This window comes from Lucilia sericata, unplaced genomic scaffold (assembly GCF_015586225.1).
Source record: "Lucilia sericata isolate MDLA Ls3-8-SP2 unplaced genomic scaffold, ASM1558622v1 Contig000268F_arrow, whole genome shotgun sequence".
Lineage (NCBI taxonomy): Eukaryota > Metazoa > Arthropoda > Insecta > Diptera > Calliphoridae > Lucilia > Lucilia sericata.
In genome coordinates this window covers 41,078-105,709 of record NW_023994293.1, presented here as the reverse complement: position 1 = coordinate 105,709, position 64,632 = coordinate 41,078, and the positions used below count along the sequence as shown (strand labels likewise).

The window sequence follows — 64,632 nt, the reverse complement described above, 5'->3', positions numbered from 1 at the left end:
TAACTAACTAACTAACTAACTAACTAACTAACTAACTAACTAACTAACTAACTAACTAACTACTAACTAACTAACTAACTAACTAACTAACTAACTAACTAACTAACTAACTAACTAACTAACTAACTAACTAACTAACTACTAACTAACTAACTAACTAACTAACTAACTAACTAACTAACTAACTAACTAACTAACTAACTAATTAATTAACTAACTAACTAACTAACTAACTAACTAACTAACTAACTAACTAACTAACTAACTAACTAACTAACTAACTAACTAACTAACTAACTAACTAACTAACTAACAAACTAACAAACTAACTAACTAAGTAACTAACTAATTAACTAACTAACTAACTAAAGCTCAGTTCTAGTTTACCTTGAGATCCAGTTCGGATCTAGCTCAGTTCTAGTTCTAGTTCAGTTCCAGTTCTAGTTCAGTTTAAGTTCAGTTCTAGTTCAGTTCTAGTTCAGTTCTAGTTCAATTCTAGTTCAGTTTTAGTTCAGTTCTAGTTAAGTTCTAGTTCAGTTCTAGTGCAGTTCTAGTTAAGTTCTAGTTCAGTTCTAGTTCAGTTCTAGTTCAGTTCTAGTTCAGTTCTAGTTAAGTTCTAGTTCAGTTCTAGTTCAGTTCTAGTTCAGTTCTAGTTCAATTCTAGTTCAGTTCTAGTTCAGTTCTAGTTCAGTTCAGTTCTAGTTCAGTTCAGTTCTAGTTCAGTTCTAGTTCAGTTCTAGTTCAGTTCTAGTTTAGTACAGTTCTAGTTTAGTACAGTTCTAGTTCAGCACAGTTCTAGTTCAGTACAGTTCTAGTTCAGTACAGTTCTAGTTCAGTACAGTTCTAGTTCAGTACAGTTCTAGTTTAGTTCTAGTTCAGTTCTACTTCAGTTCTAGTTCAGTTCTAGTTCAGTTCTAGTTCAGTTCTAGTTCAGTTCTAGTTCAGTTCTAGTTCAGTTCTAGTTCAGTTCTAGTTCAGTTCTAGTTCAGTTCTAGTTCAGTTCTAGTTCAGTTCTAGTTCAGTTCTAGTTCAGTTCTAGTTCAGTTCTAGTTCAGTTCTAGTTCAGTTCTAGTTCAGTTCTAGTTCAGTTCTAGTTCAGTTCTAGGTCAGTTCTAGTTCAGTTCTAGTTCAGTTCTAGTTCAGTTCTAGTTCAGTTCTAGTTCAGTTCTAGTTCAGTTCTAGTCCAGTTCTAGTTCAGTTCTAGTTCAGTTCTAGTTCAGTTCTAGTTCAGTTCTAGTTCAGTTCTAGTTCAGTTCTAGTTCAGTTCTAGTTCAGTTCTAGTTCAGTTCTAGTTCAGTTCTAGTTCAGTTCTAGTTCAGTTTTAGTTCAGTTCTAGTTCAGTTCTACTTGAGTTCTAGTTCAGTTCTAGTTCGGTTCTAGGTTAGTTCTACTTCAATTCTAGTTCAGTTCTAGTTCAGTTCTAGTTCAGCTCTAGTTCAGTTCTAGTTCAGTTCTAGTTCAGTTCTAGTTCAGTTCTAGTTCAGTTCTAGTTCAGTTCTAGTTCAGTTCTAGTTCAGTTCTAGTTCAGTTCTAGTTCAGTTCTAGTTCAGTTCTACTTGAGTTCTAGTTCAGTTCTAGTTCGGTTCTAGGTTAGTTCTACTTCAATTCTAGTTCAGTTCTAGTTCAGTTCTAGTTCAGTTCTAGTTCAGTTCTAGTTCAGTTCTAGTTCAGTTTTAGTTCAGTTCTAGTTCAGTTCTACTTGAGTTCTAGTTCAGTTCTAGTTCGGTTCTAGGTTAGTTCTACTTCAATTCTAGTTCAGTTCTAGTTCAGCTCTAGTTCAGTTCTAGTTCAGTTCTAGTTCAGTCCTAGTTCAGTTCTAGTTCAGTTCTAGTTCAGTTCTAGTTCAGTTCTAGTTCAGTTCTAGTTCAGTTCTAGTTCAGTTCTAGTTCAGTTCTAGTTCAGTTCTAGTTCAGTTCTAGTTCAGTTCTAGTTCAGTTCTAGTTCAGTTCTAGTTCAGTTCTAGTTCAGTTCTAGTTCAGTTCTAGTTCAGTTCTAGTTCAGTTCTAGTTCAGTTCTAGTTCAGTTCTAGTTCAGTTCTAGTTCAGTTCTAGTTCAGTTCTAGTTCTACTTCAGTTATACTTCAGTTCTAGTTTAGTTCTAGTTCAGTTCTAGTTCGGTTCAAGGTTAGTTCTACTTCAGTTCTAGTTAAATTCTAGTTAAGCTCCAATTAAGTTCAGCTTCTAGAAAATACAGTTTATCCAAATTCAGAGTTAAACAATTTAATTTTTTAATACAAATTCCAGACGTTGGCAATAACTACCACCAAGTTAATATATTAAAATTTATGTATGCAAAAATATTTATAAAATTAATTATGAATTTATTAATATTTTTATACAAAAAACCAAAATTAACACCTTTAAACACACAACAAATTTTAAATAAATAAATCAAAACGCAAAATTAATAATTCTGAAAAAACGGGTAAGTGTTAAAAGCAAAAAATTAAATAAATAAATAAATAAAAAATAATAATAGACATGAAGTTTTCCAAAACCTTAACGCCAAGCTTTTATTTATCGGTCAAAGTGAAGTAAATAATGGTTGAAAATTTTGGAAGAAACAATTTTCGGCAAAAAATAATAAAATATTAAAGCTTTTATTAACAGCAGCAACTCAGCGTTAAAAGATCTGAAAAATTAAAAATCAATAATATTATTGAATAAATAAGAAAGAAAACACGCAAGAAAAAGTTGTGCTCAGTAAAAGTCGCCTAGAAGATCAGCTGGTCTATAGTCTGGACTATAGTCTAGTCTATAGTCTGGACTATAGTCTAGTCTATAGTCTGGACTATAGTCTAGTCTATAGTCTGGACCATAGTCTAGTCTATAGTCTGGACCATAGTCTAGTCTATAGTCTGGACTATAGTCTAGTCTATAGTCTGGACTATAGTCAAGTCTATAGTCTGGACTATAGTATAGTCTATAGTCTGGACTATAGTATAGTCTATAGTCTGGACTATAGTCAAGTCTATAGTCTGGACTATAGTATAGTCTATAGTCTGGACTATAGTATAGTCTATAGTCTGGACTATAGTATAGTCTATAGTCTGGACTATAGTATAGTCTATAGTCTGGACTATAGTATAGTCTACAGTCTGGACTATAGTATAGTCTATAGTCTGGACTATAGTATAGTCTATAGTCTGGACTATAGTATAGTCTACAGTCTGCACTATAGTATAGTCTATAGTCTGGACTATAGTATAGTCTATAGTCTGGACTATAGTATAGTCTATAGTCTGGACTATAGTATAGTCTATAGTCTGGACTATAGTATAGTCTATAGTCTGGACTATAGTCTAGTCTATAGTCTGAACTATAGTCTAGTCTATAGTCTGGACCATAGTCTAGTCTATAGTCTGGACCATAGTCTAGTCTATAGTCTGGACTATAGTCTAGTCTATAGTCTGGACTATAGTCAAGTCTATAGTCTGGACTATAGTATAGTCTATAGTCTGGACTATAGTATAGTCTATAGTCTGGACTATAGTCAAGTCTATAGTCTGGACTATAGTATAGTCTATAGTCTGGACTATAGTATAGTCTATAGTCTGGACTATAGTATAGTCTATAGTCTGGACTATAGTATAGTCTATAGTCTGGACTATAGTATAGTCTATAGTCTGGACTATAGTATAGTCTATAGTCTGGACTATAGTATAGTCTATAGTCTGGACTATAGTATAGTCTATAGTCTGGACTATAGTATAGTCTACAGTCTGGACTATAGTATAGTCTATAGTCTGGACTATAGTATAGTCTATAGTCTGGACTATAGTATAGTCTATAGTCTGGACTATAGTATAGTCTATAGTCTGGACTATAGTATAGTCTATAGTCTGGACTATAGTATAGTCTATAGTCTGGACTATAGTATAGTCTATAGTCTGGACTATAGTATAGTCTATAGTCTGGACTATAGTATAGTCTATAGTCTGGACTATAGTATAGTCTATAGTCTGGACTATAGTCTAGTCCTTAGTCTGGAATATAGTCTGAACTATAGTCTATAGTCTGGACTATAGTCTGAACTATAGTCTAGACTATATAGCCTGAACTATAGTCTAGTCTATAGTCTGGACTATAGTCTAGTCTATAGTTTGAACTTTATTCTAATCTATACTCTGGACTGTAGTCTTGACTATATTCTAGCCTATAGTCTGAAGTTCAGACTATAGTTCAGACTATAGTCCAGACTATAGACAAGACTATAGATTACAGTCTAATATATAGTCTAGACTATAGGCGGGACTATAGTCTAGTCTGGACTATAGACTAGTTTATAGTCTGGAGAACAGTCTAGTCTATAGTCTGGACTGCAGTCTAGTCTGGTATTTAGTCTGGACTTTATACTAGTATATAGTCTGGACATTATTCTACTCTATCATCTGGACTATTATCTAGTCTATAATCTGAACTACAGCGTAGTCTATAGTCTGGACTTGACTATAGTCTATTCTATAGTCCAGACTAGTCACGACTATAGTCTGGGAACCTACATTTTCAAAATGTTACAAACTACATCTACATCCAACAATATCTGAAATGACAGACACGTATAGTGTAGCGCCCAATATAAATAACTAAAATAAAATTAAGTTAAAGCTAACACAACGCCTCACACATAAAAGTTTAAACAATTTAAATTCAGTATAAAATTTGATGCTACCGGTAAATGTTGTACGAAAAGAAAATATATAACAAAAAAAATTTAAATAATTTCGATAAAAAAAAAACATAATAAAAAAGTGCAAAAATTAAATAAAAAATTTGAAAAATATAAAAAAATAAATAAAACAAAACATTACCAAGAAAACTATTTTTAATAAAAAGACGGAAAAGTTCTAAAATTGTTTATGTAAAAATTTGTATTTCAAATCTTAAGAACAACAACGAAAAAGTAGAAAAAAATATTTCAATTCCTTAGATCGTAAATAAATCCAATGTTTGTTTCCCATATACCATCCCCCACAATAGTACATCAATTAGTATGTGGCGGCGGTTCTTTTCGGCCGACATTCAAAATGTTTAATAACAATTTAAATTTTAGTGTTTTTTGTGGTATTTTGCTGTTGTTTTTTGTAAGAAGGTGCGTGTCTAAAATTTTATTAAGAATACTAAGTTGTTTTTAGTGTTTTCTTTATGAATAAATGATCTACAAATGCTTGTGACAACTAAATGACAAATGATCAATTAAAATTAGAAGCTTGTGTATTGCAAAATAGTCCAATTCAGACACATTATGTACGGAAATGTTTCTTTTATAGGCGGTGAACTTGAAAAATATTGGGTCAAGTTAAAAAAAAGAAAAACAAAAATTAGAAAAATAACAAACAAAATTTTATAAAAAGTCTAATTTTGCAAATATATTAATTTGTAGTCTATAGTCTGGACTATTGTGTAGTCTATAGTCTGGACTATAGTGTAGTCTATAGTCTGGACTATAGTGTAGTCTATAGTCTGGACTATAGTGAAGTCTATGGTGTAGTCTATAGTCTGGACTATAGTGTAGTCTATAGTCTGGACTATAGTGTAGTCTATAGGCTGGACTATAGTGTAGTCTATAGGCTGGACTATAGTGTAGTCTATAGTCTTGATTATAATGTAGTCTATAGTCTGGACTATAGTGTAATCTATAGTCTGGACTATAGTGTAGACTATAGTCTGGAATATACACTAGACTATAGTATATAGTTTGGACTATAGTTTAGTCTATAGCCTGAACTATAGTATAGTCTATAGCCTGAACTATAGCGTAGTCTATAGTCTGGACAATAGTGTAGTCTATGGTCTGGACTATAGTGTAGTCTATAGTCTGGACTATAATCTAGTCTATAGTCTGGACTATAGTCTAGTCTATAGTCTGGACTATAGTCTAGTCTATAGTGTGGACTATAGTCTAGTCTATAGTCTGGACTATAGTCTAGTCTATAGTCTGGACTATAGTCTAGTCTATAGTCTGGACTATAGTGTAGTCTATAGTCTGGACTATAATGTAGTCTGTAGTCTAGACTATTGCCTTTCCTATTTTCTGGACTATAGCGTAGTCTATAATCTGTTAGTGTAGTCTATAGACTGGACTATAGTCTAGACTAGAATTAATTCTATAGACTAGACTGTAATCCAGAATATATACTAGTATATAATTTAGACTATAGACTAGAATATAGTACAGAATATTGACTAAACTATAGTCAAGATTATTGGTTAGACTATAGTCCATACTATACACTAGACTATTGTCCAAAATATAGGCTGGATAATAGTCTGTCTATAGACTAGACTAAACTATAGTATGGACTATAGTGTAGACTATAGACTGGACTATAGTGTAGTCTATGGTCTCAACTATAGTCTATAGTCTGGACTATAGTATAGTCTATATACTGGACTATAGTGTTGCCTACAGTCTGGACTATAGTGTAATCTATAGTCTGGACTATAGTGTAGTCTATAGTCTGGACTACAGTGTAGTCTATAGTCTGGACTATAGTGTAGTCTATGACCTGGACTATAGTGTAGTCTATATAGTCTGGACTCTTATTGTAAACATCCATCGGTTTGCCTTAAAATTCGTTTAAGTCATGACAGTTATAAATTACCACCATTTTTTATTTTTTGTTCCGAAAACTTTAAACACTGTTAATTACCATTTTTTGCAATTTGTTTTCGTAACTAATTGTTTTAATATTTCAAATAACTTTTTAATTTTACTCTCATAAAAGCAACAAATTTGTTTATATTTATTCGCAAAAAAAAAAACTCTATAAAAAAGACTAGTCAGAAGATCAAATAAAAAACAAAAAATGTTGAATAAATATAATAAAAAAACCGATTTGTTTAGATAGTTCTTTTTAAAGCTTTTCTAACTTAAATATGTTTATGCTTTTGTGCGTCAAGTAATAAAAACTCTAAGACTCTAGTAGTAGGCAAAACAAACAAATGTGTCAAATTTTAAAGATGTCTGCCAATTAAAGCGACTTTTAAGAACCCTAATTTTAAACAAATAAAGTTTAAATACTTTAATATTTAATTGGGAAACAACGTAAGATTAACAGTTGTTAACCGATTTAAAAAGAATTCTATGGTCCTCAAGGGGGACCAGATGCCATAGGGGCACTTCTATCAGCATCAATTAACTTCAAAATCAAGTATGTCAATAGATTTTGTTACATTACCAACTTTTCTTTTCGTTTTTTCGAAAGTATTTAGGAATATGTTATGTTGTTTTTATAAAATAATATTGATTAAGGTGGTCTATAGTCCCCCTTCTATTTGTTTGTTTATATAAAACCCATGCTCTATATTCACCACAAAATTTCATCAGAATGAATTTTTCCAATTAAATTTGATTAATTTTTTATTTTATTTTAAACAAATCACTTGTTTGCAGTTATTTTTAGCCACTTATACTGTTTATTTTTAAATTTCTATATTAATTCGAATCAAATATTTACAAGCATAAAATTCTCATACTTATTAGTTACTCATAAATTCTTCTTAATAATGGACTCGATTTCTTAAATATTTTATGGCAAATTACGAAATTGCTTACAAAATAAACTATAGGATCTAATTGTTAAATAATGTGAACACTATAATAATAATAATAATTTACTGCATATTGATTCGGCCAAATAATTTATTTTTAAATAATTTTTTCACATTTAAAAAAAAAAAAAAACATTGCTAATTACTTTTCATACAAATATTTAATGCCTAATATTTGAACAAAATCTAAAAATAATTGTTAAAAAAATATTAAAAATGTTTTTATTTGTTTACTAAAGAAAGTTGAAGACATACAGGTGTTTTTTTTTTTTTCTAAAGAAGAAGATTATTTTAGACATTTATCTTCAGTAAATTAAATAAGAAAGAAATAGCAAAGAAATATTTTTGTTAAACAAACAATTAAAGACAACTTTAAGATTTAGTAAATAAAGTATTTTTTTCAAAGAATAAAGAATTTTGACAGCAAAATACATTTGGATGTATCGTCACTGCAAACTAAACTGATTACCCCAAAACTGTTTTGTAAGGGAGAGAATCATGTCCAGTCTTCTCTTTAGTTCAGTCTATAGTCCAGACAATAGTCTTGTCTATAGTCCAGACTATAGTATTGTCTATAGTCCAGACTATAGTCTTGTCTATAGTCCATACTATAGTCTTGTCTATAGTCCAGACTATAGTCTTGTCTATAGTCCATACTATAGTCTTGTCTATAGTCCAGACTATAGTCTTGTCTATAGTCCAGACTATAGTCTTGTTTATAGTCCAGACTATAGTCTTATCTATAGTCTAGACTATAGTCTTATCTATAGTCTAGACTATAGTCTTATCTATAGTCTAGACTATAGTCTTGTCTATAGTCCAGACTATAGTATTGTCTATTGTCTAGACTATAGTTTTGTCTATAGTCCAGACTATAGTCTTGTCTATAGTCCAGACTATAGTCTTGTCTATAGTCCAGACTATAGTCTTGTCTATAGTCCAGACTATAGTCTTGTCTATAGTCTAGACTATAGTTTTGTCTATAGCCCAGACTATAGTTTTGTCTATAGTCCAGACTATAGTTTTGTCTATAGTCCAGACTATATTCTTGTCTATAGTCCAGACTATAGTCTTGTCTATAGTCCAGACTATAGTCTTGTCTATAGTCCAGACTATAGTCTTGTCTATAGTCCAGACTATAGTCTTGTCTATAATCCAGACTATAGTCTTGTCTATAGTCCAGACTATAGTCTTGTCTATAGTCCAGACTATAGTCTTATCTATATATATTCTAGACTATAGTCTTATCTATAGTCTTATCTATAGTCTAGACTATAGTCTTGTCTATATTCCAGACTATAGTCTTGTCTATAGTCCAGTCTTATCTCTATATATTCTAGACTATAGTCTTATCTATAGTCTTATCTATAGTCTAGACTATAGTCTTGTCTATAGTCCAGACTATAGTCTTGTCTATAGTCCAGACTATAGTCTTGTCTATAGTCTAGACTATAGTTTTGTCTATAGTCCAGACTATAGTTTTGTCTATAGTCCAGACTATAGTTTTGTCTATAGTCCAGACTATAGTCTTGTCTATAGTCCAGACTATAGTCTTGTCTATAGTCCAGACTATAGTCTTGTCTATAGTCCAGACTATAGTCTTGTCTATAGTCCAGACTATAGTCTTGTCTATAGTCTAGACTATAGTTTTGTCTATAGTCCAGACTATAGTTTTGTCTATAGTCCAGACTATAGTCTTGTCTATAGTCCAGACTATAGTCTTGTCTATAGTCCAGACTATAGTCTTGTCTATAGTCCAGACTATAGTCTTGTCTATAGTCTAGACTATATTCTTATCTATAGTCTAGACTATAGTCTTGTCTATAGTCCAGACTATAGTCTTGTCTATAGTCCAGACTATAGTCTTGTCTATAGTCCAGACTATAGTGTTGTCTATAGTCCAGACTATAGTGTTGTCTATAGTCCAGACTATAGTGTTGTCTATAGTCCAGACTATAGTGTTATTTATAGTCCAGACTATAGTGTTGTCTATAGTCCAGACTATAGTGTTGTCTATAGTCCAGACTATAGTGTTATTTATAGTCCAGACTATAGTGTTATTTATAGTCCAGACTATAGTGTTGTCTATATAGAAGACTGGACTATAGCCTTGTATATAGTTTGGACTATAATCTAGTCTATAATCTGGACTATAATCTAGTCTATATTCTGGACTATAATCTAGTATATATTGAGGATTATAGTCAAGTTTATAGTCTGGACTATTGTCTAGTCTATAGTTTGGATTATAATCTAGTCTATAGTCGGAACTATAATCTTGTCTACAGTCTGAACTATGTATAATCTTGTCTAGTCTAGACTACAGTCTATAGTTTAAGCTAAGGACTAGATTTCTATAGGGTTGCTTTAATTCCAATCTAACCACCCACGATAGAACCTAACTACAGCAAGAAAGCCAGTTTTCATTAATATTCATAAATAAGTTTACAGGCGTCTTAAAAGTTCTCTAAGGCAAATATTGATTTAAGTTCTTAATCATTTAGATCATATTCTGAATATGTATATTAAATTAATAAGTTATTAAATAAAACTCACATGATTTTATCAATTGTTAATTTGCAAAATATGTGTTTCATTTTTACACACCTCTAACGATCAGCTCTAATTAGTTTTGTGTCAAATAAAAAAAAAAGCGACTCTCTCTATATTTAGAAAAAAATAAACATTTGTTTTATTAATTATGACATTATTTGTGTAACAGAAAAAAGTGTTAATTTCTTTGTCACAAAAAAAAGTTTATAAATATTTGTTATAATTCCTATTTAAGGTTAAAAAGGAGTAGATAAAAAAGTTTTTCGAGTGATAGGTAACATAAAAGAACTTTGAGATTAAACTCCACTAATAAAGTATTTGAACTCTTACGAACTAGCCACGGAACTAGTTCTAAGTCTGTTCAGATTCTAAATCAAGCAATTGCTGCTACTTTAAAGTATGAATCATTCGAAACGTTTTCAATCTTAAGAATCTACAGTTTGGCATTGTAATGGCATAAATATTTGGACCTTTATAATATTTTAAAATATTTATTTAGGTTTTAGCATACATACGTTCAGACATTTAGACGTTCAAAACTTTGAACAATTTGCTGATAAGACAGCATAATGGTGTAGGTAAATAAAAACTATGACATTAACTAAAGAAACGCAGGCAGGTCTATCCCTTAATTCTTGATAGACAGACGTTGACAACCTTAATACCCCCAATATAGGGTATACAGAAAACGTCACAACTTAAGCTACTACTATTTAAAGTTTAATTAGTATTATAGTTTTTTATACAACATTTATATTTGGAATATGTATTATGAGTTTATTGTCAACTAAACACACTTGATAAATAGACGTATTTTTATCAAATAGCACGATCCAAATGAAACAAGAAGATTTATTTACTCGTTTAATAAAGTGCTAAAATACTGTCATATAGAATATTTATTTTTTATTATGGAATATAGTTTTGTATTACAAGATCTTGTTTTTTTTCTAGCAAGTAAATCGACTAATTAATTATTACGTCGTAGCAAAAACTGAATCTTGTAGAAAATATTGTAATAATTAACAACATTACAAAAGTAGCATGAACTTGTGTACTTGTTTGTGTTAAATATTAACACCTGAAGTCGTTAAGGAAATTTACAACAAAAAAACAAAACGGAGTTAATGTAATATTTCGGGCAAAAAATTTGTAAGGCTATAGGCCACTATATTTACTAATATATAGTCCTGAGGGTAGACTAGACTGTAATTCAGTAATAACTAGATTATTGTCCAAAATATAAACTCGACTATAATCTAGACATACTATAGATGAGGCTACAGTTAGAGTATAGATCAGATTGCAGTCCAGACTATAGACTATACCGTAGTACAGACTATAGACTAAACTATAGTCCAGACTATAGACTAAACTACAGTCCAGACTATAGAGTTAACTATAGTCCAGACTATATATATATCTTTTTCACAGTTTATAGTCTAGACTATAGTTTAGTCTAAAGTCAGAACTATAGTGTAGTCTCTAGTTTGGGCTATAGTTTAGTCTATATAGTCTGGACTATAGACTACACTATAGTCCAGACTATAGACTACACTATAGTCCAGACTATAGACTACACTATAGTCCAGACTATAGACTACACTATAGTCCAGACTATAGACTACACTATAGTCCAGACTATAGACTAAACTATAGTCCAGACTATAGACTAAACTATAGTTCAGACTATAGACTATACTATATTCAAGACTATAGACTACACTATAGTCCAGACTATAGACTAAACTATAGTCCAGACTATAGAGTTAATTATAGTCCAGACTATAGACTAAACTATAGTCCAGACTATAGACTAAACTATAGTTCAGACTATAGACTATACTATATTCAAGACTATAGACTACACTATAGTCCAGACTATAGACTAAACTATAGTCCAAACTATAGAGTTAATTATAGTCCAGACTATAGACTACACTATAGTCCAGACTATAGACTACACGATAGTCCAGACTATAGACTATACTATAGTTCAGACTATAGACTATACTATAGTCCAGACTATAGACTACACGATAGTCCAGACTATAGACTATACTATAGTTCAGACTATAGACTATACTATAGTTCAGACTATAGACTATACTATAGTCAAGACTATAGACTACACTATAGACTATATTGTAGTCTATAGTCCAGACTATATAGACTAAACTATAGTCCAGACTAGAGACTACACTATAGTTCAGACTTTAGACTAAACTACAGTCTAGACTATAAACTGTGAAAAAGATATCGAAAGATAATGATTTTTTTCCATTCTTTAACCAACTCTGAAAGTGTTAAAACTACGGGAATAGTACCTCCATTTAGTACTATTTGACTGATCATATCCACAGTACAGTAAAGACACAAACCACTGCTCTAATATATTACCAAATTAAAAGCCTATTTTTAGGCTAAATTAAAAAAAAAAACAAATTATACAAAGATCCATTACTTCCTCCCCACAGTTCCCATGCTGACTATATATCCCATTATCATCAGCATAACTTTTCCTGTGTAGATTGGAAAAAAGCGCCCGAAGCTACGGCTGGTAATTGCACCAGATATACCAGATATGGAGCTATTAGATGTTATGGTGGCATGAATAACGTGTTAACATCAAAGTAAATATTTTTATCTAAAGTTTACAAGTTTCAGTTATAAATTTATTAATATTAGTGATATTTACAGTGATCAGAAGGTGCGTAAAATGGAAGAAATCATTTTTTGTGGTTGGCCCGAGCAGGTCTTTAATCCAGTTATAGATTTACAGCCATTTCCGAAAATAAAATCTCTGACAATTGAGTACAGTGATATGACAGAGATAATATTTGATTTTCCGGAAATGTTTTATTTGCAGGTAAGTTGAAATAACTTCTAAGTAAAACTAAGACTAATTTGCTTAATTTTCTTTTCATTCCTTTAGACCATAAATATCTCCTGGACTAATTTGTCACACATAGCTCCTAGAACTTTTAAACGAATACATACTCTCAGAATAGTGGACTTAAGATGGAATCAGTTAATACAATTGGATAGTCCTTTGGCCTTGCCCAGAACATTCCAAGAACTATATTTGGCTGGTAAATGTTGAAAAGCTTTGTCTAAAAAAGAAAATTTCTTATAATCTTACAGTTGTCTCTTAGGTAATCCTTGGAATTGCACCAGAAACTTTAAATGGCTGCTAATACCGGAGAAGGCCAAAGTGGTGGCTGATCGTGATCAATTATATTGCTCAGATCGTAAATATAAAGACAGACTTTTGCTAACAGTGGTGAATTATAAAGTGGTGAGTATTAGTAGAGATTTTTTAGGGAATTTGTCTTTTCTAAATTGTTCCCTATTTTAGACCTTGAAGAACGCTTGTTTGTCACATCCAGATATCCAAAATTGTACTTGCATTATGCATCATATTATACCCAAGTCCTATATACCTTTATATACGGTTAATTGTTCAAATTTGGGTTTTGATCGCTTGCCTACCTATTTACCGGAAAACACTACCATGTTTTTTGCCAATGACAATAAGGTAAGTTAGTTTCCAAGGAAAAGATGTAAATATAGGAGTAAATTATCTTGTAATATTTATCTAGAAAAGCGTGGAAATATACTTTAAGTTTGTTGATATTTTGTTTACAGATCAGTGATGTTTCACCTTTACGCAATAACATCCATTATCGCTATGTGGTTGATGTACATTTGGAAAATAATTCGGTGGAAAATATCGATGTTTTAGAAGGAGGCTATTGGTTGGAACATTTTCGTTTGCTGAATTTGAAAAATAATAAATTGAAAAAGGTATTAAGATCAAGATCAGTTTTAGATCAGTTCTAGTTCAGTTCTAGTGCAGTTTTGGATCAGTTCTAGTACAGCTTTGGTTCAGTTCTAGTCCAGTTCTAGTTCAGATCTAGTTCAGATCTAGTTCAGTTCTAGTTCAGTTCTAGTTCAGTTCTAGTTCAGTTCTAGTTCAGATCTAGTTTAGATCTAGTTCAGTTCTAGTTCAGTTCTAGTTCAGTTCTAGTTCAGTTTTAGTTCAGTTCTAGTTCAGTTCTAGTTCAGTTCTAGTTCGGTTCTAGTTCAGTTCTAGTTCAGTTCTAGTTCAGTTCTAGTTCAGTTCTAGTTCAGTTCAGTTCTAGTTCTAGTTCAGTTCTAGTTCTAGTTCAGTTCTAGTTCAGTTCTAGTTCAGTTCTAGTTCAGTTCTAGTTCAGTTCAAGTTCAGTTCTAGTTCAGTTCTAGTTCAGTTCTAGTTCAATTCTAGTTCAGTTCTAGTTCAGTTTTAGTTCAGTTTTAGTTCAGTTTTAGTTCAGTTTTAGTTCAGTTTTAGTTCAGATCTAGTTCAGTTCTAGTTAAGTTCTAGTTCAGTTCTAGTTGAGTTCTAGTTGAGTTCTAGTTGAGTTCTAGTTCAGTTCTAGTTCAGTTCTAGTTCAGTTCTAGTTCTAGTTCAGTTCAGTTCTAGTTCAGTTCTAGTTCAGTTCTAGTTCAGTTCTAGTTCAGTTCTAGTTCAGTTCTAGTTCAGTTCTAGTTCTAGTTCTAGTTCAGTTCTAGTTCAGTTCTAGTTCAATTCTAGTTCAGTTTTAGATCAATTCTTGTTCAATTTTAGTTCAGTTCTAGATCAGTTCTTGTTCAGTTCTAGTTCAGTTCTAGTTCAGTTCTAGTTCAGTTCTAGTTCAGTTCTAGTTCAAGTTCAGTTCTAGTTCAGTTCTAGTTCAGTTCTAGTTCAGTTCTAGTTCAGTTCTAGTTCAGTTCTAGTTCAGTTCTAGTTCAGTTCTAGTTCAGTTCTAGTTGAGTTCTAGTTCAGTTCTAGTTCAGTTCTAGTTCAGTTCTAGTTCAGTTCTAGTTCAGTTCTAGTTCAGTTCTAGTTCAGTTCTAGTTCAGTTCTAGTTCAGTTCTAGTTCAGTTCTAGTTCAGTTCTAGTTCAGTTCTAGTTCAGTTCTAGTTCAGTTCTAGTTCAGTTCTAGTTCAGTTCTAGTTCAGTTCTAGTTCAGTTCTAGTTCAGTTCTAGTTCTAGTTCAGTTCTAGTTCAGTTCTAGTTATGTTCTTGTTCATTTCTAGTTCAGTTCTTTTTCAGTTCTAGTGCAGTTTTAGTATAGTTCTAGTTTAATTCTAGTCTAGTTCTACTTTACATTAATAAAAAAAAAACGTGATTTTTTCTTCCCCAGATTCCCGTCTACGCTTTGGACAACGCCTTAGATGACAATCCCAATGCCAATCTCCTGTTGCTGAGTCAAAATCCCTGGTATTGTTCTTGTAAATTTGCCATGAGATTTAGAGAAATCCTTAACAAATACAATGCTATATTACGAGATGCTTGGAACATATCCTGCACTTATAAACAAGGAGATGAATTGAAAACTTCAAAAATTTTAGCCATTAGCCGGGAAGATGTTTGTAAACCCAAAGATGAGTCAAAAATACATGCATTAGATTGGGTTAATGGTCTACTGGCTTCATTAATAGTGTTTATTTTGGGTAAATTGGCCTATGATTATTACTATTATAAAAATTATGGTCGTGTGCCATGGATAGTAATGAAATTGCCTTGAAGAGGTTTAAAAAGAAAATAATTTTAATGTGATATTAGAAAATCTATCAATTTAAGGCTTTTTAATTGTGGATTTTAAATCCTATTTGTTTTACTTATTAATTAAGTTCTTTTAAGTATTATTTTTTTTTTAATGTTAAATATTCATAAATATTTGTTTTCTTTTATTTAAGTAAATTTGTGACTTTTTTGTACATTATAATAAATGTATATATTTTATAGTATTTTTACAAATAACTTTTACTACTATAATTTAATCATAAAAAAACAATAAAAACTAAACAAAAATAAAATAGGAAACTTTTTTTTATATTTTAATAATGAAACAAATAAACTACCAAATTCATTTGAATTTCAAAAAGGGATAGTTTAATTTGTTTTACTATAAATCATTACGTATATAATTTGTGCTAAAAATATATCTATGCACAATAAACAAAGCTGCTATGTTAATAAATTTCATTATTATTCTTAAGGAATACCTGAGTATGTCTATCATGGACTCTTTTAGTGGTTCGTTTTAATTGATAAGGTGTTTGTTTTTGTAGCACAACTTTTAGCAAGCAATCTTTGGGCATTATTTTTTTGTAAGAGACACACACATTAAACTATCTAATCTATGTTATCAATATCATTTACTTTGTCTTTTTTCTCTTGATTTTCTTCTTCATTAAGATCTTTTTCTGGGTCTTGATTGTTTTCTTCGTTATTGCCATTGGCTTGATTTAATTTTCTATTAGTTTCTTCTTGTATTTTACGTTCATATTCACGTACATCTTCCAAGGTCATGCCATACCATTCATCGATCCAGGTAAAGGCTTGACGGTGGCCCAATAATAACACATCTCTTATAGAGCGTTGGATAAAGTCCTCTACTTTGGTTTGCAGGCCCCAGACTTCAAAGGAAGCATCCACCAGTTTATAGGAACACATTATAGGTTTGTCACAATCACGCCAACCCTCCACCAAAAGACCGCGATCTTTATTAGACATTAAAAAACATATTATTCTTCTCTAACATTTTTATTCCAAAAAACTTACTTGTTTTTTCTGATTTGAAAAATTTGGGATCTTCTTCCTTTTTATAATGTTTATTATTGGGCAATTCATCAAAGGCTATATCAATATTATCTACTATACGTTGCTTTAACTGTTCCTCAGTTAAATTTAAACACTTTTGTAGAAAAAAATATTAAAATTTAATGTTTTTCATTAAAAGAGTAGAATGAACTTACATTTTCTGAATTTCCATTATTGTCTTCATATTTTGTTTTTATGGAAACATTTAATTTAGGTACAAAGGAACACTAAAATCAGATCTCTGTAAAAAACTTTGTTTTACGTATTTTAAAACAATGACTTACTGTGTATTCTATTTAGCATTTAGTCGAACGGTAGGCAGTTTTAAAAAGAGGCAAAAGAAAAAAAATTTTGGAATTAAATATAGAAAATAATACTAATTGATGATCATGGTTTAGTTAATGGACGTTGTTAATGATATTATCAGTTTTAGTTCAATTTCAATTATATCAATTCTTGTTCAGTTCTAGTTCATTTCTAGTTCATTTCTAGTTCATTTCTAGTTCAGTTCTAGTTCAGTTCTAGCTCAGTTCTAGTTCAGTTCTAGTTCAGTTCTAGTTCAATTCTAGTTCAGTTCTAGTTCAGTTCTAGTTCAGTTCTAGTTCAGTTCTAGTTCAGTTCTAGTTCAGTTTTAGTTCAGTTCTAGTTCAGTTCTAGTTCAGTTCTAGTTCAGTTCTAGTTCAGTTCTAGTTCACTTCTAGTCCAGTTCTAGTTCAGTTCTAGTTCAGTTCTAGTTCAGTTCTAGTTCAGTTCTAGTTCAGTTCTAGTTCAGTTCTAGTTCAGTTCTAGTTCAGTTCTAGTTCAGTTCTAGTTCACTTCTAGTTCACTTCTAGTTCACTTCTAGTTCAGTCTAGTTCATTCTAGTTCAGTCCTAGTTCAGTCCTAGTTCAGTTTCAGTTCAGTTCTAGTTCAGTTTTAGGTCAGTTCTAGTTCAGTTCTAGTTCAGTTCTAGTTCAGTTCTAGTTCAGTTCTAGTTCAGTTCTAGTTCAGTTCTAGTACAGTTCTAGTTCAGTTCTAGTTCAGTTCTAGTTCAGTTCTAGTTCAGTTCTAGTTCAGTTCTAGTTCAGTTCTAGTTCAGTTCTAGTTCAGTTCTAGTTCAGTTCTAGTTCAGTTCTAGTTCAGTTCTAGTTCAGTCTAGTTCTAGTTCAGTTCTAGTTCAGTTCTAGTTCAGTTCTAGTTCAGTTCTAGTTCAGTTCTAGTTCAGTTCTAGTTCAGTTCTAGTTCAGTTCTAGTTCAGTTCTAGTTCAGTTCTAGTTCAGTTCTAGTTCAGTTCTAGTTCAGTTCTAGTTCAGTTCTAGTTCAGTTCTAGTTCAGTTCTAGTTCAGTTCTAGTTCAGTTCTAGTTCAGTTCTAGTTCAGTTCTAGTTCAGTTCTAGTTCAGTTCTAGTTCAGTTCTAGTTCAGTTCTAGTTCAGTTCTAGTTCAGTTCTAGTTCAGTTCTAGTTCAGTTCTAGTTCAGTTCTAGTTCAGTTCTAGTTCAGTTCTAGTTCAGTTCTAGTTCAGTTCTAGTTCAGTTCTAGTTCAGTTCTAGTTCAGTTCTAGTTCAGTTCTAGTTCAGTTCTAGTTCAGTTCTAGTTCAGTTCTAGTTCAGTTCTAGTTCAGTTCTAGTTCAGTTCTAGTTCAGTTCTAGTTCAGTTCTAGTTCAGTTCTAGTTCAGTTCTTCTAGTTCAGTTCTAGTTCAGTTCTAGTTCAGTTCAAGTTCAGTTTCTAGTTCAGTTCTAGTTCAGTTCTAGTTCAGTTCTAGTTCAGTTCTAGTTCAGTTCTAGTTCAGTTCTAGTTCAGTTCTAGTTCAGTTCTAGTCAGTTCTAGTTCAGTTCTAGTTCAGTTCTAGTTCAGTTCTAGTTCAGTTCTAGTTCAGTTCTAGTTCAGTTCTAGTTCAGTTCTAGTTCAGTTCTAGTTCAGTTCTAGTTCAGTTCTAGTTCAGTTCTAGTTCAGTTCTAGTGCAATTCTAGTTCTGTTTTAGTTCATTTCATGGTAATACACAAACCGCCAACAAATATATAAACAATTTTATAGTAAGTAGTTCATAATAGACATAAACAATAATAAATGACGTTTTCGATTGTGAATTCTTTGTTAGCCGGCTGTAATATTCAAGCAGATGGGCATATTCACACGTTTTACATGTTTGTAATAGTCGAAATAATATAAAAGAAAATATTTATAAATAAAAACAAAAAGAAATATTGCAAAAAAATAAACAGCAGCCCGAGTCGAAGGGTGAAGCACAACGGCTATGGTTTTAAATAAATGACAACAATAACAAGGGATATAAATTTAATAATACACATGATTATGAGGATAAATATTTATGGCTAGAAATTACATGAATATTACATGGTTTGGTTATAAATAGAAAAAAATAGGAATGAGCTTGGTATATAAAACAAATACACTAAGTATAGGAAAATACATAAAATTTTGCAAGGATTTTTGTCTTTAAATTGTTTGACGCCACAAACAACCAGTATGTATACATACATATAAATTCCCCAAACACAACTTAAGTTTGTGCAACTACAAGGACTCCCTTCTAAAGGATATTAAAATAGTAACAACAAGTGTTTGTGTGTAAACAACTATAAAAACATAAAACAACAAAAAAAAACACACGCACATCCTTTATAAAAACAAAAATAGCTTAAATAAAGGAAGCATGACAAAAATAAAAAAAGCTTTTTAAACTGAAACAGGTTTTATAACATAGACAAGGTCAATTTATAAATAAAAATACATGCAAAGATATTGACAAAAATAAGTGTATAAAGAAATAAAGGATAAATCTAATTACTTGTTCAAGCTTTTAATAAACAATCGAGTTATTTATAGCTTTCATTTTATAAAACACCAGACTTTATTTTTATTAATATTGATGAGATTAATGAATTTAAGGCTTTAATTTACCTGTTTTGGTGAAGGGAAAGAAATTCCATGATTTTTCGGTGACGTAAAATACACGTGGACATATGGCTTGTATCCAATATGGCAAACGGCTGGAATATAAGAAAAACAAATCAAATTTAAATTAAATTAATAAATGATAAATTAATGCTAATGAATTATGGAATCATATCAAAAAGATTTACTTTTTTTGATGTCCGAATAAATTATGAAGTGTTTATAGATTTATAGAAATGAATGGCAGCAGAATAAACAAATCATTATGTGATTTAGATTTACAGAAAATATTTAAACGTAAATAAATTTGAATTAAAATCAAACAGAGGAAAGTTTTTAAATATATAAACAATTTAAAATAATTTACTTCTAGTTCAATTCTAGTTTAGTTTTCAGTTCTAGTTCAGTTCAAGTTCAGTTCTAGTTTATTTCTATTTCAGTTCTAGTTCAGCTCCAGTTCAGTTCTAGTTCAGTTCTAGTTCAGTTTTAATTCAGTTCTAGTTCGATTCTAGTTTAGGTTTAGTTCAGTTCTAGTTCAGTTTTAGTTCAGTTTCAGTTCAGTTCTAGTTCATTTCTAGTTCAGTTCTAGTTCAGTTCTAGTTCAGCTCTAGTTCAGTTCTAGTTCAGCTCTAGTTCAGTTCTAGTTCAGTTCTAGTTCAGTTCTAGTTCAGTTCTAGTTCAGTTTTAGTTCAGTTCTAGTTCAGTTCTAGTTCAGTTCTAGTTCAGTTCTAGTTCAGTTCTAGTTCAGTTCTAGTTCAGTTCTAGTTCAGTTCTAGTTCAGTTCTAGTTCAGTTCTAGTTCAGTTCTAGTTCAGTTCTAGTTCAGTTCTAGTTCAGTTCTAGTCAGTTCTAGTTCAGTTCTAGTTCAGTTCTAGTTCAGTTCTAGTTCAGTTCTAGTTCAGTTCTAGTTCAGTTCTAGTTCAGTTCTAGTTCAGTTCTAGTTCAGTTCTAGTTCAGATCTAGTTCAGATCTAGTTCAGTTCTAGTTCAGTTCTAGTTCAGTTCTAGTTCAGTTCTAGTTCAGTTCTAGTTCAGTTCTAGTTCAGTTCTAGTTCAGTTCTAGTTCAGTTCTAGTTCAGTTCTAGTTCAGTTCTAGTTCAGTTCTAGTTCAGTTCTAGTTCAGTTCTAGTTCAGTTCTAGTTCAGTTCTAGTTCAGTTCTAGTTCAGTTCTAGTTCAGTTCTAGTTCAGTTCTAGTTCAGTTCTAGTTCAGCTGCAGTTCAGTTCTAGTTCAGTTCAGTTTTAATTCAGTTCTAGTTCGATTCTAGTTCAATTCTAGTTTAGTTTTAGTTCAGTTCTAGTTCAGTTTTAGTTCAGTTCTAGTTCAGTTCTAGTTCAGTTCTAGTTCAGTTCTAGTTCAGTTCTAGTTCAGTTCTAGTTCAGTTCTAGTTCAGTTCTAGTTCAGTTCTAGTTCAGTTCTAGTTCAGTTCTAGTTCAGTTCTAGTTCAGTTCTAGTTCAGTTCTAGTTCAGTTCTAGTTCAGTTCTAGTTCAGTTCTAGTTCAGTTCTAGTTCAGTTCTAGTTCAGTTCTAGTTCAGTTCTAGTTCAGTTCTAGTTCAGGTCTAGTTCAGTTCTAGTTCAGTTGTATTCTGGGTGAAATGCAACGTTGTTTAAAAGATCCATCACTTACCTTGACAAATGTATCCTTTTTTCGGTAAACTGACCTTTACCATGTTCTGGATCTTCACAGGGTTCATTGGTAACAATTTCAACACCCTCGCCGTCACCGGACTGTTCCAAACTATGGCGAGCAATCATATACAATTGCCCTACTTGGTACTGCAACAGCGAAAAAAACAAATTTTTATTTACAAAACCATTAACATTAAAACAAAAATGCAATTTGTGGACTTTAACACTTTTTTGTTGAAATGCTTAAATAACAACATTCCATCACAAAGATGCACATGCTGAGATAAAACAAATAAACAAACCTCCTCGCAAGACAAAGGCATACAAATGCGATATTCTTTTGTTAAAACCATGATAATTTAATGAAATTTACAACTTGTAATAAGTAACGAAATGAATGCACCGAAATCTGGAGGGCAAGAATTACAAGATGAAAAAAAATTACTGCAACGCGCGCCTCAGAACAATGATTTTATGAGTAGGGAAAAAATTATACTGGTGTAAAAAAACCAATAAGAAAAAAATGAGATGTGGCAGAGCCCTGAGCCGACAAATATTAACGCGGCGTCGGCTGACATTAAAAATTTCGGCGGCGGCTTAAAATCGACTGGAAGACGGCTAAGGTCTCAAATACGCTTAATTTTAAAATTTTCAAAGATTTTAAATAAAAACGGAATCCGAGAGATAAAAAAGTGGGATTTTGTATATAATTTATAACAATAAAATAGAGCAAGCACAAAAGTTGTGTGAGAAATTGTGCAGGGATGGAAAAAATAAAAAATATTAAATATGATTAATTCTTAAAAATTAAAAACAAATCCTTTCACCAAGTTTCATTTTTTCAGTTTTTTATCAGAGCGAAACTATACCCTAAGTTCAATTGTTATTAAAAAATTATTTTTTATTTAAATATTATTATTTCTGTCTTTTTAGATTTTTGCACACACACCACAACAGTTTTTTTGCAAATAAAAAAAGCAGAAAACAGTTTGGCGCGAAAAATTCTAGCAGAATTTCTTTTCGCAGTCGGCAGAATTGACATCAACTGCACTTCCCATTTAAAGCGACATCAAATTTGTTTGACACAAACGGTAAGTTTTTTGATTGTATTAGTGAAAAAAAATCACATGTATATGTATATGCGGTGTGAGTTTTTTTACTAACACAATCAAAAAGCTTACCGTTTGAGTCAAACAATTTCATGTGTCGCCAAGGCGCTTAAAATACACATGTTCGATGTCCTAGCATTTTACGGTATGACATACAAATTAATTTTATATTGTAAAATTCCATAAATTTATTGAAAGTGTTCTGTAAATTATATAAAATATGGCGAAATTTTTAATACTTATTAAGCTGAAATATTTTCGGCGACAGCGGTTTTGACAATTTGTACGGCGACTAGGCTTAGTCGGCTTAAAGCCGAATCGGCGCGGGCCTCTGGAAAGTGGTGTAAAAACGGCTGTAGTAACAGCTGTTAAAAAAATAAAGTTGCCATATGGAAAGTAAATGTAGCGGTATTATTATTTTAAAGAGCATGTTTAGAAAGAAAAGAGAGAGTTTTGTTAAACAAAATTAGGTTTTTAAGCTTTTGTTTAAGTTTTTCATAATACAAACACGTGGAATATCATGGGGAAAATACTCAAATAGGATGCCATTAAGGCTTCTATGTTTTGGTTAGTGACTCAGTTTCATATTTTTATTGGAAAATACATTTAAATTCTAGAATTTGTAGTTTAATATTTAACGTATTTTTTCCCCAAATTTATACTACAACTTGGGAGCACAGTTTTTTGGTATGTTTCCAAAGTGCAATTAATTACCTGTGAATTTCGTTGTGAAAAACCTCAAAAAAGAGGGACAGAAAACAAAACAAAAAACGAAGTGAAAATATTTTTCTGTAATGCGCAGACATCTGCGCCGATTCGCATTAAAGTTAGCTAAGACTAGCCGCTGTTAATATATTAAAGCAAGCCGTCTTCAAAAATCATGATTTTCGCAAATTAATGAATACAATATAGTGCCAATTCACACTGGCAAACTTTTTTTTGGAAACTTTTGATTTTTGTGTGTGAGAAAATAAGAATGAAATATCAACCATCTCTTACTCTCATAGTACATCATAAGAAAGATTTTTAAAATCCGGATTTTGGAAGAACATTTTTTGAATAAATGTTCTTCCAAAATCACTCGTATTCTGCATTTATTCAAACACATCTGGTCAAGTTATCTATTCATATCTTTTTATATCATTGAAAATATTTAAAAGTTTTGGAATTTTCGTCGGCTTACAGTCAATTTTAAGCTGCCGTCGTAATTTTCCAGTATCAAACGCCGTCGTTGTTAATGTTTCGTCGGCGCAGGTCTTTGGTATTGCGTTTTATTATTTCACTTCATAATCACGTAGCAAAAGCTTTTATTAGCATAAAAAATTACAAAAATAATAATAAATATTAATAACATTTGTATAAATTTAATACAAAAAGGTATATTTTTTATTATACTTTTATAAAATATAAAAATAATCAAGAAAATATTGAATAAAATACGAAAAATATTGAAAAGAAAAAAAAATTTCACAATTCTTTTGTGACACAAAACTTTTTCTTGTGTATTCATCTTTTGTGTGTAATGTGTTAAATAAGTAAAAAAGTGAAAAAATATAAAAAATTTCTAAAAAAAACAACATTCCTTTACAGAAGGCCCTTAAGTGTTAAGTGTTTAGTCCCACAAGGAGTACATTCCTATTAGATTTTCGACAAGCCGGTATTGGCAATGCTAAGGATCCGTTTAAAAATGGGTCCTCATCAGCAGTTACAGCGCAGCAAGGAGTGGACATGTTGTTTTGGCCTACATGTTCATACCGCCACCATAATGATTGGCCTTTGGCATTTGGTGAGTTATTTTAAGACACACAAATACAAAAAAAAAACTAATTTTTAGGCAAAAAGGAAAAGAACAATGTAATAGAAAACCGTTCAGAAAAGGACAATTTAATCATTAAAACATATTACTTAGTTATTTAATTTGAAGCTATTATAAGGATAAATGTCTGAAGTTGATGTGTTTTGCTTTTTCAATCGTTTCACTTATTTTGGTCTATTTCTATATATGGCCTTGTTCAGGGTCATTATAGAGTTTTTGTTGTTGTTGTTTTTGTCATTGGGTGGTTGTGGAGCTCTTTCTTGCATTTCAATTTACGTAAATTGTAGATTTTTTTGTGCTATATGTATATTAATTCTGTTTAATCTATTCTCTCTTTTGTATATATAGTTATTTTTTTATCGGTTGTCAATTTTTTATTATTATTTTTTACTTTGCTTTTGTTTAATCGAGGTCTTTTGTTATTTTTGCAATCGTGACTCAGTTTTTTTATTTTTTATATTTCATCAAAATCTAGTTTTATTTGTATAAACAATTGTAATCAGCAAAAGATGTTTTTTGTTTATAAAGCAAATCTTTAATATACGGGGAAAAAACTTTCTAAAATTATAAAGATGCTTAATAAGGGGAATATTTACAACGCTTTGATACACTTTAAGTCACAGTTGTAGGAAATTAATGTCATCTAAAGTTTTATAAATTTTGGAAATTTCTATTTTTTTTATAAAAACTAGTGGGAAAACCAGACCTCAAAGTAGAAATTGATTTGAATTAAAGTAAAAATGCCAAAAAATGAAATGAAATTAATGTAAAACTGAACTATGTAGGTCTTTTCTAGTTCTGTTCTAGTTCTGTTCTAGTTCTGTTCTAGTTCTGTTCTAGTTCTGTTCTAGTTCTGTTCTAGTTCTGTTCTAGTTCTGTTCTAGTTATGTTCTAGTTCTGTTCTAGTTCTGTTCTAGTTCTGTTCTAGTTCTGTTCTAGTTCTGTTCTAGTTCTGTTCTAGTTCTGTTCTAGTTCTGTTCTAGTTCTGTTCTAGTTCTGTTCTAGTTCTGTTCTAGTTCTGTTCTAGTTCTGTTCTAGTTCTGTTCTAGTTCTGTTCTAGTTCTGTTCTAGTTCTGTTCTAGTTCTGTTCTAGTTCTGTTCTAGTTCTGTTCTAGTTCTGTTCTAGTTCTGTTCTAGTTCTGTTCTAGTTCTGTTCTAGTTCTGTTCTAGTTCTGTTCTAGTTCTGTTCTAGTTCTGTTCTAGTTCTGTTCTAGTTCTGTTCTAGTTCTGTTCTAGTTCTGTTCTAGTTCTGTTCTAGTTCTGTTCTAGTTCTGTTCTAGTTCTGTTCTAGTTCTGTTCTAGTTCTGTTCTAGTTCTGTTCTAGTTCTGTTCTAGTTCTGTTCTAGTTCTGTTCTAGTTCTGTTCTAGTTCTGTTCTAGTTCTGTTCTAGTTCTGTTCTAGTTCTGTTCTAGTTCTGTTCTAGTTCTGTTCTAGTTCTGTTCTAGTTCTGTTCTAGTTCTGTTCTAGTTCTGTTCTAGTTCTGTTCTAGTTCTGTTCTAGTTCTGTTCTAGTTCTGTTCTAGTTCTGTTCTAGTTCTGTTCTAGTTCTGTTCTAGTTCTGTTCTAGTTCTGTTCTAGTTCTGTTCTAGTTCTGTTCTAGTTCTGTTCTAGTTCTGTTCTAGTTCTGTTCTAGTTCTGTTCTAGTTCTGTTCTAGTTCTGTTCTAGTTCTGTTCTAGTTCTGTTCTAGTTCTGTTCTAGTTCTGTTCTAGTTCTGTTCTAGTTCTGTTCTAGTTCTGTTCTAGTTCTGTTCTAGTTCTGTTCTAGTTCTGTTCTAGTTCTGTTCTAGTTCTGTTCTAGTTCTGTTCTAGTTCTGTTCTAGTTCTGTTCTAGTTCTGTTCAGTTCTGTTCTAGTTCTGTTCTAGTTCTGTTCTAGTTGTTCTAGTTCTGTTCTAGTTCTGTTCTAGTTCTGTTCTAGTTCTGTTCTAGTTCTGTTCTAGTTCTGTTCTAGTTCTGTTCTAGTTCTGTTCTAGTTCTGTTCTAGTTCTGTTCTAGTTCTGTTCTAGTTCTGTTCTAGTTCTGTTCTAGTTCTGTTCTAGTTCGTTCTAGTTCTGTTCTAGTTCTGTTCTAGTTCTGTTCTAGTTCTGTTCTAGTTCTGTTCTAGTTCTGTTCTAGTTCTGTTCTAGTTCTGTTCTAGTTCTGTTCTAGTTCTGTTCTAGTTCTGTTCTAGTTCTGTTCTAGTTCTGTTCTAGTTCTGTTCTAGTTCTGTTCTAGTTCTGTTCTAGTTCTGTTCTAGTTTGTTCTAGTTCTGTTCTAGTTCTGTTCTAGTTCTGTTCTAGTTCTGTTCTAGTTTTGTTCTAGTTCTGTTCTAGTTCTGTTCTAGTTCTGTTCTAGTTCTGTTCTAGTTCTGTTCTAGTTCTGTTCTAGTTCTGTTCTAGTTCTGTTCTAGTTCTGTTCTAGTCTGTTCTAGTTCTGTTCTAGTTCTGTTCTAGTATGTTCTAGTTCTGTTCTAGTTCTGTTCTAGTTCTGTCTAGTTCCTGTTCTAGTTCTGTTCTAGTTCTTTTCTAGTCCTGTTCTAGTTCTGTTCTAGTTCTGTTCCAATTTAATCATAAATTGATATTAAACAATTGAAGCACCCGTTATTAATCAATTTTAATGAAAACCAAAAATAGAATATTCCAAAAAAACACCTGCAAATTTTATTTATATATATATTTTTTTAATTAATTTTATCAATATTTTTGTTTAAAGGTGTTTTTTTAATATTTATACAAATGTATTAAATTGAATTTTGTTTTAGTATATTTTATGCAAAGAAATAAAATATAATAAATACAAATATTGATTTCATGTCATTTATTTCATGAACACAAAAAACATGACACTTCAATAGTGTGTATTTTTTACAAAAATGAGACCAGCTGTTTGTAATTAAAACAAAAATTCAGAAAAAAAAACTTAAATTCTGAATAATTTTTCTGAACTATAATACAAAAATTCTGAAATATATAAAAGATTACTTAAAATATCTGATAACTCAGAATGAAGATACTTAATTTTTTGCAATTAGTTGGTCACATTATTGGCGAAGGTGTTGCAAATACATTCATAGACATGGTACTTAAGTACTATTATTATAATCTTGATAAAACATTGTTGCTATTGTAAATAGTTTACAATATTTTCTATTAATTATTTAAATTTCTAATACAAACCGATTTACAGACACACAAGTATTTTACACAAGAAAAAGTAAATTAAAACAAATGTTTAAAAAATTTAAACCTTGAAAATTTTACAAGAAAATGTTAACAAATGCTAGAACTGTTAGGAATTATTATAAATTGTTACACATTTGTCAGGGTTTTTAAATATTTAAAAGAATTTTCAAAGAAAATTTGTAATAGTAAAAATACAAAATCTTTTTCTACCTAAACTTAACAAAAGACTTCACACCTTTGAAAGCATTTTGCTAATGACTGTTAAACCTCAAATCTTTTAATTATATTCAAGACAACGTTTCTTTTTTGGTTTTGTTTTTTCTTTTACTTTTTCTTTATTTAGAAATTTCTATAATATGTTAATTTTTTCTTGCTATAAAAATTGTTTATTTTTGCATTTTTTTTTTTAATTTTTATTAAAATTGTAAATGCATTCGTCAGTAAACAAATCATGTGCAAGAAATATAAAACTTTTTCTTGTGTGTTTATTTAACACAACAAAGTGTCAATTCAGCTAAAAACGGAAGTGTTTTTACTGATTAATTTGCATAAATTAAAAATAAATAAATCAGATGATGGGAAATTAATTGAAAATTGAAACCGGTTTAAAAACAATAATAATGAAATTAATGAATTTCGTTTGGAATAAATCGGCAATAATATTAAATTAAAGAATGAAATAAAAACCTGAATAATATTGAATAAATTCTTAAATAAATTTTTCAATAATTTTCACAATGTTGCAAAATTGTTAATGGAATTCTATTAAAATATGAGGAAATTCTAGAACTGAACTAGAACTGAACTAGAACTGAACTAGAACTGAACTAGAACTGAACTAGAACTGAACTAGAACTGAACTAGAACTGAACTAGAACTGAACTAGAACTGAACTAGAACTGAACTAGAACTGAACTAGAACTGAACTAGAACTGAACTAGAACTGAACTAGAACTGAACTAGAACTGAACTAGAACTGAACTAGAACTGAACTAGAACTGAACTAGAACTGAACTAGAACTGAACTAGAACTGAACTAGAACTGAACTAGAACTGAACTAGAACTGAACTAGAACTGAACTAGAACTGAACTAGAACTGAACTAGAACTGAACTAGAACTGAACTAGAACTGAACTAGAACTGAACTAGAACTGAACTAGAACTGAACTAGAACTGAACTAGAACTGAACTAGAACTGAACTAGAACTGAACTAGAACTGAACTAGAACTGAACTAGAACTGAACTATAACTGAACTAGAACTGAACTAGAACTGAACTAGAACTGAACTAGAACTGAACTAGAACTGAACTAGAACTGAACTAGAACTGAACTAGAACTGAACTAGAACTGAACTAGAACTGAACTAGAACTGAACTAGAACTGAACTAGAACTGAACTAGAACTGAACTAGAACTGAACTAGAACTGAACTAGAACTGAACTAGAACTGAACTAGAACTGAACTAGAACTGAACTAGAACTGAACTAGAACTGAACTAGAACTGAACTAGAACTGAACTAGAACTGAACTAGAACTGAACTAGAACTGAACTAGAACTGACTAGAACTGAACTAGAACTGAACTAGAACTGAACTAGAACTGAACTAGAACTGAACTAGAACTGAACTAGAACTGAACTAGAAACTGAACTAGAACTGAACTAGAACTGAACTAGAACTGAACTAGAACTGAACTAGAACTGAACTAGAACTGAACTAGAACTGAACTAGAACTGAACTAGAACTGAACTAGAACTGAACTAGAACTGAACTAGAACTGAACTAGAACTGAACTAGAACTGAACTAGAACTGAACTAGAACTGAACTAGAACTGAACTAGAACTGAACTAGAACTGAACTAGAACTGAACTAGAACTGAACTAGAACTGAACTAGAACTGAACTAGAACTGAACTAGAACTGAACTAGAACTGAACTAGAACTGAACTAGAACTGAACTAGAACTGAACTAGAACTGAACTAGAACTGAACTAGAACCGAACTAGAACTGAACTAGAACTGAACTAGAACTGAAGTAGAACTGAACTAGAACTGAACTAGAACTGAACTAGAACTGAACTAGAACTGAACTAGAACTGAACTAAAACTGAACTAAAACTGAACTAAAACTGAACTAGAACTGAACTAGAACTGAACTAAAACTGAACTAGAACTAAAATAGAACTGAACTAAAACTGAACTAGAACTGAACTAGAACTGAACTAGAACTGAACTAGAACTGAACTAGAACTGAACTAGAACTGAACTAAAACTGAACTAGAACTAAAATAGAACTGAACTAGAACTGAACTAGAACTGAACTAGATCTGAACTAGAACTGAACTAGAACAGAACTAGAACTGAACTAGAACTGAACTAGAACTGAACTAGAACTGAACTAGAACTGAACTAGAACTGAACTAGAACTGAACTAGAACTGAACTAGAACTGAACTAGAACTGAACTAGAACTGAACTAGAACTGAAGTAGTTCTATACTACAAACAAAAACTAAAAAGTGTTCAAATCTTGATAAAATAAATGTTTTGTTTATTGGATTCAAATTTTTTATATGGATATTTTAATTGTTTTAAAATTTTCCTTGATTTAATTAATCACTTTGGATTTTTTTATTGCAAAATAAACATTTAGCATTCTAAAGTACAAATACGCAAAATTTTTTCAAATTGAATTATGTACCTAAAGCACAGTAGTCAATCAATTTGATTACGTATGCAATGATATTGATTCTGTGTATATATTTACTTTGACTTGTTTGAATAAGTCTGTGGGTAATTTACAAAAAATTTCAAATAAATGTCTAAAATGATGTTCTGTTTATTATGTCAAGTATAAGTTTGATTTAAGAGTTTCTTAATTCTATTGTTTTCAAAAGATTTGATAAACTATGACCGTTTATGATTAAGATCTTTAAGAATAAAGATGAAATTGTTACGTAAACGATTACAGATTTTGACTGTTATCACTTTAAATGGTTTAATTTATTTTTTAACAAATTTATTACTATTTTTCAATTTTATTGTGCTAATTCAAACAATTAGTTTAGTGCGAATTAGACTCTTAACTAATCTGTAAACTTTCCCTAGAGGAAATTTTCTTTCAAACAAAAAGTTAACAGTTTGTTAGAGATTCGAGAAAATCTAACAACTAAACTTAAAAGTTCATATTAAAAATTATATATTTCAATCTAAATTTTAATCACGTTTGGTAATTTATTTGCATTTATTGAAAGCAAACATTTATGATATACATTTATTAAACTGACGTTTATTTATTTTCAAAATTTGTCTTCAACTAACAACAAAAACAAATACTCCGAGTGACGAAGATTATTTATTGTTAGGAAATATGTTAATTAATTTAAAAATTACTATGAAAATATGTTTAACACTTTATTGAATTAAACTTTAACACATTTTCTTTCACTTCTTATTTGTTTACATTTTATAGTTTCTAAATATTTTGGCTTTAAGTTTATTGGCGGTTATTATGCGTAATCCCCATATGATGGAAGAATTGGAAAATAGCTATGATTACAATGTGGATCTCAATGCTCCAGCCTTGCCGACTCCCTTAAGTAAAGTTGATCCTCCCTATGCGTATCGCGATCATTCATTGAATTATCGTAAACAATATCGTAAGTTTAAAGAGAAGGACAGAACTAAAACAGAACTAGAACAGAACTAGAGCAGAACTAGAACAGAACTAGAAAAGAACTAGAACAGAACTAGAACAGAACTAGAACAGAACTAGAACAGAACTAGAACAGAACTAGAACAGAACTAGAACAGAACTAGAACAGAACTAGAACCAGAACAGAACTAGAACAGAACTAGAACAGAACTAGAACAGAACTAGAACAGAACTAGAACAGAACTAGAACAGAACTAGAACAGAACTAGAACAGAACTAGAACAGAACTAGAACAGAACTAGAACAGAACTAGAACAGAACTAGAACAGAACTAGAACAGAACTAGAACAGAACTAGAACAGAACTAGAACAGAACTAGAACAGAACTAGAACAGAACTAGAACAGAACTAGAATGAACTGAAACTGAACTAGATCTAAACTAGCACTAATTTTGTAATCAATTTGTTTATATTTTTTCAAAGAAAACTATGATATGGGCGGCTTGGTTTGCACCTGTATGATAGCCATTACTATGATGATGATTTATGGTGCAATTAAGGGAAAACCCTCTCACCTCTTGCCCTTCTTCTGCTTGCAATTGTTTGATTTTGCCATTACTACGTAAGTTTTTGTTAAATTTTATTAAAATGTTAATAAATTTAATTACTTTTTTTACAGTTTAACTGCTGCCGGCTATTTGTGTTATCTCCAAGCCATACACCGCTTAATTGATGAATCTCACCGTTTGCCCTGGCGTGAAAAGTTATTGGAATTGTCACCCGAAGAATTGGTCATAGTAGTGTTGATCGTTTTCGTGTGCATTGTATTCCTTAAGGCCTATGCCATTGGCATTGTCTGGCGTTGTTATAAATATTTAACTTTGCGTCAGCAGAGCATGCGCACTCTATTACCTTTGGGTATACCCGATTTGACAGCCACCAATTTGGGTTCGGAAGAGAGAGCATATTCGACTCTCTTGCCCAATTATGATGAGGCTGTTAATCAGTATATGAAACAGGCACCACCACCCTCCTATCAAGTGGCCATGTCTAATTATCAGACTCAAGAACAAGAAAATAATTTACCCGGTTCAGTGGCCGTCGAAGAGGAGGATAATAATAATGATTCTTCGAACAATAATAATACTGTTCATATTAATAATAATACACCACCCATGAGACGTAATGAAAATACTGCTGCTGTTGCTGCTGCTGCTCATATAGCTGAAGAACTGGGTGCTGTAGGTGGTCCAGTTGCTGCTGCTGCTGAGAATGATGAAGCTTTGATACCACCTCCTTCTTATAATGAGGTTATTATTGAACCGGTTGTAAACACTCCGGAGGTATCTACTAAGAGTAACGATATTTTAGTTGTTGTTAATTCACCAACTACTACCGGGTCCTCTAATGCTAATATTGCTCAAGTTAATAATAATAATGAAAGTCAAGCTTAAGATCAGTTATCGGTGATCTTTTCAAAGGTAATTTTTTTGGGGGTTGTGTTAAGGAAAGAAAAGAAGACAGTTGTGCCTAAAGTTGTTTTATACTTTCAAAAAAGGAATAGTTTTTGGAAGAAAACTGGCAGCTTTTAAAATTCTATACTATTTAAAAAATTTTAAAACTTTTTATTGTTTAGGAGAGATTCAAACTACTACAAACTACAAAAAAGTACTTTTTTTATAAAAAGTTTACTAAATTTGGTACTTTTTTAAGTATTAAAACGTAATTTAAAATTTTATTAATTTTTTAAGAGCAAAAGCTTTTTTTTTTAATTTAAATCTATATACTAAACTAGTTTTTGCAAATAGGTACTATAAATAGTACTTTTTCCACAAAAAGGTACTAAATTTAGTACTTTTTTATACTTTTATTACAAATTCGGTGAGCATACATTGATTTTAATGTAAAAAGCTAATAATTTTCTGTAAAAAATTTTGATGCCCATTTTGGGTATTTAAAATCCCCATTTTGGGAATTTGCAAAAATGGGGTATATTTGTTGTTTAACGATAAAATTACATTAATCTAAAACAAATTATACAATTTCTGTTCAAAATTTTAAAAAATTTAAATTTTTAAAAATTAAATTTTCAAAATCCCCATTTTTGAGATTAATCCCCAGGAGGGAAAATTTATTAAATTTTATTAAAATACCTAAAACTAAACATGTTTTTATTAAAATTTCTTAAAAATATTTAATTCCCAAAGTGGTTTTTACAAATCCCCAGTTTTGGAGTTTGCTAAAAATAACAGATTTTTGTAATTTAGCAACATAATTCGATGAAACTGAAACAAATTATTGATTTGATGTTAAAATTTTTTACAAATTTGTTTTTTCAAAATCCCCATTTTTGAGATTTAGCCCCAGTAGTAAAATACATAAAATTAAACGCGTTTTATTAAAATTTCGTATAAAATGTAAATTCCCAAAGTGGTTTTGGTAAATCCCCATTTTAGCGATTGATAAAAACAATAGATTTTTGTAATTTAGCAACATAATAGGATGAAACTGAAACAAATTATATATTTTCCGTTAAAATTTTCTTCAAATTTAAATTCCTAAATTGTATTAAAAAATCCCAATTTTTTAAATTTATCCCCAGGATGGAAAATTCATTAAATTTTATTAAAATACCCAAAACTAAACAGGTTTTTATTAAAATTTCGTTAAAAATTTGAATTCCCAAATTGATTTTGTTAAATCCCCATTTTGGGGATTGATAAAAACAATAGATTTTTGTAATTTAACAACACAATACGATGAATCTGAAACCAATTATGAATTTTCTGATAAAATATCTTAAAAATCTAAATTCCTAAATTGTATTAAAAAAATCCCCATTTTTGAGATTTATCCTCAGGAGCGAAAATTCATTAAATTTTACTAAAACATATAAAATTTAACATTTTTTCAATAAAATTTCGTAAAAAATTTGAATTCCTAAACTGGTTTTAAGAAAAATGTAATTCTAAAATTGTGTTATAAAAATCCCCATTTTGGGAATTGTTAAAAGAATATAATTTTTTAAACTAAAAGTTAAATAATCTATAAAAAAGTAATATTTTTCTTAAAACTAAAATTCCCATTTTGGGTATTGTAAATCCCCCTTTTTGGGAATTTACAAAAATCAAGTGATTTTGGTAATTTAGCAAAATTATTACAAAAAACTTTATAAAACTAAAGATTTTTTTATCAAAAAATTCTTTAAATTTTAAATTCCCAATTTGGTTATTAAAAATCCCCTTTAGGGGAACATTTCCTAAAATAGTAAAATCATACAAGTTGTATTAAAATTTTATTTACTAAACGTTTTGTGTTAAAAATTTGTCAAAAAATTGAATTCCCAAATTGGATTTTGAGAATCCCCATTTTGGGAATTGTTAAAAATAAGAGTTTTAAGTTTAAATTTCGCAAAATTACATTAAACTAACACAATTTATAGATTTTTTGTAAAAAAATTTAATTTCCAAAGGGGGGATTTTTTAAAGTTTTTTAGAGCACAACTTTCCTCTTTTACTTTGTTTAACATAAACTGAAACAAAATTTTATTGGTTTGTAAACAAGATTTATAGTATTTAGAACAAAAACAAGAAACACATGAATAAAAAATGAAATAAAATTTAAAAAAATGCAGGTCCTTTTATAAGAAAACTCTTTAAATCTAAAATATCAAAATTAAACTTTAAAAAATATTCCTAAAAAACACACAAAGAAGAATTGCAACAAATAAAAATAAATGACACAACAATTTACAAAATTAAATTAATAAAAATAAAACTCTATCTCTCTCTTTCTACTAAACAAAGCACACCTTAGATTCTTATCTTAAAAAAAATAAACAAGAATAAAAGCTTCAAAAAATATAAAAATAAATTAAAAAAACAAGAGGAAATTATCATAAATTTGATTATAATTTCTTTAAATTTTGCATTAATATGTTAACAAATATGAAAAACTCCTAAATCCCCCTTCCCCCAAAACAACAACTTCATTTTCAAACCCTCCCCCCATTATTAAGAAAAGCAGCAAACTATACCTAATAAACAAAATAAGTAGTTGTTTCTTATATTTATAAAAATAAAAACAAATTTTCAAAATCAATTTTTTCTATTTAACTAAATTTTGTAGAGTTTTATTATCTCTCCTATTTAGTAGTTTTATATTTAAAGCAAAAAAACTATTTAAGTTTAACTTGCCCACAAAATTTTATTTTTAAAATTTTAAACAAAAACAATAGTTTGCTTTCCCTTTTTTTCAAACTATTGCCAATTGTTTTATTATGTTTTTTATTTGTTTCATATATACATATTATTATTATAATTATTATTTTTTATTGAATTAAACATTTCTTTTATATATAAATATTTATACTTATATCATTAACTTATAAGACTTTTTATGAAGAAAAAAAAAAAAAAAAAAACAAAATAAATATAAAAATAATTATTATATTATTATTATAAAAAAATATATATTATTATTATTATTACTGTATGTAAAATGTCTTACACCTACAACATCAATACATACACACAAGAATCAACAACAACAAAAACAAATAAATAACAAATATTCGAATATATTATAGTTTTTAATTAAACAAAAAAACAAAAAATATTACAAAAATATATAAAAATAAATCCACAAATTTTGAAATGTTGAAGTTTTAAGACGTTTCTTACAAAGAAACTTTGAAAGAGAGACTTTTAGAAATTTGTGGCAAAATAAAAAAAAATAACAAAAGTGTTTTATTTAGAACTGATGTAGAACTGAACTAAAAATGAATTAGAACTGAAGTAGAACTGAAGTAGAACTGAAATAGAACTGAAGTAGAACTGAGGTAGAACTGAAGTAGAACTGAACTAAAACCGAACTAGAACTATAATTGAACTAGAACTGAACTAGAACTGAACTAGAACTGAACTAGAACTGAACTAGAACATAACTAGAAATGAACCAGAACTGAATTAGAACTGAACTAGAACTGAACTAGAACTGAACTAGAACTGAACTAGAACTGAACTAGAACTGAACTAGCACTGAACTAGAACTGAACTAGAACTGAACTAGAACTGAACTGGAACTGAACTAGAACTGAACTAGAACTGAACTAGAACTGAACTAGAACTGAACTAGAACTGAACTAGAACTGAACTAGAACTAAACTAGAACTGAACTAGAACTGAACTAGAAATGAACTAGAACTGAACTAGAACTGAACTAGAATTGAACTAGAACTGAACTAGAACTGAACTAGAACTAAACCTGAGCAGAACTAGAACTGAACTAGTACTGAACTAGAACTGAACTAAAACTGAACTAAAACTCAACTGGAACTGAACTAGAACTAAATAAAACTTAACTAGAACTGAATTAGAACTGAACTAGAACTGAACTAGAACGGAACTAGAACAGAACTTGAACAGAACTAGAACAGAACTAGAATAGAACTTGAACAGAACTAGAACAGAACTAGAACTAGAACATAACTAGAACAGAACTAGAACAGAACTAGAACTGAACTAGAACAGAACTAGAACTGAACTAGAACAGAACTAGAACAGAACTAGAATAGAACTAGAACAGAACTAGAACAGAACTAGAACAGAACTAGAATAGAACTAGAACAGAACTAGAACTAGAACAGAACTAGAACAGAACTAGAACAGAACTAGAACAGAACTAGAACAGAACTAGAACAGAACTAGAACTGAACTAGAACAGAACTAGAACAGAACTAGAACAGAACTAGAACAGAACTAGAACAGAACTAGAACAGAACTAGAACTGAACTAGAACTGAACTAAAACAGAACTAGAACAGAACTAGAACAGAACTAGAACAGAACTTGAACAGAACTAGAACAGAACTAGAACAGAACTAGAACAGAACTAGAACAGAACTAGAACAGAACTAGAACAGAACTAGAACAGAACTAGAACAGAACTAGAACAGAACTACAACAGAACTGGAACAGAACTAGAACAGAACTAGAACAGATCTAGAACAGAACTAGAACAGAACTAGAACAGAACTAGAACAGAACTAGAACAGAACTAGAACATAACTAGAACAGAACTAGAACAGAACTAGAACAGAACTAGAACAGAACTAGAACAGAACTAGAACAGAACTAGAACAGAACCAGAACAGAACAGAAGTGGAACCAGAACGGAACTAGAACCGATCCGGAACTAAGGTTGAACTAGACTAGAACTGAACTAGAACAAAAGTAGAACTGAACTACAACAGAACTGTACTACAACTTGAATTGGAATTTAGAATTTGAACAGAACAAAAACTAGACCTAACTATTAAAAAGTTTATCCCTATTGTTGTCCTTGCAAAGTTTCTCACATTAAAGTTGATTAACTTTGGCCCACTGTAGCTAGGCTTGTATGTAAAATGTATGCTCCCAAATAGTAAATATCATAAGTCCAACTTGTCCTCTATTAATATTTCAAATTTCAAAGAAATCGGACCACAAATTTAGAAGTTACATAAAAATAAAGATTTCTTCAATGTGCCCAGTGCTCTCTCTCTCTTAAAACTTTTATTAAGTTATTTGCGCAAATCAACTACAACATTTACTTGCTCTTACTGCTTTTACGGCTTTGACAGTTTCTTAAGTTGTTTCTCGCAAAAAGCTTTTACTCTTTTTTTCACTCTTAATAATTCCATTCCTTTTCATTGCAAAATTCAGTTTACGCGCAAATTTCATACGGTTCGGTTGTCTAGTGGAAGTGTCTTAGAAAATTTTAATTTTTTTTCGGGAAATATTAAAGAAACTTAAAATATTTTTGCATAAAAATGTTGTACAAGTGTTGTTTAATATTTGTGTGTAAAAATTTTGTTGAAATGTTTTGTGTAAATGTAAGAAAATTTAGTGTAAAGTTGTTAAAAATTTGCTAAATTTTCTTCATATTTTTTTTTTCTAAGCGTCCCGTTCGTTTTGTTTACGTTTATATTAATGCGAAGGTGTGAGTGTGTGTGTGTGTTTGCTTTAGTTCTGTTATAATAGAAAAAGTGTTAAAAAGAAGAAGAGTGAAATAAAAAGTGTTTTATAGTAGAGTGCTTTTAGGCAATGCTAGTATTTAAAGCTAAATAGCATGATATATAAAAGGGAATATAATTAAATCCCTAAAAATGTGTTTTTTGAAGTGTGATTTTAGGGAATAAAATAAAAAAATATATCAAAATATAAATAAAAATAAAAAAATCATATAAAAAGGCATAAAAAATAAAATAAAAAAGAAAATTAGAAAAAAATATATAAAAAAGTAAATTATCTAAAATAAATAATATATATAAAAAATATATTAAATCTAACCGGAACTGGAAATAATTAATAATAACAAGTAAGTGACCATTTTTCTCTCTTTATATACTATTTTACCAACTTTTTAAACAATTTTTTAACTGATTTAAATATTAGTTTTTTAAATTTCTCTAAAACTGTCAAAATAAAAAAAGTATTTGTTTTTCCTGAATTTAAAATTTTTTACAAACACCTTACACACAGCGGCCCTAACTAGAATTTACAAAATTGGGTATTGAACTTGACTAACTTCTATCTCTTATAGCAACAAATAATTAGGTAAATTTTATTTATAATTCTAATGTATTCTATAATACTGCGTATGGTATATTTTTAGTTACTTCAAAACTTTGGTACTTTAATTGCAATAACTTAGCTAAGGTTGTAAACTCTGCTAAAAATTATGTAACCAAGCAGTTGCTACAATTTATAACTTTTATGGTACATTCTATGTTTTTGTCAAATTATATCACTTACTACAATGCTATAAATGCAAAGGTACTAAAGTACTCAATGGTTTAAGTCTTTATTAAATAGCTGACGCAAAATACCACAGTTTTGGGACTTTTTCCTTATGGTTTCAAAAGGGATGATAGTTTTTTGAGAAAATATGATTCCAGCTGATGGTAAATTCCCATTATTAAATAAATAATTTGTACACAGCCTCCCAAAAGTAGATGAACTGAAATAAAAGTGAACTAGAACTGAACTAGAACTGAACTAGAACTGAACTAGAACTGAACTAGAACTGAACTAGAACTGAACTAGAACTGAACTAGAACTGAACTAGAACTAAACTAGAACTAAACTAGAACTGAACTAGAACTGAACTAGAACTGAACTAGAACTGAACTAGAACTGAACTAGAACTGAACTAGAACTGAACTAGAACTGAACTAGAACTGAACTAGAACTGAACTAGAACTGAACTAGAACTAAACCAGAACTGAACTAGAACTGAACTAGAACTAAACTAGAACTGAACTAGAACTGAATTAGAACTGAACTAGAACTGAACTAGAACTGAACTAGAACTGAACTAGAACTGAACTAGAACTGAACTAGAACTGAACTAGAACTGAACTAGAACTGAACTAGAACTGAACTAGAACTGAACTCGAACTGAACTAGAACTGAACTAGAACTGAACTAGAACTGAACTAGAACTGAACTAGAACTGAACTAGAACTAAACCAGAACTGAACTAGAACTGAACTAGAACTAAACTAGAACTGAACTAGAACTGAACTAGAACTGAACTAGAACTGAACTAGAACTGAACTAGAACTGAACTAGAACTGAACTAGAACTGAACTAGAACTGAACTAGAACTGAACTAGAACTGAACTAGAACTGAACTAGAACTGAACTAGAACTGAACTAGAACTGAACTAGAACTGAACTAGAACTGAACTAGAACTGAACTAGAACTGAACTAGAACTGAACTAGAACTGAACTAGAACTGAACTAGAACTGAACTAGAACTGAACTAGAACTGAACTAGAACTGAACTAGAATGAACTAGAACTGAACTAGAACTGAACTAGAACTGAACTAGAACTGAACTAGAACTGAACTAGAACTGAACTAGAACTGAACTAGAACTGAACTAGAACTGAACTAGAACTGAACTAGAACTGAACTAGAACTGAACTAGAACTGAACTAGAACTGAACTAGAACTGAACTAGAACTGAACTAGAACTGAACTAGAACTGAACTAGAACTGAACTAGAACTGAACTAGAACTGAACTAGAACTGAACTAGAACTGAACTAGAACTGAACTAGAACTGAACTAGAACTGAACTAGAACTGAACTAGAACTGAACTAGAACTGAACTAGAACTGAACTAGAACTGAACTAGCTGAACTGAACTAGAACTGAACTAGAACTGAACTAGAACTGAACTAGAACTGAACTAGAAACTGAACTAGACTGAACTAGAACTGAACTAGAATGAACTAGAACTGAACTAGAACTGAACTAGAACTGAACTAGAACTAACTAGAAAAACTAGAACTAACTGAACTAGAACTGAACTAGAACTGAACTAGAAAACTGAACTAGAACTGAACTAGAACTGAACCTACTAGAACTGAACTAGAACTGAACTAGAACTGAACTAGAACTGAACTAGAACTGAACTAGAACTGAACTAGAACTGAACTAGAACTGAACTAGAACTGAACTAGAACTGAACTGAACTAAAATAAATAAAACCAACGATTTTTAAATAATTTCTGTAAATCTATAATACTTTTATTGAAATTTTATTTTTTAAATACTCTTTAGTAACCCTCAGTTTAAGCCTTCCAGTTAGACCATTTCTTGATTTCGTTATACAAGTTATTGCCAGGGCACTCAGTAGAACCGACTTGACGATGACCATACAAAATATAACCCGACTTAATTTGACCACGAGAAACGGCAGCAGCCAACAAGTTCTTAGCAGCGGAGATTTGAGCAGCAGTGGGTTTATCATTGTTGTAGTTACCCATGAAGGAAATGCCAATAGACTTAGAGTTCCAGTTGGTGGCATGAGCACCCATAACATTCCAGCCACGACCCTCATAGATATTGCCATCACCACCAATCAAGAAGTTATAACCAATATCAGCCCAACCCAAAGTCTTTTGGTGATAACTTTGGATATTTCTCATTTGTTGCATGCAACTGGCCTTGGTGGAGCAGTAAGCACCGGCAGTATGATGAATAACAGCATAAGACAAACCATTAGCCAAAGAGGTCTTGCTGGTAGCAGGTGCACCACCCCACTCAGATTTGGAAATTATGGTAACACCACAAACGGCATGAGCACACACCAAAACGGCCAAAAGACCGACTAATACTTTGGACAACATATTGTAGAGAAAGTTTAAAGAAAACTAATAATTTTCTGGCGATTCCCCGATACTTTTATAGTGATTTTTTTTGGTTTTAGATTATTATGGCTGTCGACTGATAAGAACAATAAGTAGCGTGTGATTTTCATAGGCGAAGTGCTAAATTGTTGTTGTTCGAGTGTAATAAAATTTAAATCAATGCAAAACACAACAACTAGACTTGTTAATATTCGAAATAAATTAAAATTTTAAGCGATATGAGTCCATAAGAGGGTCAATAAATTTTAATGTCATGTGTGAAGTACCTATTAGTAAATATGTGTATTTACGCGTAAAATAAAAGTACAAGAAATGAATGGACGAGTGGTGCAGAAAATATTTAAAGAAATTAATTATGAGTCCTCTTAACGGTTATGGGGAATTTTGTACACCCCTTCGATCTTGACTATAGACTAGACTATAGACTAGACTATAGACTAGACTATAGACTAGACTATAGACTAGACTATAGACTAGACTATAGACTAGACGATAGACTAGACTATAGACTAGACTATAGACTAGACTATAGACTAGACTATAGACTAGACTATAGACTAGACTATAGTACTATAGACTAGACTATAGACTAGACTATAGACTAGACTATAGACTAGACTATAGACTAGACTATAGACTAGACTATAGACTAGACTATAGACTAGACTATAGACTAGACTATAGACTAGACTATAGACTAGACTATAGACTAGACTATAGACTAGACTATAGACTAGACTATAGACTAGACTATAGACTAGACTATAGACTAGACTATAGACTAGACTATAGACTAGACTATAGACTAGACTATAGACTAGACTATAGACTAGACTATAGACTAGACTATAGACTAGACTATAGACTAGACTATAGACTAGACTATAGACTAGACTATAGACTAGACTATAGACTAGACTATAGACTAGACTATAGACTAGACTATAGACTAGACTAGACTATAGACTAGACTAGACTATAGACTAGACTATAGACTAGACTATAGACTAGTCTATAGACTAGACTATAGACTAGACTATAGACTAGACTATAGACTAGACTATAGACTAGACTATAGACTAGATATAGACTAGACTATAGACTAGACTATAGACTAGACTATAGACTAGACTATAGACTAGACTATAGACTAGACTATAGACTAGACTATAGACTAGACTATAGACTAGACTATAGACTAGACTATAGACTAGACTATAGACTAGACTATAGACTAGACTATAGACTAGACTATAGACTAGACTATAGACTAGACTAGACTATAGACTAGACTAGACTATAGACTAGACTATAGACTAGACTATAGACTAGACTATAGACTAGACTATAGACTAGACTATAGACTAGACTATAGACTAGACTAGACTAGACTAGACTATAGACTAGACTATAGACTAGACTATAGACTAGACTATAGACTAGACTATAGACTAGACTATAGACTAGACTATAGACTAGACTATAGACTAGACTATAGACTAGACTATAGACTAGACTATAGACTAGACTATAGACTAGACTATAGACTAGACTATAGACTAGACTATAGACTAGACTATAGACTAGACTATAGACTAGACTATAGACTAGACTATAGACTAGACTATAGACTAGACTATAGACTAGACTATAGACTAGACTATAGACTAGACTATAGACTAGACTATAGACTAGACTATAGACTAGACTATAGACTAGACTATAGACTAGACTATAGACTAGACTATAGACTAGACTATAGACTAGACTATAGACTAGACTATAGACTAGACTATAGACTAGACTATAGACTAGACTATAGACTAGACTATAGACTAGACTATAGACTAGACTATAGACTAGACTATAGACTAGACTAGACTAGACTATAGACTAGACTATAGACTAGACTATAGACTAGACTATAGACTAGACTATAGACTAGACTATAGACTAGACTATAGACTAGACTATAGACTAGACTATAGACTAGACTATAGACTAGACTATAGACTAGACTATAGACTAGACTAGACTAGACTAGACTAGACTAGACTGGACTATAGACTAGACTATAGACTAGACTATAGACTAGACTATAGACTAGACTATAGACTAGACTATAGACTAGACTAAAAATTGACTTATGTTACATATCATTTAACAAATTTTATATATCCCCTTCATTTCTGTAATGAAATGTTAACAAAATTTTACGTCATAAAGTGAATCACAACATATTTTTTCATTCATATAATCAGTTGACATTGTCACCCTAACTAAGGGGTATTTTTTAAGATGAAATGAGTCAATAGAGCTTAAAGAGATCTATGACAACTTAAACAGAACAACAAACAGGTTTTCTTATTGTAAATATTTAAAAATCCCCCATATTTATTTACAATTTTTTTAAACTATCCCCAAAACAGTTTCACATATTACAGTTCCATTTAAGGGTTAATTAAGGCATAAGCCTTCCATTATAGTAAACTGTCTAAAAGAAATTTCTTTGATTTGTTTATTATTCATAAATTCACTTAAAATGCACTTAAGTAGCAAAACAATTCCACTTTATAGATATTTTTAGATTGTTTTGATATAATGCGCCTTTTTATAGAAATACTTATCTTTGGAAAAATATCTTTAGAAATCTTATCAGGTCAAGTACTAAATTCGACTATATAAACAAACTGATTTGACCACTTAACCAACAGTAATTGTTACTTCCAAAACAATGGTATCCCAAACTTTATTCGGCCTTTTGGCTATACTCATTTGTGCCCATAATGTTATGGGCATAACCATCATCTCGAAATCGGAATGGGGTGGTGCTCCTGCTACCAGCAAGACTTCATTGGCTAATGGTTTGTCTTATGCTGTTATACATCACACCGAGGGTGCCTACTGCTCCACCAAGGCCAGCTGTATGCAACAAATGCGTAATATCCAACATTATCATCAAAAAACTTTGGGTTGGGCTGATATTGGTTATAACTTCTTGATCGGTGGTGATGGTAATATTTATGAGGGTCGTGGCTGGAATGTCTTGGGTGCTCATGCCTCCAACTGGAACTCGAAATCTATTGGTATCTCCTTCATGGGCAATTATCATAAGGATAAACCTACTGCTGCTCAAATTACCGCTGCTAAGAATTTGTTGGCTGCTGCTGTTTCTCGTGGTCAAATTAAGTCGGGTTATATTTTGTATGGTCATCGTCAAGTCGGTTCTACTGATTGTCCTGGCAATAACTTGTATAACGAAATCAAGAAATGGTCTAACTGGAAGGCTTAAGTCTGAGGAGAATTAATTGAATGAAAAATAAATAATAATAAATGCATAATTAAAAAAAAACACTAGTTTCAATGTCAAGACCCCTCCTTGTAGCTTTATAGTCAAAAACTGATAAACTCGTCTGCACTCTATAATAGAGTCTTAACTATAGACTAGACATTAAACTCAGCTATATTATGTAGTGCAGAATACACTCTAGTATGAACTATTGAATATACTGTAGTCTGGACTATAGTCTGGACTATAGTATAGACTATAGTCTGGACTATAGTAAAGACTATAGTCTGCACTATAGTATAGACTATAGTCTGGACTATAGTATGAACTATAGTCTTGACTATAGTATGAAATATAGTCTTGACTATAGTATGAACTATAGTCTTGACTATAGTATGAACTATAGTCTTGACTGTAGTATGAACTATAGTCTGGACTTTATTATAGACTATAGTCTGGACTTTAGTGTAGACTATAGTCTGGACTTTAGTATAGACTATAATCTAGACTTTAGTATAGACTATAGTCTGGACTATAGTATAGACTATAGTCTGGAATTTATAATATATTACAGATTATAGTGTGGACAATAGTCCAGTCTATACTATAGTCTATACCATAGTCCAGACTATAGTCTATACCATATAGTTTATATCATATTCCAGACTATATGCTATACCATAGTCCACATTATAGTTTATACCATAGTCCAGATTATAGTCTATACTATAGTCTGGTCTATAGTATAGACTATAGTCTGGACTGTAGTATAGACTAAAGTATAAATTATAGTCTGGACTATAGTCTGGTTAATATTATAGACTATAGTCTGGATTATATTATAAACTATAGTCTGGACTATAGTCTATACTATAGTCTGGACTATAGTCTATACTATAGTCTGGACTATAGTCTATACTATAGTCTGGACTATAGTCTATACTACAGTCTGGACTATAGTCTATACTATAGTCTGGACTATATTATAGACTATAAACTTGAAATAGTCTCGACTATAGACCGAACCGTAGCTTAGGTAATATAGTTTTCGATAGCTCTCGATTTCAGAAAAAAACGATTAAAAACGAATCCATTTCTATATAAGTTTTCTTTATTTCATTTAAATAAATTATAACAACTTAAGCCTTCCAGTTAGACCATTTCTTAATTTCATTATACAAATTATTGCCAGGGCACTCAGTAGAACCCACCTGACGATGACCATACAAAATATAACCCGACTTAATTTGACCACGAGCAACAGCAGCAGACAGCAAGCTCTTAGCAGCCGAAATTTGAGCAGCAGTAGGTTTATCATTATTATAGTTGCCCATGAAGGAGATACCAATCGATTTAGAGTTCCAGTTGGTGGCATGAGCACCCATAACATTCCAGCCACGACCCTCATAAACATTACCATCACCACCGATCAAGAAGTTATAACCAATATCAGCCCATCCCAAAGTTTTTTGATGATAACTTTGGATATTTTTCATTTGTTGAATACAGCTGGCCTTGGTGGAACAGTAGGCTCCAGCGGTATGGTGAATAACAGCATAAGACAAACCATTAGCCAAGGAGGTTTTGCTGGTAGCAGGAGCACCACCCCATTGCGATTTGGTGATAATGGTGAGGCCAAAAATGGACTGGGCGCACGACAGCACAACCAAGAGTGTGAATAAAGTTTTAGATATCATTGTCAGTATTTTTTTTTTGAGTATTTAGAAGAACTAGTGTTTAGTTTTATGTTGAGCAGAGTTTATATACTGAGAGAAAGTTGAGGGTGTTGTTCGTGATAAGAATGAAAATTTCATTTCGAAACTGATAAGGTTTCTAAACGATTATTTATGTTTTCTATGTTTTAAATTTATGCTCTAATATGTATGCTGTCGATGTTGTTTTAAAATATTTTGTTTAATATATTAATTTATACTTAGTTTATATTTAAAACAAAAGTAATGTCGTCAGACCATAGTCTACTATACAGTGAAGACCATAGTCTACTCTGTAGTCCAGACCATAGTCTACTCTGTAGTCCAGACCATAGTCTACTCTGTAGTCCAGACTATAGTCTACTCTATAGTCCAGACTATAGTCTACTCTATAGTACAGACTATAGTCTGGTCTACTACTATAGTCTACTCTATATTACATACTATAGTCTACTACTATAGTCTACTCTATAGTCCCGACTATAGTCTACTTTATAGTCCCAAATATAGTCTACTCTATAGTCCCGAATATAGTCTACTCTATAGTCCCGAATATAGTCTACTCTATAGTCCAGACTACAGTCTACTATATAGTCCAGACTATAGTCTACTCTATAGTCCAGACTATCGTCTACTCTATAGTCCAGACTATAGTCTCGAATATAGTCTACTCTATAGTCCCGAATATAGTCTACTCTATAGTCCCGAATATAGTCTACTCTATAGTCCAGACTATAGTTTACTCTATAGTCCAGACTATAGTCTACTCTATAGTCCAGACTGTAGTCTACTATATAGTCCAGACTATAGTCTACTTTATAATCCAGACTACTTTATAGTCCAGACAATAGTGTACTCCATAGTCCCGACAATAGTCTAGACTATTGTCTACTCTATAGTCCAGACTATAGTCCAGACTATAGTCTACTCTATAGTCCAGACTACATTCTACTCTATAGTCCAGACTATAGTCTACTCTGTAGTCCAGACTATAGTCTACTCTATAGTCCAGACTATAGTCTACTCTATAGTCCAGACTATAGTCTACTCTATAGTCCAGACTATAGTCTACTCTATAGTCCAGACTATAGTCTACTCTATAGTCCAGACTATAGTCTACTCTATAGTCCAGACTATAGTCTACTCTATAGTCCAGACTATAGTCTACTCTATAGTCTAGACTATAGAGTCTACTCTAGTAATGGTTTGATTTCACCAAAACTTGTGGACCTATAAAAAAGCTTTGTCTTCAAACTGATAAATTTCGATTTCGTAACTGCAGAAGTAATCACTACTTCATTAACATAATTTATTACTTTTTATTACAAAGGTAGAGTGCAATTTGAGATTGCTTTATTGTAAATCACTCGGGGACTATTAGTAATTTTACTAAATCTATCAATAACAATAATAAATTTTAAATTGTTTTTGATAATTATCTGCTCGAATACTAGACATTTGTTTAACTATATAAACTGGTGCAGGTTTTCACAAAATAATCATTACAAAGTGTGTTATATACTTAATAAGTAAGAGAAATAAGAAAATGTTTTCCAAAACTTTAGTCGGTGTATTGGCGGTACTTGTATGTGCCCAAGCCGTTTGTGCTGTTAACATCATTTCCAAGTCCGAATGGGGCGGTGCTGCTGCTACCAGCAAAACCTCCTTGGCCAATGGTTTGTCTTATGCTGTTATTCATCATACCGCTGGAGCCTACTGTTCCACCAAGGCCAGCTGCATGCAGCAAATGAGAAATATTCAAAGTTATCATCAAAAGACTTTGGGTTGGGCTGATATTGGTTATAACTTCTTGATCGGTGGTGATGGTAATGTTTACGAGGGTCGTGGCTGGAATGTTTTGGGTGCTCATGCCACTAACTGGAACTCTAAATCGATTGGCATTTCCTTCATGGGTAACTACAACAATGATAAACCCACTGCTGCTCAAATTTCTGCTGCTAAGAGTTTGTTGTCTGATGCTGTTGCTCGTGGTCAAATTAAGTCGGGTTATATTTTGTATGGTCATCGTCAAGTCGGTTCTACTGAATGCCCTGGCACCAATTTGTATAATGAAATCAAGAAATGGTCTAACTGGAAGGCTTAAGTTGTCAATGGCAAATTGTGTTAATTGAAATGAAATAAAGAAAACGTTTATATTGAAATTAAAGTTGTTTTAAATGTTTATTAAATAATTAAATTTTTATTTACAAAAAATTTTGCCATAAATTCTTGAGTTCTAGAATCTTCGTGAAAATTCGACAATCAATCTCGATCCTCTAAATTTGTCTTATTTAAATTCATATAAAACATATTACATATTCTGAAAAAAAACATTACAAATGATGGGTGAATGTATAACCGAATAAGTGCAAATACGAGATTAATTCCGTATATGTTTGAGTTGTGTTTTTGTTTTCATTTTCCTCAGCTGTAATCTGGATAATATGGAGAAAGTTTGTTCATTGAATAGCTTTATGACTTCCTCATAAAAAAAACTTTATCTATCAATTGAAACGTGTGGTGGATAAGAGTTAAATAAAAAATACATTTTGAAAAACTTTTCAATTTATGTTTGTTGTTTATGTTATAACGCAATAATGATGGTAATTTAAAATATATATAAAATAATAATAAAGTTGTAGTAAATATGTCAGTGATTTTTTAAAAATATATTGAAATAAACTTTAACCTCAAGAAGAACTAGTTTAGTTGTAGAACTAAATAGTTAGTTCAAACAAGAAAATTTACAGTTCTAGTTCAGTTGTAGTCAATTGCAGTTCAGTTGTAGTTAAGTTGTAGTTAAGTTGTAGTTCAGTTGTAGCTAAGTTGTAGTTCAGTTCTAGTTCAGTTCTAGTTTAGTTCTAGTTCAGTTCTAGTTCAGTTCTAGTTCAGTTCTAGTTCAGTTCTAGTTCAGTTTCTAGTTCAGGTCTAGTTCAGTTCTATTTCAGTTCTAGTTCAGTTCTAGTTCAGTTCTAGTTCAGTTCTAGTTCAGTTCTAGTTCAGTTCTAGTTCAGTTCTAGTTCAGTTCTAGTTCAGTTCTAGTTCAGTTCTAGTTCAGTTCTAGTTCAGTTCTAGTTCAGTTCTAGTTCAGTTCTAGTTCAGTTCTAGTTCAGTTCTAGTTCAGTTCTAGTTCAGTTCTAGTTCAGTTCTAGTTCAGTTCTAGTTCAGTTCTAGTTCAGTTCTAGTTCAGTTCAGTTCTAGTTCAGTTCTAGTTCAGTTCTAGTTCAGTTCTAGTTCAGTTCTAGTTCAGTTCTAGTTCAGTTCTAGTTCAGTTCTAGTTCAGTTCTAGTTCAGTTCTAGTTCAGTTCTAGTTCAGTTCTAGTTCAGTTCTAGTTCAGTTCTAGTTCAGTTCTAGTTCAGTTCTAGTTCAGTTCTAGTTCAGTTCTAGTTCAGTTCTAGTTCAGTTCTAGTTCAGTTCTAGTTCAGTTCAGTTCTAGTTCAGTTCTAGTTCAGTTCTAGTTCAGTTCTAGTTCAGTTCTAGGTCAGTTCTAGTTCAGTTCTAGTTCAGTTCTAGTTCAGTTCTAGTTCGTTCTAGTCGTTCAGTTCTAGTTCAGTTCTAGTCCAGTTCTAGTTCAGTTCTAGTTCAGTTCTAGTTCAGTTCTAGTTCAGTTCTAGTAAGTTCTAGTTCAGTTCTAGTTCAGTTCTAGTTCCAGTTCTAGTTCAGTTCTAGTTCAGTTCTAGTTCAGTTCTAGTTCAGTTTCTAGTTCAGTTCTAGTTCAGTTCTAGTCAGTTCTAGTTCAGTCTAGTTCAGTTCTAGTTCAGTTCTAGTTCAGTTCTAGTTCAGTTCTAGTTCAGTTCTAGTTCAGTTCTAGTTCAGTTCTAGTTCAGTTCTAGTTCAGTTCTAGTTCAGTTCTAGTTCAGTTCTAGTTCAGTTCTAGTTCAGTTCTAGTTCAGTTCTAGTTCAGTTCTAGTTCAGTAGTCAGTTCTAGTTCAGTTCTAGTTCAGTTCTAGTTCAGTTCTAGTTCAGTTCAATTCTGGTTCAGTTCAGTTCAGTTCAGTTCTAGTTAAATTTTAGAACTTCGCGTTATTTTTATTGTGATTTTATTCCAGTTTGTTGTTTTTATTTGCAAAAAAATCTATAATCATAAATATTTTATTTCTTTACTTTAACGATAAAAAAGAACCTACAACTTTTTTATGGCCTGTTCAATGTTGGCCCTCATTTGCATGCCAATCGTAGGACATTTGTAATTTCCTTTACTGCTTTTTCCTTTTTTAACAAACTTAATTTGTTGTCTTTACCAGTTCAATGTAAATGTACCAACCACTGCCGTCATATCGAATATTTTTATAAATTTAATACAAAATGCCAAACACCATCTTACAGCTACTGCTGTTTGAAAACCCCAACTCCGGGCTGGTTTGTAAAATTGTTTACATTTTTTTTCCTTTTCAATCTTTATCTAATAATACGGGCTTTGAACAGAAGGGGGTTGAATGTCAAAAAAGGAAGTAGAGAAGAAGATGAAAAAACTGTGCTAAATACAAAGACAAAAAAAATATTTAATTTCCGATCACGTAACCAACTCACGTTCCTCTTCACTTCACTTTAATGTGATGATGGTGCTGTTGAAGTTGTTGTTGTCGATGCTGCTGTTACTAAAGCCGCCACTGCCACTGACACCAACCACCAGCATCACCACTAGTGCTCCACGAACCATCACTGCTGATTTCATTGATGTGCATTGCAATGTCAGTCAAACAGTCATTGAGTCCTTGTCTTGTTACATGGTGTGATATTTAATGGTTCTTGAGTTTTCCCCCCGAACTGTCCCCGATTGTAAAGTAGATTGTAGTGGTGGCAAATGTAGTGACACAAGTACCTAGAATAAGTAGTTGTTTTAGTAGTTGTTCTTGAAACACAAACTCCAATAACCAAAGCAGTTAACAAAAACTACTACTTGCAACAGCGATACAAAAATAAGAAATTTCACTTGAAACTCCCCAAAAAAAAAGAAAATCTGATGACAACCGAAAAAAATGTGACATAAAGCTACTTTTGCTGCTAACGAAAGAAATACTTACATGTATAATGACAGATTGATGTTAATTTTACAATCATTTAAAGTTTTATGTTGCATAAAAATTATAATTCGGAATATTCATTTTTGACGAAGAAAAAACTCGTGCAATTGTAATACGATTGTGAAGTAGATTTACAAAGAGGACTTAAAGAAGGGAATTTTTAAACGTAATATTATCATTACCCATGAACTGCAGACTAGACTGAACTAACTGAACTTGATCTGAACTAGAACTGCAGTAGAACTGAACTAGAACTGAACTAGAACTGAACGAGAACTGAACGAGAACTGAACTAGAAACTGAACTAACTGAACTGAACTGAACTAGAACTGAACTAGAACTGAACTAGAACTGAACTAGAACTGAACTAGAACTGAACTAGAACTGAACTAGAACTGAACTAGAACTGAACTAGAACTGAACTAGAACTGAACTAGAAACTGAACTAGACTGAACTAGAACTGAACTAGAACTGAACTAGAACTGAACTAGAACTGAACTACAACTGAACTACAACTGAACTAGAACTGAACTAGAACTGAACTAGAACTGAACTACAACTGAACTACAACTGAACTAGAACTGAACTAGAACTGAACTAGACTGAACTAGAACTGAACTAGAACTGAACTAGAACTGAACTAGAACTGAACTAGAACTGAACTAGAACTGAACTAGAACTGAACTAGAACTGAACTAGAACTGAACTAGAACTGAACTAGAAGCTGAACTAGAACTGAACTAGAACTGAACTAGAACTGAACTAGAACTGAACTAGAACTGAACTAGAACTGAACTAGAACTGAACTAGAACTGAACTAGAACTAGAACTAGAAACTGAACTAGAACTGAACTAGAACTGAACTAGAACTGAACTAGAACTGAACTAGAACTGAACTAGAACTGAACTAGAACTGAACTAGAACTGAACTAGAACTGAACTAGAACTGAACTAGAACTGAACTAGAACTGAACTAGAACTGAACTAGAACTGAACTGAACTGAACTAGAACTGAACTAGAACTGAACTAGAACTGAACTAGAACTGAACTAGAACTGAACTAGAAACTGAACTAGAACTGAACTAGAACTGAACTAGAACTGAACTAGAACTGAACTAGAACTGAACTATGAACTTAACTAGAACTGAACTAGAACTGAACTAGAACTGAACTAGAACTGAACTAGAACTGAACTAGACTGAACTAAACTGAACTAGAACTGAACTAGAAACTGAACTAGAACTGAACTAGAACTGAACTAGAACTGAACTAGAACTGAACTAGAACTGAACTAGAACTGACTAGAACTGAACTAGACTGAACTAGAACTGAACTAGAACTGAACGGAACTAGATCTTAAATTCATTCATGATTATTTTAGTGATAGGTATGTATATAATATCCGACATAGATTACATTCATACAATCTATGATAACAGACTTTCTTGTTTTGTTTATAATTTCCTCATTAACCTTTAGTCCTCACACTTTAAAACGTGCTATCTAGCTTCAGGTGTTTCCTTTCTTGAAAAATCCCCCAAAATTGATAGCAACATGATTTGCTAAAAATTTTAATATTTAAGATAATATTTGATATATTTATGTATACATTTGATTTTGATCTATAAACAAAAATGGCTATTTCTTTATTTACAGTTGTCACAACTAAAAATATCCCATAATATTTGTTTATATTTATATCAATATAAAAAGTCGTTTGTTTTGAAAATTTTGCACAAAATACCAACAAAAACAAGAATGTAAATTAACAACAAACTTTTATTTATATTTATTTTTTATCATGATTTATGGGGTCAACAGAAATAAAGTCGTCATACATGAGTTTGCTAAAGGAAAAAAAGCTGGTCACTTGTTTAAATTTTATGACCCACTAAAACTTCAATCAGGCCAACAATAAAAATTAATCAAATAGAAAAAAAACAGAAGTGAGTAAATACTAGAATTTATAGATAACAATTATTTATTTGTTGTTATTTTCTGATTTTTATAAGCGTCATTGGTTCTAGAGGCAGTATAAGCAAATTTAAAGTATTAAGTTAAAAAAAAAAAAAAAACTTTAATTATTTATGAACTTTTTGTAAATAAAACATTGAAAATAAATGAAATAGTTGAAACAAATAATAACTACAGTTTATACAGATTATTCATTGAATGAATGAAAACATTAATCAATTTAAAACTCAACATAATTAATTTTTATAATTGGATTGATTAAAACATTAATAGAATTGTTGTATTAAATTTATTAAATACACAAACTATCGATAGAGTTATTTGTCTAAATTAATAAGGCTGAGGGATTTAAAGGAAACTGCAACATACTTAATTAGTTCCGGAACTAGTTGTTATGATACAGGAAAGGGTAGGGTTGCATATCTGTTAACAAAACTGAATATATCGTTTATATTATAGTAGCGACACTTCTAAATGGTTGTAATAAATATTATGAGAATTAGTATTGCTTTAAGGAAACGTCACGCGACACTTTAGCTATTGATTAGAAAATATTGTATGACACTTATATTTTACTGACTATAAATATGTATTCTTTAAGATAATGATAAGAATGCAAATTTTTCAAATATACTTTAATATAAGAATATATAGTTTTTAATATAATTAAATAATTACACTGTTTCCAATTAAATAGAAATTTATTTATTTTTTAGTTTTTAGTTCTGTTCTAGTTCAGTTCTAGTTCAGTTCAGTTCTAGTTCAGTTCTAGTTCAGTTCTAGTTCAGTTCTAGTTCAGTCTAGTTCTAGTTCAGTTCTAGTTCAGTTCTAGTTCAGTTCTAGTTCAGTTCTAGTTCAGTTCTAGTTCAGTTCTAGTTCAGTTCTAGTTCAGTTCTAGTTCAGTTCTAGTTCAGTTCTAGTTCAGTTCTAGTTCAGTTCTAGTTCAGTTCTAGTTCAGTTCTAGTTCAGTTCTAGTTCAGTTCTAGTTCAGTTCTATTCGTTCTAGTTCAGTTCTAGTTCAGTTCTAGTTCAGTTCTAGTTCAGTTCTAGTTCAGTTTCTAGTTCAGTTCTAGTTCAGTTCTAGTTCAGTTCTAGTTCAGTTCTAGTTCATTCTAGTTCAGTTCTAGTTCTAGTTCAGTTCTAGTTCAGTCTTCTAGTTCTGTTCTAGTTCAGTTCTAGTTCAGTTCTAGTTTCAGTTCTAGTTCAGTTCTAGTTCAGTTCTAGTTCAGTTCTAGTTCAGTTCTAGTTCAGTTCTAGTTCAGTTCTAGTTCAGTTCTAGTTCAGTTCTAGTTCAGTTCTAGTTCAGTTTCTAGTTTAGTTCTAGTTCAGTCCTGTTCTAGTCCTGTTCTAGTTCTGTTCTAGTTCTGTTCTAGTTCTGTTCTAGTTCTGTTCTAGTTCTGTTCTAGTTCTGTGTTCTAGTTCTGTTCTAGTTCTGTTCTAGTTTCTGTTCTAGTTCTGTTCTAGTTCTGTTCTAGTTCTGTTCTAGTTCTGTTCTAGTTCTGTTTCTAGTTCTGTTCTAGTTCTGTTCTAGTTCTGTTCTAGTTCTGTTCTAGTTCTGTTCTAGTTCTGTTCTAGTTCTGTTCTAGTTCTGTTCTAGTTTCTGTTCTAGTTCTGTTCTAGTTCTGTTCTAGTTCTGTTCTAGTTCTGTTCTAGTTCTGTTCTAGTTCTGTTCTAGTTCTGTTCTAGTTCTGTTCTAGTTCTGTTCTAGTTCTGTTTCTAGTTCTGTTCTAGTTCTGTTCTAGTTCTGTTCTAGTTCTGTTCTAGTTCTGTTCTAGTTCTGTTCTAGTTCTGTTCTAGTTCTGTTCTAGTTCTGTTCTAGTTCTGTTCTAGTTCTGTTCTAGTTCTGTTCTAGTTCTGTTCTAGTTCTGTTCTAGTTCTGTTCTAGTTCTGTTCTAGTTCTGTTCTAGTTCTGTTCTAGTTCTGTTCTAGTTCTGTTCTAGTTCTGTTCTAGTTCTGTTCTAGTTCTGTTTCTAGTTCTGTTCTAGTTCTGTTCTAGTTCTGTTCTAGTTCTGTTCTAGTTCTGTTCTAGTTCTGTTCTAGTTTCTGTTCTAGTTCTGTTCTAGTTCTGTTCTAGTTCTGTTCTAGTTCTGTTCTAGTTCTGTTCTAGTTCTGTTCTAGTTCTGTTCTAGTTCTGTTCTAGTTCTGTTCTAGTTCTGTTCTAGTTCTGTTCTAGTTTCTGTTCTAGTGTCTGTTCTAGTTTCTGTTCTAGTTCTGTTCTAGTTCTGTTCTAGTTCTGTTCTAGTTCTGTTCTAGTTTCTGTTCTAGTTCTGTTCTAGTTCTGTTCTAGTTCTGTTCTAGTTCTGTCTGTTCTGTTCTAGTTTCTGTTCTAGTTCTATTATAGTTCTATTATAGTTCTGTTCTAGTTCTGTTCTAGTTCTATTATAGTTCTGTTCTAGTTCTGTTGTAGTTCTGTTCTTGTTCTGTTCTAGTTCTGTTCTAGTTCTGTTCTAGTTCTGTTCTAGTTCTGTCTGTTCTAGTTCTGTTCTAGTTCTGTTCTGTTCTAGTTCTGTTCTAGTTCTGTTCTAGTTCTGTTCTATTCTAGTTCTGTTCTAGTTCTGTTCTAGTTCTGTTCTAGTTCTGTTCTAGTTCTGTTCTAGTTCTGTTCTAGTTCTGTTCTAGTTCTGTTCTAGTTCTGTTCTAGTTCTGTTTCTAGTTCTGTTCTAGTTCTGTTCTAGTTCTGTTCTAGTTCTGTTCTAGTTCTGTTCTAGTTCTGTTCTAGTTCTGTTCTAGTTCTGTTTCTAGTTCTGTTCTAGTTCTGTTCTAGTTCTGTTCTAGTTCTGTTCTAGTTCTGTTCTAGTTCTGTTCTAGTTCTGTTCTAGTTTCTGTTCCTAGTTCTGTTCTAGTTCTGTTCTAGTTCTGTTCTAGTTCTGTTCTAGTTCTGTTCTAGTTCTGTTCTAGTTCTGTCTAGTTCTGTTCTAGTTCTGTTCTAGTTCTGTCTAGTTCTGTTCTAGTTCTGTTCTAGTTCTGTTCTAGTTCTGTTCTAGTTCTGTTCTAGTTCTGTCTAGTTCTGTTCTAGTTCTGTTCTAGTTCTGTTCTAGTTCTGTTCTAGTTCTGTTCTAGTTCTGTTCTAGTTCTGTTTCTGTTCTAGTGCTGTTCTAGTTCTGTTCTAGTTCTGTTCTAGTTCTGTTCTAGTTCTGTTCTAGTTCTGTTCTAGTTCTGTTCTAGTTCTGTTCTAGTTCGTTCTAGTTCTGTTCTAGTTCTGTTCTAGTTCTGTTCTAGTTCTGTTCTAGTTCTGTTCTAGTTCTGTTCTAGTTCTGGTTCTGTTCTAGTTCTGTTCTAGTTCTGGTTCTGTTCTAGTTCTGTTCTAGTTCTGTTCTAGTTCTGTTCTAGTTCTATTCTAGTTCTGTTCTAGTTTAGTTTTATTCAGTTTTTTGTTCAGTTCTAGTGCAGTTCCATTATGTTTTTATCAGATTTTTAAACTTTTCAGCTTTCTAAATATTTAATGCAGAAAAAACTGATAACTTTAGTTTTTTTTTCAGATATAAAAATCATGTTCATGTTTGAAAAAAGGAAAAAAATGACGGAAAAGGAAAGATTTCCCAATGCCATCATGCTAAGCTTTTTTGTTGTTGTTGTTGCAGTTCTAGCAGCATCAACAACTACTACTCGAGTTTTCCGTTTAAATGTTGTTATAAATGTTAATGATGTTGTCAGTTTAATGAGCTCATCTTATGTTTGTTGATCTGCTTTTTTTTTGCTGTTGCAGTTGCAACATAAATTGCTTCTGCTGTTGTTGCTTTTAATGTTTGTTGATGTAGCTGCTGCATGTTGTATCTAAAACATCTTGTATTTTCCCTGATATTTTTTTCTTTTTTTTATATTCTTTTGTTGCTATTGTTGTACATTTGTTAAATGTTGATGCTGTGATTTCCGACATAAGTGAACTTTTAAATGCAGATAAATTGAGATTTTTTCTTCTTCGAATGTTTATAATTTCAAATATTTTTCTCTGCTTAAAAGTTTTCTAGATAAAGAGCATTAAAGGCATTATTGTTAAATGCAGGGTTAAAGTAGAATTTTAGTTTAAGATAGAAATTTTGATGAAAATAATAAAATTTAATTTAAATAAAAAATAATAACTTTTAATCATTATCTAAATGAAATTTTTTGTCTCAATTTCATTTCTTCTATTAATCGATTACCATAACATTTTCTGTTGTTGTTTTTCTTTTTTTCCAATTTCTGCTTTATTGATCTGTTGGGGCTTTTTAGAAAATTACTTTAAAAATGTTTTTAGTTCGTACTTTTTTCTCCACTTTATAGCTTCATAAATATTCAAAATAAATTGTATGTAGAGTAATAAAAACCATAAAGACAACCTCTATGGATATTTAGGAGCAACATTCAAAACACACTTTGACCCATAAAAGAAAGAAATAAGTAAAATAAATGGCAATTAAAAGGCATAAAATAAATGGATACAAAATAAAAATAACAAGTTAAAGAATGTAAATATATTTTTTAAATAATTTTATTAATATAAGTTCGACCACAATATAGATCTGTTCCGTTCTAGTTCTGTTCTAGTTCTGGTCTAGGTCAGTTTTTGTTCAGTTCTAGTTCAGTTCTAGTTCAGTTCTAGTTCAGTTCTAGTTGAGTTCTAGTTGAGTTCTAGTTGAGTTCTAGTTGAGTTCTAGTTCAGTTCTAGTTCAGTTCTAGTTCAGTTCTAGTTCAGTTCTAGTTCAGTTCTAGTTCAGTTCTAGTTCAGTTCTAGTTCAGTTCTAGTTCAGTTCTAGTTCAGTTCTAGTTCAGTTCTAGTTCAGTTCTAGTTCAGTTCTAGTTCAGTTCTAGTTCAGTTCTAGTTCAGTTCTAGTTCAGTTCTAGTTCAGTTCTAGTTCAGTTCTAGTTCAGTTCTAGTTCAGTTCTAGTTCAGTTCTAGTTCAGTTCTAGTTCAGTTCTAGTTCAGTTCTAGTTCAGTTCTAGTTCAGTTCTAGTTCAGTTCTAGTTCAGTTCTAGTTCAGTTCTAGTTCAGTTCTAGTTCAGTTCTAGTTCAGTTCTAGTTCAGTTCTAGTTCAGTTCTAGTTCAGTTCTAGTTCAGTTCTAGTTCAGTTCTAGTTCAGTTCTAGTTCAGTTCTAGGTCAGTTCTAGTTCAGTTCTAGTTCAGTTTCTAGTTCAGTTCTAGTTCAGTTCTAGTTCAGTTCTAGTTCAGTTCTAGTTCAGTTCTAGTTCAGTTCTAGTTCAGTCTAGTTCATTCTAGTTCAGTTCTAGTTCAGTTCTAGTTCAGTTCTAGTTCAGTTCTAGTTCAGTTCTAGTTCAGTTCTAGTTCAGTTCTAGTTCAGTTCTAGTTCAGTTCTAGTTCAGTTCTAGTTCAGTTCTAGTTCAGTTCTAGTTCAGTTCTAGTTCCAGTTCTAGTTCTAGTTCAGTTCTAGTTCAGTTCTAGTTCAGTTCTAGTTCAGTTCTAGTTCAGTTTCTAGTCAGTTCTAGTTCAGTTCTAGTTCAGTTCTAGTTCAGTAGTTCTAGTTCAGTTCTAGTTCAGTTCTAGCTCTGTTCTAGTACTGTTCTTGTTCTGTGCAATTCTAGTTCTGTTCTATTTCTGTTCTGGTTTTCTTCTAGTTCTGTTAAATTTTTCTTCTAATTCGGTATTGTTCTGGTTCTTTTCTACCTCTGTTCTAGTTTTAAATTCAAAAAATTTTATAATAATTAATATTACTCATACGTCAGTAGTGAACTTAATGCATATTAAACTCTTATTAATTGTACTTAAAGTCTTGCAAAATAATTCCTTGTATTTTCATTTTAACAATTATTATAAAAGTATCAAGCAGAAAAATTTCAAGTGTTATAATAATATTAACACACGACAAAATAAGATTATTTAAATACTTAAACAAATTAATTTGCATTAAAACAGAAAAAAAATCAAAAATCACTTGAATTCTTAACTTGATGTAAAATGAGAGATAAATGAAAATTAAATTGTAATTTAAATCAGGTACTTGAACAGAGACAGGGACAATGTTTTTTTTTTTGTGAAAATATTTCTGTTTAATTAAATTTTGAAAATGTAAAACGAGTGTCGTTAAACACATTTACCATTATGATCATGTTCTATAACATCCTTGTAAGTTGATATAAATCAAGAGCTGAATGTTAATAAATTTTTATAATTTTTTTTTTTCAATTTTTTTAATTACGTGAGGGGTTGTTGTTGTTGTCTTTTGTTTCGTTTCACATTCATATGTCATTTATTAAACGCAACGCAAATTAATGGTCTTTCGTCTGATAAATAATACATAATTATTTAATTATAATAATGTAGACAACATTATAAAGATACTTAAACAAATGTATTTACACAAACAGATACACATACATATTAAAACACATATAAACAAATGTTTGCTTATGCTTTATTTGCATGCGAATGAAAATTTTCATAATATATTTTTAAATTTTTTTAATATTTTTAATAAGGCTGCTAGCAGGATTAATTGCTATTTTGTTGCTACTACTACTGAATGGCTGTTGTTGTTGCTGCTGCTTTTATTGATAGTTGTTGATGCTGTTTATTAAAAGCATAAAAGTACAATAAATATTAATTGAGATTAATGTGTGATTGTTGTTGCTGTTTTAATTCCAAAAAATTATATTATTTTAAATATAAGACAACAGCAAAATAATTATGATGTGATTGTTCATCATTATGGAAATTTAATTTTATTTTAAGTTCAATATTTTATAAATAAAAATTCATAAATTTGTGCTAATTATGTGCATCAAACGTTTTCTGTCGGTTAATCTCTTAATTATAACAGCAATCTCATACGTACTTAAATAAAAGAGATGAAATCTCTTTAAAATATTAAAATTTAAAATATTAACTGCAATGAAAAGCTGAGCTGACACGTAACTTAATATTTAATTGTTGTATAAACATACATATATTACCGCATACGCCTGCGGCAAATTTTCGAAAATTGAAAAAGTCGAACAGACGGGAGGTCTTAGGTACGATTCCACTAACTACAACTAACTAACTACTAACTAACTAACTACTAACAACGAACTAACTAACTAACTAACTAACTAACTAAACTAACTAACTAACTAACTAACTAACTAAAAGCTAACAAAACTAACTACTAACTAATAACTAACTAACTAACTAACTAACTACTAACTAACTAACTAACTAACTAACTAACTAACTAACTAACTAACTAACTAACTAACTAACTAACTAACTAACTAACTAACTACTAACTAACTAACTAACTAACTACTAACTAACTAACTAACTAACTACTAACTACTAACTAACTAACTACTAACTAACTAACTACTAACTAACTAACTAACTAACTAACTAACTACTAACTACTAACTAACTAACTAACTAACTAACTAACTAACTAACTAACTAACTAACTAACTAACTAACTAACTAACTAACTAACTAACTAACTAACTAACTAACTAACTAACTAACTAACTAACTAACTAACTAACTACTACTAACTAACTAACTAACTAACTAACTAACTAACTAACTACTAACTAACTAACTAACTAACTAACTAACTAACTAACTAACTACTAACTAACTAACTAACTAACTAACTAACTAACTAACTAACTAACTAACTAACGAACTAACTAACTAACTAACTAACTAACTAACTAACTAACTAACTAACTAACTAACTAACTAACTAACTAACTAACTACTAACTAACTAACTAACTAACTAACTAACTAACTAACTAACTAACTAACTAACTAACTAACTAACTAACTAACTAACTAACTAACTAACTAACTAACTAACTAACTAACTAACTAACTAACTAACTAACTAACTAACTAACTAACTAACTACTAACTAACTAACTAACTAACTAACTAACTAACTAACTAACTACTAACTAACTAACTACTAACTAACTACTAACTAACTAACTAACTAACTAACTAACTAACTAACTAACTAACTAACTAACTAACTAACTAACTAACTAACTAACTAACTAACTAACTAACTAACTAACTAACTACTAACTAACTAACTAACTAACTAACTAACTAACTAACTAACTAACTAACTAACTAACTAACTAACTAACTACTAACTAACTAACTAACTAACTAACTAACTAACTAACTAACTAACTAACTAACTAACTAACTAACTAACTAACTAACTAACTAACTAACTAACTAACTAACTAACTAACTAACTAACTACTAACTAACTAACTAACTAACTAACTAACTAACTAACTAACTAACTAACTAACTAACTAACTAACTAACTAACTAACTAACTAACTAACTAACTAACTACTAACTAACTAACTAACTAACTAACTACTAACTAACTACTACTAACTAACTAACTAACTAACTAACTAACTAACTAACTAACTAACTAACTAACTAACTAACTACTAACTAACTAACTAACTAACTAACTAACTAACTAACTAACTAACTAACTAACTAACTAACTAACTAACTAACTAACTAACTAACTAACTAACTAACTAACTAACTAACTAACTAACTAACTACTAACTACTAACTAACTACTAACTAACTAACTACTAACTAACTAACTAACTAACTAACTAACTAACTGGTGTTTCCCCGTTTTAACATTACAAATTCCCAAAAAGTTTTATAAAATTCCCTTACTTGTTATTTTCTTAAGAAATTTTTATAGGAAATATTGTACATTTTAAAGAAATCTTAAAAGTTACCATTCTCACATAATAATAATTGTTTTTGCATTATCCCGCCTAAAATTTTGAATTCCCAAAAAAGTTCAAAAATATCCTTAATTTTAGTTTTTAACATATAGTTCTAAAAATTATTTTAAATTTAATTTTTCTTGAGTATAACATTGCTTCCATGCTTCCCCAAAAAAATTTGAATTCCTAAAAACTTTTTAAAAATACCCAAAATCGATTTCAGATTTTTCTGAAAAATTTTATAGAATTTTATTGAACTATCATATTACTTTAAAATAATAAGATTTATAAGTTTCCCGGTCTTAAAAGTTAGAATTCCCAAAAACTTTTTAAAAAATCCAATATTGTTTTTTTAAATTTTTCGGGCAAAAACAAAATTACATGTCTTTCAATCACTACTATTTACATAAATAATATGATTTTTATGTTTCCCCAGTTAAAATATTGAATTCCCAAAAGCTTTTTGAAAATACCCAAAATCGAGGTTTGTCAGATTTTTCTGAAAAATTGTACAGAATTTTATTACACTATTATATTACTTTTTAATAATAAGATAAAAGTTTCCCGGTCATAAAAGTTAGAATTCTCAAAAGAATTTAAAAATCCCAATTTTCATTTTTTAAGTTTTTCTGGCATAAAATAAATATAAATATAAAATATCTTTCAATCACTACTACATAAATAATATGATGACTTTTTAAAAATCCCAATTTAGATTTTTTTGAAGTTTTCAGGATAAACTTATAAAAAATATAATTAAATCCCCAGCCAAAATTTTGAATTCCTAAAGACTTTGAAAAATTCCCAATTGAAATTTTTCAAATCTTCACGGTAAAAATTATTTTAAATTTCTTTAGAAATATCGTTTATGTCTTAAATAATATAGTTTTTATGTTTCCTAGACTTAAATTTTGAATTCCCAAAAACTTTTTAAAAATCCCAATTTTGATTTTTTGAATTTTTCAGGGAAAACTTTTATTTTTATATAGTTTTTATGTTTCCCCAGCTAAAATTTTGAATTCACAAAAACTTTTTAAAAATCCCAATTTCGAGTTTTTGTAAAATTTTCAGGGACAAAATCTAAAAAATGTAATTGGAGGCATATTTTTATAATAATAAGGTTGTTTTTATGTTCCCCCAGCTAAAATTTTGAATTCCCAAAAACTTTAGAAAAATGTCCACTTTAATTTTTCCGGCAAAACCTATATAAAATGTCATTAAATTACTATTATTTAGTTAAATAATATGACTTTTATGCTTCCCCAGCAAAAATTTTGAATTCCTAAAAACTTTTCGAAAATTCCCATTTTTATTTCTTAGCTGTTTTCTTAGAAATAATGTAAAAAAAAACCTGAGTTAAGCATAATATTTATTGTAAAAAGTAATTTTTTAAGGGTTTCTGACAAAATTTAAGAATTCCCAAAAAATTTTTCTTAATCCCCCCTTAATAATTTTAAGTCATATATGTATGTATGTGTGTGTGGGTTCTTTTTGGTAATCATTTGTTTTTGTTAATTATTTTCTTTATTTTCTAACTAAATAAATAGAAAATCTGCAACAAAGTGTTAACAAAATATAAATACAAAGTTTCCGAATTAAAGAGAAAGTGTAAGAAAAGGAAAAGAAAACAAAATATAATTACTATTTGTTAACAACTAAACAGAGTGGTAAATGTTTAAATAACTACAAACTAAAGAAAAAAGAAAGAGAAAAAAGGCTAATAATGAAAACAAATCCCGAAACAAAACTAAACTCTTAAAAACAGAAACTCATAAAAAAAGTGAATTTTCTTAAAGAAATGAAAAAAATAATGAAGAATGAAATGTAGTACAAGTTTCATTCATTCTATTTAATTTTCTTTTCTTTTTCTGTTCGTGGCCAAAGTATTTGCTCAGTCATTTTAATTGGTTAATTACAGCATACAAAGAAAGAAAGAAAAAAAAAAACTGAAAAAACTTGTGAACTAAAGTGTGCTGAAGAAAACTAAGATGAGAAAAAAATTAAAATGAAACCAAGTAAAGTTTAGTGGAACTACTGAAGAAGAAAAACAAACTTTGTTTTCTTCTCAAGGACATCAAGGATGATGATGGCAATTGTTTGTTAGAGGGTAAAATTCAAAAAAAAATCAACTCTTAAGCAGAGGAGAAAAAAGCAAAACTTGAATGAAAACAGCTGCTTGAAACGAAACTAATTGTTGAAAAAATAAGGCAAGAACAAACATATGAATGAATTGGGTTAGAAAATAAAATACTTAAATCATTTGCGAAACTAAAAAAGGGGGGGACCTTTTCACTCAAGTAGTTTTGCTTGCTCGCTTGCTGGTTGACGCAAGTACATACATACATATACTTTTTACTGTTGCAACAATGTGCTGTAATAAACTTAATATTGTACATATGGTGTACTCCACTTGATAATGTCTTGTTATTTATAATACAAAAACAGCTGTTGTTACCACAGTCATACACACACACACAGCCACATACTTGCTACAAAAAGTTGCAAGTTTGTTTACAATTGCTAGCATGAGTTTATAAGGGTGTCATTTACTTTTACTCAAGTAGTTCTCTAAGAAATTATAACATAATAACATTTTAGCAAGATTATTCTGAAGTCTGAAGGTTAAATGTTGGCAATTTTGTGGGGATTTCGAGGCGTATGAGTAATTAAAGTAACATATTAAATTTTAATACATACAGGAAACCCAAATAAACAACATTTGGAAACATGTAGAATTTA

At 30.8% G+C, this 64,632-nt stretch overlaps 7 protein-coding genes across 12 annotated transcripts; 4 read left to right on the top strand and 3 right to left on the bottom strand.

Moving 5' to 3' along the window:
• The first annotated feature begins 4,666 nt into the window (after positions 1–4,666).
• LOC119602989 (protein singed wings 2) lies at positions 4,667–15,856 on the top strand. 2 transcript variants are annotated; one of them, XM_037954837.1, is made up of 8 exons: positions 4,667–5,091; positions 12,584–12,739; positions 12,807–12,975; positions 13,042–13,198; positions 13,262–13,404; positions 13,465–13,644; positions 13,755–13,913; positions 15,275–15,856. In XM_037954837.1, exons 1-8 carry the CDS (start codon positions 4,946–4,948, stop codon positions 15,656–15,658), a joined length of 1,494 nt encoding a protein of 497 aa, XP_037810765.1. In that variant the 5' UTR covers positions 4,667–4,945; the 3' UTR covers positions 15,659–15,856. The 2 variants fall into 2 exon arrangements, with proteins under 2 accessions (XP_037810765.1, XP_037810764.1); XM_037954836.1 differs by having other exon boundaries at positions 12,795–12,975.
• Positions 15,857–16,155: 299 nt separating this feature from the next.
• On the bottom strand, positions 16,156–21,784 carry LOC119602990 (cytoplasmic phosphatidylinositol transfer protein 1). The gene is made up of 7 exons (XM_037954839.1): positions 21,563–21,784; positions 21,259–21,407; positions 19,640–19,728; positions 17,022–17,029; positions 16,893–16,964; positions 16,699–16,831; positions 16,156–16,637 (listed from the first exon to the last, which is right to left on the bottom strand). Exons 1-7 carry the CDS (start codon positions 21,611–21,613, stop codon positions 16,270–16,272), a joined length of 870 nt encoding a protein of 289 aa, XP_037810767.1. The 5' UTR covers positions 21,614–21,784; the 3' UTR covers positions 16,156–16,269.
• Positions 21,785–22,826: 1,042 nt separating this feature from the next.
• On the top strand, positions 22,827–34,833 carry LOC119602986 (lysosomal-associated transmembrane protein 4A). Of its 5 annotated transcripts, none has more exons than XM_037954830.1 (5): positions 22,827–22,936; positions 23,960–24,155; positions 30,816–31,002; positions 31,482–31,620; positions 31,678–34,833. In XM_037954830.1, the coding sequence occupies exons 2-5, from the start codon at positions 24,036–24,038 to the stop codon at positions 32,450–32,452; spliced, it is 1,221 nt and encodes a 406-aa protein (XP_037810758.1). In that variant the 5' UTR covers positions 22,827–22,936; positions 23,960–24,035; the 3' UTR covers positions 32,453–34,833. The 5 variants fall into 5 exon arrangements, with proteins under 5 accessions (XP_037810758.1, XP_037810757.1, XP_037810756.1 ...); XM_037954829.1 differs by lacking the exon at positions 22,827–22,936 and adding an exon at positions 22,941–23,056; XM_037954828.1 differs by lacking the exon at positions 22,827–22,936 and adding an exon at positions 23,561–23,746.
• A 5,712-nt stretch (positions 34,834–40,545) lies between these two features.
• LOC119602994 (peptidoglycan-recognition protein SC2-like) lies at positions 40,546–41,231 on the bottom strand. The gene has a single exon (XM_037954843.1). It carries the CDS (start codon positions 41,178–41,180, stop codon positions 40,623–40,625), a length of 558 nt encoding a protein of 185 aa, XP_037810771.1. The 5' UTR covers positions 41,181–41,231; the 3' UTR covers positions 40,546–40,622.
• Positions 41,232–43,895: 2,664 nt separating this feature from the next.
• On the top strand, positions 43,896–44,553 carry LOC119602993 (peptidoglycan-recognition protein SC2-like). The gene has a single exon (XM_037954842.1). It carries the CDS (start codon positions 43,936–43,938, stop codon positions 44,491–44,493), a length of 558 nt encoding a protein of 185 aa, XP_037810770.1. The 5' UTR covers positions 43,896–43,935; the 3' UTR covers positions 44,494–44,553.
• Positions 44,554–45,583: 1,030 nt separating this feature from the next.
• LOC119602996 (peptidoglycan-recognition protein SC2-like) lies at positions 45,584–46,217 on the bottom strand. The gene has a single exon (XM_037954845.1). The coding sequence runs from the start codon at positions 46,185–46,187 to the stop codon at positions 45,630–45,632; it is 558 nt and encodes a 185-aa protein (XP_037810773.1). The 5' UTR covers positions 46,188–46,217; the 3' UTR covers positions 45,584–45,629.
• A 1,486-nt stretch (positions 46,218–47,703) lies between these two features.
• On the top strand, positions 47,704–48,364 carry LOC119602995 (peptidoglycan-recognition protein SC2-like). The gene has a single exon (XM_037954844.1). It carries the CDS (start codon positions 47,749–47,751, stop codon positions 48,304–48,306), a length of 558 nt encoding a protein of 185 aa, XP_037810772.1. The 5' UTR covers positions 47,704–47,748; the 3' UTR covers positions 48,307–48,364.
• The last annotated feature ends 16,268 nt before the right edge of the window (positions 48,365–64,632 follow it).

Bases quoted from the DNA above. Each gene is read 5' to 3' on its own strand.
- LOC119602989 (XM_037954836.1), top strand. From the start codon at position 4,946: ATGTTTGTTTCCCATATACCATCCCCCACAATAGTACATCAATTAGTA. The intron at 13,645-13,754 runs GTAAGTTAGTTT...TTTTGTTTACAG, and splicing joins TTTTTGCCAATGACAATAAG to ATCAGTGATGTTTCACCTTT. The intron at 13,914-15,274 runs GTATTAAGATCA...TTTCTTCCCCAG, and splicing joins AAAATAATAAATTGAAAAAG to ATTCCCGTCTACGCTTTGGA.
- LOC119602990 (XM_037954839.1), bottom strand. From the start codon at position 21,613: ATGGTTTTAACAAAAGAATATCGCATTTGTATGCCTTTGTCTTGCGAG. The intron at 21,408-21,562 runs GTTTGTTTATTT...TCGCTGTTGCAG, and splicing joins TGCCTTTGTCTTGCGAGGAG to TACCAAGTAGGGCAATTGTA. The intron at 19,729-21,258 runs GTAAGTGATGGA...CTTATATTCCAG, and splicing joins AAAAGGATACATTTGTCAAG to CCGTTTGCCATATTGGATAC.
- LOC119602986 (XM_037954830.1), top strand. From the start codon at position 24,036: ATGCTAAGGATCCGTTTAAAAATGGGTCCTCATCAGCAGTTACAGCGC. The intron at 24,156-30,815 runs GTGAGTTATTTT...TACATTTTATAG, and splicing joins TGATTGGCCTTTGGCATTTG to TTTCTAAATATTTTGGCTTT. The intron at 31,621-31,677 runs GTAAGTTTTTGT...CTTTTTTTACAG, and splicing joins TTTGATTTTGCCATTACTAC to TTTAACTGCTGCCGGCTATT.
- LOC119602994 (XM_037954843.1), bottom strand. From the start codon at position 41,180: ATGTTGTCCAAAGTATTAGTCGGTCTTTTGGCCGTTTTGGTGTGTGCT.
- LOC119602993 (XM_037954842.1), top strand. From the start codon at position 43,936: ATGGTATCCCAAACTTTATTCGGCCTTTTGGCTATACTCATTTGTGCC.
- LOC119602996 (XM_037954845.1), bottom strand. From the start codon at position 46,187: ATGATATCTAAAACTTTATTCACACTCTTGGTTGTGCTGTCGTGCGCC.
- LOC119602995 (XM_037954844.1), top strand. From the start codon at position 47,749: ATGTTTTCCAAAACTTTAGTCGGTGTATTGGCGGTACTTGTATGTGCC.